Below are 72,089 nucleotides of genomic sequence, written 5' to 3'. Positions count from 1 at the left end.
GGTGGTCCCCGAGCAAAGTTTGAAATCGTTGTTTTTTAACCCTTTGCATAAAAGTTGTTAATTTTATCAAGGCTCATCCACTAAATTGTCGTCTCTTTGCTTCATTATGTTCGAATAAGGATCTTGATCATGAACAGCTACTGATGCATACTCAAGTTTGCTGGTTATCAAGGGGAAAACAGACTGTTTCCCCTTGATACGTGATGCTGAGAGAGAGTTTCTTGGAGAAAAAAATCCAAGCTTGTTGCTCATTTCAACGATAGCTTTTGGGTTGCTGTTCTGGCTTATTTGGCTGACATTTTTGAACAACTGAATCAACTTAGTTCATCGCTGTAAGGAAAGCAGACAAATTTAATTACCCTCAGTGATAAAGTGTCTGCTTTTAAGAAAAACTTTATCTTTGGAGGACAAGATTATTGCAGGGCAACTTTGACATGTTTGATCAATTGTACGAATTCACTGAGAAACCAGAAACTGCTGAAATCAATAAACAACTGTTGATGAATTTTATTTCTGACCGCACTCAGTCACTGCAGGATCATACTTTGGTGATTTAAACGTTTAGAGTTTTTCATGGGTTTCCAGTCCGTGAACTGACCAGTGACACTACTTTGAATATGTTGCATCCATACGAGAGTGAGCTTGATAAAATTTTGGATAGGCTAAAAGCTTCACACGAGTATCCACAACTGTCTCAGAAAGCTTTGAAAATAATTTTACCTTTTGCAACATCTTATCTTTGTGAGTGTGGATTTTCTGCATTGGTTACGATAAAAACAAAGTATTGTTCTCGACTTGAAGTCGAAGATGAACTCCGATTGAGTCTTTTAAGCATTACACCTCGTTTGGATATGCTGTGCTCAAATGTGCAAGCTCAAGGCTTGCACCAATGTAGCAATCTTTCTAATACTAACTACTGTTTATGACTTAGCAAGCAATAAGTGACATTTGTTCGTTACAATGGGAGGAGGAAGGGGAGGGAAGTAGTGGTCCGTGACTGAGACACAATTTTTTTAAGTGGTCCTTGAATCTCAAAAGGTTGAGAACCGCTGGGCTACATGAAGTAAGGCTGTTGCAATATATTTTCAAATGTTTCACTTTGTATGCCTAGCCTTTATTTAAAATATAGATAACTTTACAATCCAAGTGTGCTTTAGGTTACTCTGGTCAAAAACTTGGAAAGTTTCTTGATTGTTCCACAACAGTTTGCAGCTACCATTCGAAAAATAGCCCAGGCTAGTACATCCGTCACCGTCATCCCTGGTTCGAAACCCACCCAGCCGATGTATCAGGTAAACGAAACTTTTAAGGTAGCATTGAGTATCGTCAGCTGCTTACCTTTTGCTTTAAGGAGCTAACAAACAAAAAATCTCTGTTGTTAATTAGGCTGATCTCGGATGGCGGTCAAACGTCAGTAAATTACGATTTTTGATCGTCGACACCCGTCTAATCGTCCTGTCCGTTAGGCTTTTTCGAGGCGTCGTTGGGCTTGAGAGAGGCGTTGGGCTTTTTCGCTCAACCCTGCAACAATAAAGAATGGCACTTTCTTGTGTCTGGTGCTGAGAAACAGACCACAAACCTTATCATTAACGATGACACCATATTCAACCCCACTTGACGGAACGGAAGGTTTGCGATTCTTAGATGACAGAAGCAGACTGCTTGCGTTCTTGTTATCTTTAGGTATAATTTAGGAAACGTCGTGAATCTGAGATGATAAAATAATAACCCCTTGGCACCAGAAGCTCAAACAAATAGCAGTTTTTCGTTCTTTAAATGAGCAGTTTTTTTTTCCAGCGATGGGGATTCTTTAAGCCTATTCAAGTCGTGTGAAACGAAGCCATTAGTTTATTGTGGGTGGTGTTCATGGTTGCTGTTTTAAACTCTGCTTAAGCGTAGGCTAATGTATGTAACCTTGTCTTTGTCACGCTTTACATTTCAGGTTTTAATTCAAGGCAATCAAGTTTTCACTGTAGAAAACCTTTTAACGGGCGATTCGTACAAAGTTCCACGCAAGCACTTGAAAGGACTTGAACTTGCTCCAAAAGCAAAAAGAAAACAAAGAAAATAATTGTTGTGTTTGTAGAAGCATTCACTTTCGCCTGGCATAAAAGTAACAGGCATGCGATAATAAAAGTCATTCATTGTTTCAGTTTTCATGATGGTTTTGTACTGCTTGGACGTCTTGCGGTCTATATTCATATTAAATTTAGGCAGATTGCTTGCACAAGAAAACAATTGTTTTTTCAAATTTGTTTTCAAAAAGGGGCTCAAAAAATGATTTACTTCCTCAGTCTGACCTCCCTTGTTTTTTTGTTAATATTATTTAAAAAAGCATAACTTTGTAAGAAAAATGCCGGCTTTGTGCTGTTTACGCGAATGCACAAACTACCTTTGTTTAATTGAAAAACACCTGCTTACTAATAACAACACGCAAGTCATATTGTGTAAGATTAGCCATACTCAACTTGCATTGGCGATAATTTTTTAGCTTGCAGCAACTAGTTTGGATAAATTTTGTAGTGAAAACAAAATAAATGTGATACACCACTCGGGGTCGCATATAATGTTTTATGTAAACGAGATAGTTAGCTTACTCAACCCAATGAACCATGTGTGTTAAGGGTAGGTTTCTTAGTGGGAGGGGGAAGCGTTCGATATAACTTGACTTTTTTTTTATCAAGAGTAGCCTAATGCAACTTTATAGTCTGACAAAGATTTAAGGTAGCCGAGGCTATCTGTTGGTGAAATATAAACTCTCACGATCTTTGCGTATATCATTGTAGCCTACTTGTGGATTGAATTATTAGATAGCCTACGTGAATATAAAAAGCATGATGGTAGGCTGAAACGAATAGGCAAAAACTAATTATTTGATTAACAGGCAATATCCTCAGATTAAAGCCAAAATCGAACGTCTCTGAAACTTTAAATACCGTATCGAATATGGTAGGACTTCAGACAAAAATTATCGCACTCCGAACATATATAACGATAAAGAAGGTCTACCTTACAGGGCCGTGTGAGAACCATCTCGCCCCCTCTCTCCGAAATTCACTAGTGGACCTCCACTTTTTAGTAAAGGTGCCTAAAATGTTTTTCAAACCGTAGGTTGTGAATTCGAATCAACAACATCAGACTGACCCCACAGTCTGTTGGGACTCCCCCTTTATCTACATCACAATGCAAAGGGTTATGGAGTTCAACTAAAGTACCGTAACTAAAACATTTTCAGCCTGTGAACCCACTGTTGAGTTGAGTGAAGGCCTTCTGCCAATCTAGGCGATTGCGTGTTTCTTTATACGGTAGGCTACCAGTTTGTTGTTCTACGTTCCACAAAAACAAAAAACTCGGGAAAGGAATGATGCAATGTTTGTCTTGAAAAAAATAAGACGCTGGGTTAAATGCAAAACAGCCCATTTCAACAAGGTAAAGTTACAAAAAAATTGGCGACGTGGCGTTTCCTTCCGTAAGCAATTTCCCTCCCCCTCCTAAAAGTTTTTTAATTAAAAAAATCCTCTTGAATGCAAAAGTATTTTCCAAGCAAGCGAGACCATAGTATTATTTCTTCTATAACTCTAACAAAATAGTATTAATTTACTGGTTTCGCTGAAATAGTCATTCCAAATGAGGATCAACAATACAAAACCGATGGATGTAGCCTAAGCTATAAAATGTTGAGTTTAAGTAGCAGAAGGCTATTGTCACATTTTTTATTTAAAATTTCCGAAAAACGTTGCACCAAGTAGCCTCTTCTTCTTCTTTTGTATGAGAGGTTGTTTTTTTGGACTACATTTCATTGGGGTCAAATGTCCGGGCATTCTTCGACCAGCCACTTGATTGTAGAGTCCTCCAGCGTTGACAGGCCAACTGCCCTTGGAGGAGTAAACGTCGGGCAGTGGTAGAGGATGTGATCAAGTACCATAGCCTAAATAAGTAAATATGAACGTGAGTGGGCCCCTAAACATAAATGTGGGCCCACTAACCTGGATTTGGGAGCGGTAAATAGAATAGGGCCTTGCGTGATTTAAACTATTGAATATTGAGCTTTTGCAGTAATATTTACAACATTTTTTCATTTTAAATACCGTAGCTAAAAAAAATTAAACAAACTGAAATTGTGGTTTCTAAACAACCGTGCCCCCTCCCTAAATGTGTTTACTTTGGAATGTTCCACTGTTTTTCTAACATTTACGAGACATAGAAAGAGATTTATGCCTTTTAAATCCACTGCTGGAAACATGCGTTCCCAAATCCGCCGGCAAGGTTTATGAATTGTAATTAAACCAGCGAGAAAATTTTGCATAAACGAAAGAAGAGAAGATATTTTTCTCGATTTTGTTTGAGGGGCACGTGACCAAGTGCCCGTCCTCGATCTGCGACTAAGCCTACAAGTTTTGCCACTATGGATTGGATAGCAACCTCTCAGTGTTGTAAAAAAGTTGATTTATTTTACTTTAACATGGCCACAGTTCAATGCCCTTCCAATTCCTAAATGTTACGCTATTAAATAAATATTTATTAAAACGGTTTATGAAAACATTGTTGCAAAATTAATTTGACAATAAACTTTTATTACTGCATTGTTCAAAAGATGCTCCAAACTTCATGGTAGGCTGTAGGGCAAATATGTCAACAAAAATCCAATTTTATTGCTTTCCAGTCCAATCACACGTTTACAGCCATAATATTGACCGCAGTGAGCAATATTATGTACGCTACCGTCGTTTAAAAAGATGGCAGTGTATTGCACTCACAAAGGCTACGACTTGCCGTTTGTGTTCGACAGACCAATTGGTTAAAAGCAGAGCTGTGGAGTCACAAAGATTTGGATGTTTCTTGGAACGGAGTCGGTCCTTAAAAACCGTCGTAGTTCAAATCGTCTATTTTAGGTCGACATCAAACTTCCAGTCATCAGCGATTCTATTTTTGATTAACAACTAGGCTGCGATTTTTATTTTTCAGAAGTTTATTTTTACATTTCTAAATTAAAGTTTTAAAGAAGCAAAACGGAGAAACACAGGCTATAACACCATTCACTGCAAGCAAAATATTGCAATTGTACTGTGATACATATACAGTAAAAACGTAGAAAAACGATAGGCTACCTGATGTTATAACATTGCACATAAACACGTAGGTTGATTATATTTCCAAATGGAGATAGCAAGCACAATTCTATTATTTTGTTAACATAGCAAAAAAGGGGGTACGACTAAGATTGCACAACACACAAAAGAATGGAAAGCTATTTCACAATTTCTAAACTTCCATTTTCCCCGAATTGCTTGATTTAGCCTACTTATAAAACTTCAGCTTTTTAGGAAAATAAATTCACGTGATTTGGAAATCATTAACAGAACCAATAACATTTCGAACAATGTGTTTACTTGACGCATGACATGCATTGCTAAAGCATTCAGTTTGTTGAATAGGTTGGCATTTTAGGGAGTGAAGCTTTTTGTATGCTTTTGCGACCACTCCATGGGCAAACACGTGATATTGCGCACAACGATCAGAAATATGTTCAAGTGGATGGGTAAAATGTAAGCTGCTTCCTTGTTGGAGATTTTCGATTGTAATTTGTTGTTAAAATGACACTCAAAACCGATAATGCAGCAAAACGATACGACATTTCATTTAAATTTTTCCAAGTTACAAACAAGCAAATTCATAACACGATAACGAAACTTTGTCAAAATTTACAATACTCTGTCAAAAAACAATTATAGCTTACTGACATTGATTCATTGAAAGCAGCGCAAACTTCAAGGTTTGAAAGAGACTTGCAAAATTGCAAAGGAAATTTATCAACAATCGTCACCAAAACAATGTTAGTCACAGTGCAAACTACATTTTTCAAAATAATATAAAGTTATTGTGAAACAATATTGTTGATAAATAAAAGAAAACACTAAATAAGTGAATCACATTGTTGCGGTTTGAAATATAGATGAAATTGTCTTAATGTAGGTTACACTGACCCAGGAAACTCAATCCATTTTTACATTGATCCGTCTTTAGGCATTGAATCAATGTAAAAAGTATATTTCATGGCTGCAGATGATGGGATTTCAGTTGCAAAAAAACATCAAATTTTGTTTCTATTAACTTTTTTGTTAGATCTTGAGATCAAGGTCTTGTTTGTTATTTTTACTTTTGATTCATCAAACCTACACTTTTAAGTATGTTGACTGAAATTTAGATTGAAGTTTAGCCTACTGTTTTTGTAATTTTGTTTTTTTCTTTCATTTAAAAGGGTAAACTCTGGCTTTAGAATCAAGTACGTAAGAATATGATGAGCAAAATCGCCATTTTTTGTTAAACTTTTTTGAAAATAATTTTTTACTGTTTTACTTTTTCATTTTTGCATAGACAATAAACATAACCTTTTTTATATTGTATATTATTATATATTTCTTCACATATGGAAAGAACATTCATAGTCAGTGCTAGTTTTACTAGAAAAAGTTGTAGGCCTATTTATACAAAAAGCTACTATTAAGCAAACTTATAGGTCGCTGCTAGCACCTGCTAGCTTATCGCTACAACATTTCTTAGAAAAGTTACGTGTGATCAGGGCCGTGCCCGTGTGAGCACCATCTCGCCCCCCCCCCCAAAAAAAAATCCAATAGTGGGCCCCTATGTTTAGTGATTGCTCTTAAAAATAGGACTGGAAAGTGTTTAGGGCGGCAAACTCTTTCAATGTGGGGAAAAAAATTATATTCATCATTTTAGCAAAGAGTAAACAACTCGTCGTCGTGTGAGCCTCTGGGGCCGAGGCCCGAGGGTCTATCCACCCCAGATTTTACCACCCCAGATTCACGATGTTTAACACTTAAAACAACTTTTAAGATTTTATAGAAAAATATAGATAATAGGCTATGCCGACAATGCAGAAGGGGATCTAGAAAAAAGTTGGGAAAGAACTAGAGTTTTAGCAAAGTAAAACTTATAACATAAATGAACAATGCAATGCAAAACTTAACGTCCAAATGAATGAAACGGAAAGGGGGTGTGGGAGGCTTGCCCCCCAGAACATGCTGATAAATATAATCTTGATTTGGTCACTTTTTAGGCATTTTCAGGAGCAACATTTTTTTTATCAAGATACACACTTTGTATGTAACCAAATTTATCAAATTAAAACTGGATTGGAGTAGAAATTTTGTTTAAAATTTAAGTTAGCCTACCATTTCAGAATCTTTTTACTCATAACCAAGGAAGAATTTCAATGATTTATTTCTTGAAAGTTTGTAGCCTATAGCCTAGTGTAGTGTAGCCCTTAAGCAGGCTGGAACTTTGAAGATTTTACCCGAGGTGTCTCCACCTTCACAGATAACATTTTCACTTCATAACCTACCCGACTTTACATTGAAATTTATCAATTATTAATTAACTAAGTTATTTGAGCGAGCAGTGTTTATTTCGAAATATTGCATCATTTTGTTAGTTTTTTAGACACAAAAAACTTTTCACTCCAAAAACAAAATGTGATTGAGCGTGCGAAAATTTATTCTAAAAATGGAAAAAAATTTATAAAATTACATGCCGAAAAATGCTGCACGAACTAAATGTGAGTGGGCCCCTAGTTAGAGGTAAGCCCCCGGTCAGGGGATTGGAAAGCAGTAAATACGGCCTCTATGATTTAATTAGCTATTAATTATCGAGCTGCTGTAGTATATCTTTTATATTTTAAACAGCTAAAAACATTAGACAGACCAAATGAGTGGGCCCCTAATCAGCTGTGTCCCCCCGGCCGGGTGTTACGGGGGACGGTTAACACAGCCCTGCGTGTGATAATTTGAAATTTAGCTTCTCGTTGGCAACTTGCTATCAAAAAATAAAAAAATAAACATCGGACATACGCATGGTACACGATTGTTGTTAACACACCTGGCAAGCCTACCAAGAAAAAAAGAAGAGATGCCTAAAATATCAAAAATTGCCTTATTGCAATCAAAGAAAGACCAGTTTTTTAAAAGTTGAAGGTCCCCCGAATACAAAACAATTAAAACAATTGTTAGTATTGCAACAGTGTGATCTTTTCACATTGATTCAAGGTCTTCGGACATTGATTCAATGTAAAAAAAATACTTATTTTCTGGCTAGGCTTTCACCAAGCCATGAGCTTTCACCGAAACCGTGATAATATGTTAAAACTTGTAACTGGAAAAACTACTGTAGATGCTTAAAACGAACTTAAATAAACGCAAAGCCATCACAGGCCTACCTAGCAATCAACAATCAATGAGAATGTTAATCACTGATCAGCACAAAGCGGGAGCAAGGTACCGATCAGCAGAAACATGACGGCACCAATGCGAATAAAACGTACAGAAACGTAAATTCAACTCAACATCGCAACAATATTGTTGCTTGTAGTTTCGACAAGTTTTCGATCTCCTGCATGTTGAATATGTTTGCGTTGTACAGTTGTACAGTAGTGTATTGCACATAATCACTGCACCATTTTACCTCTTTTGCATGGGTGCCACTCTTTTTCTGTACCATTGTTTCTTGTGTCATTCTTCCTAGCACTCCTTTTACCATGATATGTTGCCGATCTTTCACCAGACTACACCGAAAAGCGACTGCAGGTGTTTACTTGAAGCAATGCAATTGTTTCAGTAATGCTAGTCGATTTATACGGACGATAGCACTGTATTTTGCCTCCTTGTACTCCTCATAGACTGTCTGATATTTGCTGCTTTTTTACACACAGTAAAAATAGTTTTCCAATTGCTGAATGAACCTATCATGCACAAAAGGTTTGCAGAGCAATTGATATTAGCTAATAACATCTCAATCAAAACTGGATACCGGTTAGGAGACGCTAAAGCACTATAAAGTATAGACGAAAGAACGCTAGCAAGATCGGTGACGAAATATATTCCAGCTAGGACTGTACACCGGAGAATAAGCTTGCTGATGTTATCATTTGCATTTACACGGCTGGTTTCTTGGCTAGATTGAAAAACACGCCTTGTTTCGTTGTTTAGCTTCCACAATGGATATAAAAAAAGGCCGATGAGAGTTCCTTGGACAAAAAGGCACATCACAAGCCACGTTACACCTTCTAAAATCATCGTATCTGCTGTCCAGTACCAAGCTAAAGATAATTGAACAATCACATTTGCTATCACCAAGATTAAAGAGAAGGAGCTTAAAGCAATCAGAGGCGTGTTTCGTCCGAGCAAATTTCGCAATGGTGATGACCCGTAATAAAATAGTCTCTGCCGAATCCAAATAAAAAAGTATCCGAACACGATTTGCAGCGTCATCAAGTACTTCAATGTCAAATCCAAACTGGGTCCATATATCATTTCCGTAGAGCTGAAAATGCGAACTTGTTGTAGACACACTTGCACAACAAAGACTACAGCTGTGATTAGGCACAGACTGAACATAGAAGTTCTGTACATCTTTCTACTACTTTTCCGATAAGAACTGGAATCGCTACGTTTTCGAGAGGATTTGCGTGTCAAATTCAGTCCACTGCTGCTGTCTTTAAAACCGTTCATGGCAACATAAACTGCTATAGCTATTAGCAAATATACTCCGAGAAGAAAACTCATAATTAGAAAGGCGTAAACTGCTTGGTCTGAGGAACAGGATAACAATCCCATGGCACAGGTAGAGGAATTAATCAAATCATTATTTGCAAGGGTTGATTGATTCATGTTGCAGACACTCGATAACTAGAGAACAAAAAAGTGTAGTCTAAAGCTCAGCTAAACCGCCTAAACCTGTTTAAAATAATACACATAAATTTAGTCAATTTGCTGTAGCCTAATACTTAAGTTTCAATAGATTTGATATTGTACGCTACATATTATAATACTGTCGGTCGGGTTGCAATATTTTCAAGTACATTTTCAAAAACAAACCACTGCTTAAATAAACGATGGAAGTGCTTGTATTAGCCAAACCTGACATTACTAGTTAAACCCATGTATGATAAACTATCTTAACACGATGTTGCGTGTAGGTCTGAAAATTATATACATTGAAACATAACTGAGTGAAATAACTTAATATCTGCTGTAGGCTATATCGTTTACTCAGCCGACCACTCTAGACTAGAGTGCACTAACCTTCACGTTACGTTGCTAATCAAAATAAATCTGAAGTCAGCTCTGCGCTATAAGATTGAAGTCTCGGGTAGCAATTTTTCCAAGAAACGTGTTTACATTAACTATCTAAACTCCTAGACCACTGCATATAAAAAGACATTGAAAGATTCAAAGATATGTTTTTACTCCTTAACAATTGATCAAGTTGACTGGTCAACGAGCACTTGTAAAACAATATGCAAACTGATTCCATTTTTAAAACAGATTAGGCTTACACAGAAAATTCCATCAAAGCATTCCATAGCAAAGATTGACTACCAGCACGTGTTGTAGCGAGGGAAGGTTTTGACATTTCGATAATCTGCGACTGTGGCAATTCCCGGGTATTTTACATTGAATTGAAAATGGCAGTACAGTGCGTACGCTATAACAACAAACAGGCAAGAATGAATCATATGCACAGGCATGCCTGCATGCCTGTGAGTAAGCTATATGTTGCCTATATGACTTGACTAACGACCTCTGACGCTCAATTCACGTAACGGCAGACGATTACATGAAAAAAGTCTGCAGATTTTGCTGATACTGCACCTCTTGTAACAACACTTCAGCAGTAACTTGTCACTGTAGCCTGACATGAAATCGGATTACAAAAGAAATCTGAAATCACGGTTATTATCAAAATAAATTAAAACAAACTGCTTCACTTTACTGGTTTTCGTTTTACATTTACATGCTTCTCTTTCAGGCCCTCAAGCACAAAAGTTTTGCAGTTTACTCACTAAAATCGCGTCAATTAAATAGCACTCAACAAAACGCTTTATTAAGCGTGGCGGTGGGCAACCCAACATCTCTATAAAATTTAACATATTCTAAATTCTATTGTTACCAAGCCGATGGACTAAAAAAGCTCATTCTTTTCTGGATATAGTCATCGCGTATGTAAATACATTATCATGTGACGGTGAATGCAATTCTCAATGCTTGTGATTCTGTAATACCAACAAACTAGCTGGCGATTTTGCGATAACAGACAAATGTAGAAGTTGCAGATTATTATCTGTGTGTGATTGCAATCTAACATACTGTAGTCTATTTTTGACAGTCCACTGCATTTACACGTGGCAGTGCGATGAAGACAGAAAATTAATCACACCAACCACGCTACAAAATATTCATCGTCTAGTAGAGGTGTGCAGTACAGGAGCCAGAGTTTTGGAGTATTTAGGAACCGTTTATAGTCTCGGTTTTCGGCCGAAGTTTTACGCTGTACTTGGCGCAGTTGTTAATTCTGCAACTTTTGTGGGTTTTTTCCAGCAGCAATTTTTTATTGAAAAATATGCCTTTTTTTATGACAGCGGATAGGAAAGGTATAAGTGTTATTGCCTACGTACCACGTAGTATAGCCGAAGCCTAACCTATAAAAAAAAATCTAGATTGTAGTTTATGTTTTGGGTTTGAAATCGGATTGGAGTTTGGAGTCAATATTCTCAACTTATTTGGAGCAGGAATGGATTTGGAGTCACAGACGTCGGAGTCAGAATGGAGCAAGACTTCAGAAAACCTGACTTTCGTACACCTCTGTCGGCTAGTTACTAGATCAATTGTAGCTTTGAAGCTAATCTGTTCAGCGATGTTGTTATCCACGTAAGCCAACAGCCTTTAAAGTTTCTTGATTGATAGTTTCTTTAAGATGGCTTAGTGTCGGAAGTAAAATGAATTGTGCCGTACTAACTTAGAAGTTATGATACTGATTTGGATGTTTTTGATTCTGAATAACTTAGAGGCGCAAACTTTGAAAGTGCAACGCAAGAAAATCGTTTTCTATGCATATAGACAGTTAGTGGCGAAGGCTACGCATGAGGAAGGAAAGGTCAAAATCTTCTATTGAGCTTGAAATCTCAATTTTATTGTTTTAGAGCTTAGTGTTGCTTTTTTTGTAGCCTATACATTATCGTCTATTTTTCTTTTCAGTCGAGAAAGAGCGATATTCCTGGCGTCAGCACTACCTGACCACTCACTCTAGAACAGCGAGTATTGTGTTTCGCTAACCATACCGGTGTAGCCTAAAAGTCTTGATGGCTAGTGTGGAGGCAAGAACTAGTGGTGCGGTACTGATGATCCCAGCCTCATGGGCGAAACAAGTGTCTATCGCTGAGTTCTTGCTACACTCGACTGCCGAGTTACACGTATTTTTCTTTTGTTAGAGCAACTTATTGACGCTTGATAAAAATTTGATAAGCCTTAGGCTGCGGTAAACTTACATAAACCTACAAAGATAGCCTTACGTACCGGTATAAGTGGAAGGTTTGTGACATGCTACTGCCTGGAATACAAAACTTAACAACTGAACGTATTGGTATTGCTTTATTGTTTTCTACTTAATTTGCATTGTTTTTGCGTTTTGTTTTGATAAGAAACTGTAATTTTTTATTGACTAAGAGCATTTCTCCTTTCACACGCGTAGCCTAGAATAATTGTTGCAGAAATTCCCCTAATTTAATAAACTATCCAACGCTATTAGAATTTACGTACATTTCCTTGAGTCATTTACTGTTATGAAAAGTGACGCAGTGAATCGTTTTAATCTATGCAGAATCAACCCAGTAATCTTCCACTGGGTTCAATTGTCGGAAATCTTTATTTCTAACTAGGCTACACCAAAACTTTAATTTGAGAAACTATGGTAGGCCAAGTGGCAAACTCAGTGGTTTGCAAAGCCAAGAAGGCTGCAAAATATACATGTTTAAAAATGAAAAAAAATATTTATAGGCTACCCAGTAGGCTAATGTTGACAAGGGTTCCAGGGGTAGGCTACTTTTGGATCCACAACTGAGATAATTTTAGGAACCGGAACCTTTCTACAAAACCTAAAAACTGAAAGAAAACATTGTACGAAACAATTCGTTTGCTTTAATGCGTTTGCAACCATTTTTTTTTACTTGAAAGATAATAACTCTGTGGTTCCCAACAGGAAAAGTAGCCTATTCACCCTAGGAAAAAATTTCATGATTTCAAAGGAAATTTAACCGGCAGAGGCATTTTGTTTTCAAGTTGACATCGACTTCATCGATTAATTTTGACGCATTGTTTCCTGTGGCTAAGGCGGACAGCTGGTGCAAACAAAATTGTGTTTACAAAATTTCATTACCACCAGTTTTCCTAAAATTGCTTAAGGCACGAGCATATCAGAGTTTTTGTCTATTTCTTTAATAAACCAAACAAATTTTCTGTTAGCCTATACATCATTTGTCCCTTGTCTAGTAAGGTAGGTCTACATAAAAATTAATTAGCATTGTACAGAAATAAAAGAAATGCTAGAAAATAGATCACGTAATAAAACTGATAAACGCACGATACAATGGCGTACGCATGGGGGCATTGAGCTATGCCCTCATTCCCCCTTCAAAAATTGTTGATTTTTTTCAGCGTTGTTGTAATTGTGTTGTGCAAACATGTTACTATTCAAGAGTGGTCTTGGAAAGCAGAACCGTATTAACCGCCCCTCATAGCTTATCCCCAGGAGAGAAGGCACGGTCGTCTAGGGGCCCACTTATTTCAACTTGTTTAATATTTTTGCTTATTTGAAATGAAAAACTGTTGTAAATGTTGCTAAATTTTAACTTATTAGTTATCAATTTTATTACATTTTTACTTATCCGTCTAGGCAGGGCCTGATTAAGGCTCACATGGGCCCGAGGCACAGCTAAGTTTAAGGGCCCCTATTGCCAATCGCTTTCGATGCAGAGCAGGAGTGCTCAACTGTTGCTGCAAAATCGTTACACAATTTGAAATCACTACTCAAAAATAACAACTGTGCACACACTGGCACAACAACTTTCACTACCTACGCCTAAGGTACTAATGTAAAAAAATTGCGGCCCCCTAAAACCAGGGGGCCTGAGGCCTGTGCCTCGTGTGCCTCATGGTTAATCGGGCCCTGCGTCTAGGCCTAATAATCATGCTTTTCATATTTGCATATCTATTAAATCAATCCAAAAGTACAGTGACATTCGCTAAAACTGTCAGAGTGAATATTTCACTAACAAATACCTTGGCTGCCTTAAACCTTGGTTAGAATCAGACTATAAAGTATAGCATCAGGCTACTCTTGATAAAAAAAATGTCATTCGAACGCTCTACTCTCCCATAAGTAACAAAATCGTGCGTACGCCAATACGCGTGGTTCATTGGGTTGAATAAGGTCAGTACGTAGTCTACGTAAAACATTAAATGCGACGTCAAGAGTGTTATAGGCTATCACATTTTTTTGTTTTCAATACAAAATCTATCCAATAGAGTAAACTAGTAGCTGTAAACTAAAAAAAATATCGTTAAAGTGAGCTTAGTAGGATAGGCTAATCTTACATAATATGACTTACTAGTTATTATTGGCAAATGGGCGTTTTTTCAATATGTTTTCGTTTCAATTCGAAAAAAATTCGAATGGCCCCCCTCTTGAGAAAATCCTGCGTAGCCTACGCCACTGGCACGATATTACAATCACTATGGTTAACGAATTCTCCGATAGCAAATTCAGAGCCTCTTCCATTATACAACTCCTTAATTCTTATTGTGCCCTGAATTGTAACTTTTCATAAGTAGGGCTTCATGAATTTCAGTGTCAGACTCGGCAAAGATTTTACGAACAATCTCAAAAGGCTCCAATACAGATTCACTGTTTACACAGGATCGGCAACTTGTAGTGTGTAATCTTTAATGGCACATTTTGTTTAAATTAGCAAAATCTAAGTGCTCTTTAAATCTCATGACCAAATCTAGCTTGAACATACAGTAGCCTACGTACCGTACAGTTCCCTAGCTGCAAAGATTCATTGACCTCGCTTTGTGCGAATAATAGCAAACTCGTGCACTTGAATACAAGTATAGGAGAAAAATCCTAGATTTCTGTTGAAAACTATAAATGTTATTTCATAGCCTATAGGGGCCCGATTTCAATATGAAAATGCGTTGTTGCATTGTCGATAAATGCATTGTATGCATTGTCGATATGAAAATGCATACAGCATTCTACACAGTGTGAGTGGACACATGAGTATGAGTGAAGAAACGCTTAGATTTCTTATTGGCATATGAGTGATTGTTAAAACAATTGTTAGAAACAACAATTCAGAAACAAAACCGCTTTTTTAGAAATTGACATGAATCGCACTGTTGGGAAAAACTTGTGTTTTGTAGTTATTTTTTTTCTGTCGTTCACAAGCTAACGCCGCTGGTTGAAGATTTAGGGTAAGTGGATGGGAAGGCAAGACAATTAATCTTCGTGTCCACCTTCAAGCACGACTTCAAGTTTTCTGCCAAAGACACCAGCGCATGCTCGGTTAAGTGGTGTCAAACCGGTGTCCTTTCTAGGGCAATCACAGCGTTTCACTCGACCATGCAGCCAACAATACTTTATCAAATTTAATGAAAATTCATCAAGTTAAACATAAAAATGAAAAACTCAAACTAGCTGAATTGAAAGCTGAAAAACTCAAACTTACAGGTGCTTTGTAAACTTAAATTTGTAGAAATAACATCGACCGAGTTTGCATCCTTGTACCAGAACTTGCTTGACCAACTGTAGGCTACTAAAGTAGGCCACAAATACATCAAATAAAGACTTGTATGATAACGTCACTATGACTGAATCAGTAGGCTAGCGATGATCGTAGTAATAGTAGGCTAATCAACTATGTACCTTTACTGATTCACTTCTGGTGATGCCACTAAAAGGTGGTTTGGAGTTGGCAACCCCTTCTTTCTAGGTGGCCGGTCGATTGGTCGAAAGACATTTGGTCGACAGTCAATTGGTCGACAGACATTTGGTCGACAGGACGTTTGGTCGACAGACAATTGGTCGACAGACATTTGGTCGACAGGACATTTGGTCGACAAGACATTTGGTCGACAAGACATTTGGTCGACAGACATTTGGTCGACAAGACATTTGGTCGACAGACATTTGGTCGACAAGACATTTGGTCGACAGGACATTTGGGTTAGAGTTAGGGTTAGGGTTAAGGTTAGGGTTGGGGTTAGGTTAGGATTAGGGTTAGGTTAGGGTTAGTTAACCCTAAAATGAATCGTTCTGTCGACCAAATGTCTTGTCGACCAAATGTCTGTCGACCAAATGTCCTGTCGACCAAATGTCTGTCGACCAAACGTCCTGTCGACCAAATGTCTGTCGACCAAATGTCCTGTCGACCAAATGTCTTGTCGACCAAATGTCTGTCGACCAAACGTCCTGTCGACCAAATGTCTGTCGACCAAATGACTGTCGACCAAATGTCTTTCGACCAATTGACCGGGTACCTCTTTCTACGTCACTGACCCACCGAAGGCGGTAACGCCTAGAACATCACACAACTAAGGCGAAAGAGCCATGTCCATTGAGTCCTGTCTTTGTCATGAGTTACCAAGGGGGGTGGGGGCAGGGCCTCCAAGAGCCCTGCCGGGCCCCGGTGCAGATGTTGCTGCCGGGCCCCCCAGCGCGACATGTCGCGTGATATCTCACCAATCACAAGCAAAATTTGCGGTGCGCGTTCTTACAAAGGATAAATTAGGTTAAATTAATCCTCCATTATTTCTCAAACAATGCACTATTGTAAATATAACTTTAAATTCACAGACACACATTAGTTATACACAAAGATAAAATGCTAAAACACTACATAGTGTAAATATAGCCTCAATAGCGTTGTCAGATATGGAATTCTGCCCTAATTTGAGGAATAGTTTATAGCTATTGAAAATAAAAACTTGTATTTTGGATATTTTTTTTAGTCCTGGGTGAAGATCAAAACCCTAACCTTTCCTAACTCTAACCCTTCCTAACTCTGGCAACACCTGATTGTAACCATGGCAACAAATGGGTAAAATCAGCCGTTTCGAAGATAAAAATTGCAATACTATCCGACATGGCTAACATAACATTGCATATGTGTGCTTACAGCTTTACATTAACATACAATACCATTTCTGACCTTGAAATCTGCAGAGACTAGGGTAGTAAACTTAGGATGAATGCATTGCTATTGTTCATGACATTCAGAAATACCAACTTCAATATAAGAAATACCAACTTCATATAAAAAATACCAACTTCAAAATATTAAAAAAAATTTATGCAAAATTGACCTTAACACGCAAATTTAAACATTTTTTTGGCCCCCTGAACGCAAAAAAATGAAAATATTGTTGTTCTAAAAAAGGGCATAGGCTACCCATGAGGGAGCCCATTCAAAATACAAAACTAATATTCATATAAAAAACAATATTTTATGCAAAATCGACCTGAGCACGCAAATTTAAACATTTTATCGGGCCCTTCTAAACTCAAAAAATTGAAAATTCTGTAATTTTGAAGTAATTTTGAAAAATGGTATAGCCTAGGCCAGGCGCGGATTTATGGGGGGGGCCCAAAGGGCCCGGGCCCCCCCCAAAATTTTGTGAAAAATTGTATGTTTCCGCATCAAATGGTTTGATATGCTTCTAAACAGCTGATGTTAGTCCCTTGGCATCACAATTGATGAAAATGGTTGTTTTAATGTCTATTTTCTAGCATATCGTATATGTCGTAGTATCATTGTTCATATCTGTTTAGCTTTTTCTTTCTTTTTAATTGATTTTCAAATTTTCTGGCCCCCCCCGAAAAAAACTCTTAGAGTCGCGCCTGGCCTAGGCTACCCATAAGGGGGGCCCTATTCGACATACGGAACTAATATAAAAACAATATTTTACGCAAAATTGTTGAAATCAATCTTTTTGTCGCGTGAATTTAGACATTTTGTCGGCCCCCCTTGAACTCACCGGGCCCCGGTGCAATGCACCGGTTGTCCCTCCCTCTTGTGGGCCCTGGGTGGGGGGGACTTATATACCAGTCCCAGGTACACAAGTTCTCTCATTTTCGCAAACCATCATTTTTTCCAGATTAATTTTATTTTTTCAATTTCTTTTTCGCCTGAGTTGTGTGATGTTCTAGGTTTTTCCACCGAAGGCAATATCAGATAACTTTGAAGGAAAAAGCATTGTTGTTCGTTTTAAAAGCTTACATTCGATAAAGGTACACTTTCGTCTATTCTGCAAACTTGATACCTAATGCTCTAACCTAGCTAAGGCTACTAGGCCTATTTGGTATCTCTTTGAGTCAAGTTTCAAACTATGAGCGACACCTTCTTTTGCTGTTTGTTGAATTTAATTCAATGGTTGACTGTATTTTTAAGTTAATAGTGCAAGAACTTCCGTTCTAGGAAAACAGTAAGGGAGAACTATTTGAAAACGGCAGCCTTTTGCCTGACGCCATAAGTTATTGCAAAGGAAACGTTATGACTTGCTTATTTAGTGAACGTGTGACGGTGTGAGGTTGCATTTATAGATGTGACAACAACGTTGACTTGGCCAAAGCTGTGTAAGTGATCAAACAAAGGTAAAATTGTTTGCGCTTTCACAATTTTATTGCAACGAGCAGTTTAGAGTAGACGTATATAGGGTGTACCATTTAAAAAAAAGTTTTTAGAAATTAGTGCGGCTATGTAGGCCTACTACGGGTTTCCACTTTTGTTAAAAAGTATTTTGGTGAAGTTTCAGAATTTTTCCGCCAAAACTGTGGTTCTGCCGCCATTGTGAAAAAAATGGCGGCCAGATAAGATATCATGAAAATCTACAGTCCTAAACTGGCCCAATGTGATCATGTAAGATGTCGATTAGGGGGTTTTTGGGGTCGCAGAACACGAATCTGAAGTCAAAAACGCTCTACGACAACAATTTTGCAAAGTGAAATTTTACCACTTGAAATTTATGGTGAAATTTTACAGACATGGACACAACCTGACCAAGAATAGGTTACCTCACCCCAAAATGAATAATCCTGAAATATTGTCAAACTTTTGAAATAACAACACGATTCATTTACAAACAAATTGAGTTAATCACTCTCGTGAATGGAATAATTTCCGGCAACAACACTTCAACAATCGGAAAAACTTCACTCTGCCAATCTCGGTAACCGGCCCTGTGTCAAGAGCCTCTACAAGTATGCAAAACTACCAGGAATAACCAACCAAGGCTTAGTCAGCCCGAGGATAAAGATTCAAAACCAACCAACTGTCAGACATGATCCATCCCTGTTTCTTTTGTATGCTATTCCTTATGCTTCAGTCTTGATTGACTTCAATTCTCAGTAGCCTATTTCATCAACACAATACCAGAGTTAGGGGAGACGGGGGAGATCTGTTACAAGGGGGGGTTGTTACAATCCTTTTAACTTTTAAAATAGTTCACATCAACCGCTGGAATTAAGTTTTTTTTTTTCAGGTTTTCAGTTTCCATGTGCAAACGAAGCTTCAGCCGTTTTGAAGGCTGCAGTAGAAAATTATTGATAAAAACTGTTTTAGGGTATGAAAAGTAAATTTTTGCTTTGTCAAAGAAAATGTTATTGCTACAAAACTATGAGTGATATTTAACTGGCTTCAAAGTTAAATCAGACTTGAAGTGCAATACCTTTGATCCATTATAAATATTTTAAAGCTGAGTATCACATGTTTGATGTTTGAAATATGTTGATCTTATTCAGCCAACTACTATTGGGGTGAGTTGTTACACAGTGTAATGCTTGCTCATCCCAACTGGAAAAAGTGCTTAATTTGGTACTCAAATAACAACTTTTGTATTATTTAGAATAGTTGATTACATTTTTAAGTTCTACTAATATCTGTTGTTGCTGTATCTGTGCCTAAACATGCCAAAAACTAATAAAGGGTGCCTTATTGAGGCCATATACCATGAATGGTTGGATGGAGAGCATGCGTTTGCAATCCTGGTGACAACGCATAGTCAATAATGATGTTATTTGTTTGTTCATGATTTTTTCTATTAAATTTGAATGTTCAATAAATTCAAGAATGCTGTGTCAACGTAGCCTACTCCATCAGTTTTAAGTATTTTAGTAAGAAAAATTAGTTAATAGAACAGCCTATTTGAAATTGTAACATTTCACCCCATCTGTGTAACAAGTCACCCCGATACTGGGGTGACTTGTTACAACTGACTCATTGATATATTAATGCAAATATTTTCCTGTAAACATAACTTTGTTAAATTTTGAAGTTGTATTTATAACAACTGGTGATGTGGCAAGATTACATAAAATTTTCAGCAACTTTGTGCAAATATTGAAAGAGAAATCTTAGATTTACTGAAAATTGTAACAACCCTCCCCGGTCTCCCCTATGCAAACACTCAATTCACTGAATTTTTGACGAATTTCTTTAACAGTTGAGTTTGGGTAAGGTAGCTTTATTGTAATTTGAGAACTGTTTAGGCTACTGTGGCTTTGCACAACAAGTAAGAGAGCTTGTCGGTGGCTCTCGTCAGAGCACCTGTCAATAAAATCAGTGAATAGCTTAATCTCGCGTTCCGCAATATCGTTGACCACCCTTACGTTCAAAGCGAACTGGTTTAGTTTCTTATAAACTTTTGAAATTTTTCCATTTTGATACTGGCATTTAGGAAGCTTAGAAACACTTAGTCTTTGCTAGTGTTCCCAATGAGGAAGTAGTTTCTTTTTGGTCTTTGTGCCAATGACCGGTGTGCTTTACCGGCCGTCTCATTCAGTGGCATAACTAATCTGAATCTTGTAACTTGCGTAGGATCACTAGCTACTCTTCGAGTCACTGTAGCTTATGATGATCTTCGTCGTGTAGAAGTAAGGCATTTACCCAGTTGGGAGAGTTTACTTCTGTTTTTCGAATCTTTTGGTCTGCCGTGGGGTACTCTGTTGCCGTCCATTTAGTTAGTGTAGGTAGCCTATAGGTTAGTAACTAAGTAGCCTACGGGCTACTGTAGACTAGTTAGTAGGTTTTCATCGAATCTTAAGTAGCCTACACGAGAAAGTAGGCCTACATGTTTATTCTTCCCTCATACTGATTGATATAGAATTAGGAAAGTTTATGCATACATGCATTTCAAGGCTAAAATTACAATAAGATGCTCTTTTCATGTAAATCTGCCGTCCAAAACAGTGTGGTCACATCTAAGGCACCTGCAGCTAATAAGGCCCGGCCAGTAATAAGGCCCACCCCCTGGATCTCCGTTGTTACAAATTATTTAAACAAAATTGGAAGATCTGATTGCTGCTATGGTGAATTGAGACTAACTGGTAAAGTTTCACAGCCTAAAGTTGAGAACTTTTTGAGTTACGGAAAGTTGAAGTTTGGGGGGACTGAAATTGAGTGGTTTTATTAATTTTTACATATTTTAGACTGTTCTACAGTTAACAAACCGCTTTGACTTCCGTTTTTTTTGCATTTTATGTGAAAGATATGTGCATGCTGATGCAGTAAAACTAATAAATTTGAACTTTTTTTAAAATTAAAGCAAGACTGATAATGATGATCAGACTAGGCTAATTTTGGTATTGAGGCCTATTGGCCCCTGGAGTAACGTTGTGCAACCCTGGTTAAGAAATTGAGGGTTAAAGACTTGAGTGACCTAAACATTCTTGTTACACCATTAATCCAATTTGTTATTGCAATGAAAATATCATAATTTCAGAATCAAAATACTTTATCATCCCTACCATATCTAAAAACACCATGTCGCTTTTTAAAAAATGGAGCATGGGGCGGGGGAGGAAATAATTGTCTCTGTGTATTTAATTATTAGTTATGTGCCTGTGTTGTCGATTAGAATTTGTTTTGTGGTGTTGTTATTGTGAAAATACACCTTTTCCATCACTTTTGGTGCTAATTCAAACCGGGCCTTATTCACAACACGTGCATCTAATAAGGCCCGCTTGAGATTTTTTAATTTTTTACAACCCCTTTCATTTAGAAACTTGTTTAATGGATATGTTGTTTAGATAGACCCAAAGTATCCTCATTCCAAGTTTCGTTTAAAATTATCCAGTATTTAGAAAAATATTGAGGTTTGAAAATTAGCGGGCCTTATTAGCTGCAGGTAGCCTACCCGATATGTCAAAATTCATTTTTCAAAATTGTTACCGTAGAGCGTTTTTGACTCCAAATTTGTGTTCTGCGACCCTAAAAACCCCGTAATCGACATATTATATGATCATATTACGCCAGTTTAAGGCTGTAGATTTTCATGATATCTTATCTGGCCGCCATTTTTTCAAAATGGCGGCAGAACCACAGTTTTGGCGGCAAAATTCTGAAACTCCACCAAAATACTTTTTAATAAAAGTGGAAACCCGTAATACATAGCCGCAATAGTTTCTAAAAACTTTTTGCAAAATGGTACACCCTAATGTATAACCCTCGATAAATTGGAGGGGTTTCACAATTGTAATTCTGGAAATGGACAGAAAATGAGCAATGGGCCGACCAAACAAATATTGGTTGGACAATCATGGTCTGCCAGAAACATTTTTGGTGATGAATTTAAGGGTATCGTAGGCCTAACACTAATTTCACATACTGGTCTGTAGTGAAAAGCACGGTTAAACCGAACTTGCTGTCAGAATGACATTCGACTCCATGAAAAGCAATTTAAAATGCAATTATTCACTTTAAAAATATTGGATGGAAACAAACTTGACAAAGCAATTTTGTATTTTTATTTCAACTCAGCACTAGCTACAGTAGGCTAGTTGATAAAAGTAGTCAATGCAGCAACAAACAGAATTTGAAAAAATCCATAAGGCTGATTCCAACAAAAATTCAAAATTTGGCCTATCAGCACCAATACTTTTCGTGTATAACTTAGGCCGGTTCTGCACCTTGATGATGCCTTTACGTCATTTTAGACAACAGATTTTACGTTTGGCAGTCGTATCTAATTATATTCATCGATAATGTACAGTAGCCTACCTTATATCTTCTTTGTATGCACGTTTTAATTAGGGTTTTGTCACCTTTTCCTGTATCTTTGCAACATTGTATTTTGACAAAGAAAAATTGAATTGAGTGATCTTTAGTTCGTGTGCGGTTGAAAACGTGCTGTTTTATTTCCGACAAATGAAATAAATGACGTCATCATGTGGCAACAGGCTAAGTTAATGAAAGCGTCCACACCAGTGGTGCCGAAGTAGGGGGGATGGGGGATATATCCTCCCAATATTTTGGCAACACCCCCCCAATAATTCAGATAAAAAATATTTGCTATGAAGTTGTACTTCGATTTAGTTGTTTACAAGCATCTCGAATTGCTTTTGTTTTTCTTTTATTGATGTTTGACCACAGTGCTAAATTGTCTTGGATTGGACGCTAGTCAATGAAGGACCTTCATTGAAGGTATTAAGGACGAGTTGGACTAGGCCACTGGCCACGGCACTGCAGTAATGAAGAAACTGCAGAAACATATTTGGGACTTGTGCTGATTTTGAAGCCTTTGGCACTTATAGAGCAATTTAGTAGCCTATCACGTTGCATGGATAAAAGCTTGATATTGACTCTTGTGAAGAGCTGTTTCAGACCCTGAAAATCACTCGAGAGAAATATCGTGATTTGGAGTTTGAGAACAATTGCAAAAATGCAGTTTCACTTCTGGAAAAATTTGCTGCTAATTTTATCACGCCTTTGCAATCACCACGGCAATAAAGAGCCCCTGAAAGATTGGGTGGAGGCTCGATGGCAGCAGCTACTGCAGACACTCAACTGCATTATAAAATACTTTACAACCAGTTCATAGACAGAGTTATCTCTGAACTGACCGAACGGTTTGAAAGTAGCCTGAATTCCGATTCGGCAAAGTAGGCCATAAAGAACTTGCACCAATTTTTAAGACCGGCTTAGCTTAGTTCCTGAAATGGTCAAAAATTATCCAGAGCTGAATAGACAATCGATAAGTTATCAAATTGAAATTGATTCATTCATAAAGGCAACAGGACCAAAATCTCTGTACGATGCTAAAAGAGCTTACCAGGCCAGGGGCGCCGGAGCGATTTTTAAGTGGGGGGGCAAGATTACGAAAAAAGGGCACTTTTGTTTACTAAAAGGCCAATTTTTTTTCAAGTATTAAGATAAGATATAGCGATAATGCTAATCTATCAGCTCACTATGTATTGAGTAGGCTAATGATAGCCTACAAGTGTCCGGTATACAAAGAAGGGCATCATGCTATATTATAATGATGTAACCTACTGTCAAGCCTTAAAGCAGCCTGCGGCCATGGCCGCTAAGTAGTGCTTGAATGACTGCCGGTGCTACCTCCTCAATCGACCAAGTTTGGCCGCCGGTCTCTTCTAGCCAATTATTTAATTTCGCAATAGAATGATCGTGGATTGACTGACGAAAATATGTAGTATCAAAGAGTGACGCAAAATTAGGTCAGCGCGTCATAATCGCCACTGTTGCATTGTGCGGGAATATTTGTTATTGATGGAATATATCCATCTGCGATCACCAGCGGTGTAAGTCTTGTTTGTAATTCCTGACGTTTATTTTAACAAAGTCTTAATCCGAAGTGCTAATTTAGGTCGACTGGCAATATTGTCGTTTTTATGTCGATTCGATGTTGTCGGACATTGAATCGTTGTTAAAAAGGAGAACTAGGTTAGTTGACGTCCGAGGGGAAAACATTTTTTGATCATATTTTGCAAAAATTATACTTCTTTTAGTAATGTTCTTCACATCATTGAAATACTTATTTTATTACCTTGCCGTCATCGTCAACACATGTCGAACGTTGTTTATCGTTGCTAAAAAAAATTCTAGGGAAGTGGCGAATTTCTTTAAAATCAGCCACATTGGAGACACTCGTGCGAATGTCGTTAGAGTTAGATGGTCCCGCAATCAGTACTGGATTACTATCCCGATAAAGCAGTTATTGCGTGGTGCAACGAATCTATTGTAGGACGTCGCCCAGGCCTAGATTTCAACAACGCTAAGTGATCATTTTAGCATTGTTGCAAGAATGCAAGTTTAATTCTATTTACTTGTGCTATCGTTATTTTTATTTTGGCCTCCAAGCACGCAGATTTGGCCGCCGAGAAGGAGCTCTCGGTAGGCCACGATGGCTGCTGAAAAAAAAAACGAGTTTTAAGGCCTGTAGGCTACTGTGTTGCAAAATTTTGTGCCGTAAATATTATTTTGAGGCAAAAATGAAAGATTATAATCAGGCTAAGAGCGAATAGCAGAAATTGTTATATTGCAAAATGTGCAGTAGCTTACATGACTTTAAAAGGGCACCATGCCCCCCCATCTGCAGAAAAATTGAGGGCAGGGGGGGCATCCGCCCCCCCGCTTCCGGCGCCCCTGTACCAGGCATTGTCCGAGTTGGAAAAACCTCTCTGTTCTCAAATACTCCAGCTGATTAAGATCCTCTTAGTTTGCCCGATAAGCTCTGCTGCTTGTGAGAGGTCGTTTTCCAATCTTCGTTGATTGAAAAGCTGGCTGAGAAATACTTTGGGACAGGAAAGGTTGAATGCTAGCATTGTTTGCAACATTTACCAAAATATTCTTAATGACATCAGCATAAATGACAGTACTAATGAGTTTTCAATGCGCACTACTGTAAGACGCAATATGTTCGGTTGTAACAAGTTCTTGTGATGTGTTTGAAAGTTAGTATTTTTGTCATAAATTTGCAGATGTTCTTCTGCAGCTTCGATTGTTTTTAGTCTCCTGACTAGTGACTTTGTCCTAGAGTGCACTAAGTGTAGTGATTCTAGTGAAGAAAAGTATAACTTCTGTTTTTTGTTTGGAAAAACTAAGTAGGCCTATTCATTGGAAGGTCATAGGTTCGAATCCCGCTGGAGGTAAGCTACCAATTTTTCTTTGCTTGTTTCTTAATCTTGCAGCAGTCATTCACAAGAGATTATCACCATGATTTCTTGTCTGTATATTATGCTGTTAGCAGCTAATTTACCGAGGTCCGGTGATTGTTTAATAAACTTAATACCAGTAGGCTACCACTAAAATACTGTATAAAAGTATGTATCCCCCCAATGTTCAAAATCGTCTAAAATTTGATAAAATTTTGATTTATAGCCCCCAATCCTCAACTAACTTCGGCACCACTGGTCCACACCACACACATTCAAGCTACATGTTTGCAAAACTGCCATTTGTTGCTTCATGCAGCCAAGTGTGAAACTGATAATTTGATGAAGCAGGATTTATACTTTCGATCGGTAATTGTCGTGGACTTTCCAATCGTGAGTTCACAATGTGATTGATTCTGGGAATGTTTAGTTCGGACAAGCAACGTTTTCTCGAACGGTTTCTGGCAATATCGCAAACTTACAAATAATTTGGCAAGTGGTTTTTGCTTAGGCTGTGTAATAGCAGTGCCGGTCTTTGGGGTGTGCAAACCGTGCAATCGCACAGGGCCCGCAATTTACTCAGGAAATGCAGTAATTTTTGTCATTTCCAATGGAAAAAATTCGATTCGATTCACAAGCAAGTACCGTTATCCTTCAAGTCAGTTGCGGCTTTAGGAATTAGAAACAAGAAAACATGGCGACTCCGCTTTATTTCCGAAAAATGCCAGAGAAAACATGATCTTATTTTTTTGCTATGCCACCGGACAGCACCATATTACAGTTAATATTCATACCCAAATTTTTGTTGAACATGCGCTCAGAATGCACCAAATTCAAAGTAATTTTTGAAAAATTTCTGGGGGAGGCCCCCCAAACCCCTGGGTGTCGCCTTCGGCGAACACACCGTCAGGCTTTTCCCGCCGGCCATCAAAAGCCCCCTCCCCTTTCAAAATACTTAGCTACGTTACTGAATTGGATCATTGTCATTGGGGCCCGCAAAGCACATTCCGCACAGGGCCCGAAATACCCTAAGACCGGCACTGGTAATAGGAACACGCTAATTAGTAATTAGGCTACCGTACTTTGAAAAAAGGGAATAGCGTAGTAATTGAAAACGTTAGCTATTGTATTTAAAACGTTTTAAAGTCAAATGCAGACTGTGGCATACCTTTGAAGTTATTAAAAGACACAACTTTCCTGTTCTGCAGACTGGTCAGTGATCAAGACGTTCATAGGATTTAAATCATCGCATCATGCTAAAGAGAGTGCGACAATGGTTTATTTAGATTCATGAAGTCCAGGGGCGCCGGAACGATTTTGGACTGGGAGGGCAAGATTACGAAAAAAGGGCACTTTCGTTTACTAAAAGGCCAATTTTTTTTTCAAGTTTTAAGGTAAGATATAGCGACAATGCTAATCTATCAGCTCACTATGTATTGAGTAATGATAGCCTACAAGTGTCCGGTATACAAAGAAGAGCATCATGCTATGTTACAATGATGTAACCTACTGTCAAGCCAGCAGCCTCCTCAATCGGCCAAGTTTGGCCGCCGGTCTCTTCTAGCCAATTATTTAATTTCGCAATAGAATGATCGTGGATTTTAACTGTCGAAAGTATGGAGCCTAGAATAAAAGAGTGACGCAAAGTTACAGTAGGTCAGCGCGTCTTAATCGCCACTGTTGCATTGTGCGGGAATATTTGTTATTGGTGGAATATATTATCCATCTGCGATCACCAGCGCTGTAAGTCTTGTTTGTAATTCCCGATGTTTATTTAAAAAAAGTCTTAATCTGAAGTGCTAATTTAAATCGGCTGGCAATATTTTCGTTTTTATGTCGATTCGATGTTGTCGGACATTGAATTTTTGTTAAAAAGGAGAACTAGGTTGGTTGACATCCGAGGGAAAAACATTTTTTGATCATATTTTGCAAAATTATGCTTCTTTTAGTAATGTCCTTCACATCATTGAAATACTTATTTTATTACCTTGCCGTCATCGTCAACACATGTCGAACGTTGTTTTTCGTTGCTAAACAGAATTCTAGGGGAGTGGCGAACTTCTTTAAAATCAGCTACATTGGAGACACTCGTGCGAGTGTCGTTAGATGGTCCCGCAGTACTGGATTACAATCCCGATAAAGCAGTTGGTGCAACGATTCTATTGTAGGACGTCGCCCAGGCCCAGACTTCAATAACGCAAAGTGATTATTTTAGCATTGTTGCAAGTTTAATTCTATTTACTTGTGCTATCGTTATTTTTATTTTGCATTTTGGCCTCCAAGCACGCAGATTTGGCCGCCGAGAAGGAGCTCCCGGTAGGCCAATTTGGCTGCCGAAAAAAAAAAAAAACGAGTTTTAAGGCCTGTAGGCCTACTGTGTTGCAAAATTTTGTGCCGTACATATTATTTTGAGGCAAAAATGAAAGATTATAGTCAGGCTAAAAGCGAATAGCAGAAACTGTTATATTGCAAAATGTGCAGTAGCTTACATGACTTTAAAAGGGCACTATTGCCCCCCCGCTTCCGGCGCCCCTGATGACGTCGCTGTACAGAAAGTCGACTGGAGCAAGTCTATACATTCAGTGTCCGACCAATGAAAGCCAACTTCGATTCTGATGAAAGTGTACCACAAAAGCCGCTCAATATGACGTCATCAAATCACTTGTTACATCATGGGGTAATCACGATCAAATGTTGCGGCTAGGAACTTTCAACTGTGGGTGGGACGCGCAGTGTGGTGCTAACACAAGATTTACCTATCCAGCGAAGTACATACAACAAAAGTCTATGCAACTTTCAAAATAATTGATTAAGAAGAAGAGGTTGTGCCGTACAGGAGTGGAGAACTCCAGCATGGCGCTTCGGAGCCATAGAGTTGACGTCAAGGCGAATTCGACTGCGCAGTTTCCCAAACCTCTTTGAACTGCGCAGCTATTTGCGGGTTCTTGAACCGAACGGACAACATTTCCTGAACAACCTCGCCATCTTCTGCAAAGAGAACAAAGCCACTCGGGTTAGGAAAAATTTCAATGAACATTCTCATGGAAATAACCAAAGCAGTCAGATTTACAGCAGTCTGGTTGAATCAGCCTCGATTTTCAGCGAGGAAAGTTGCCCTTTTTACATCGTTTGAACGTCGCCAGACGCGGTGATTTTTTTCTGAATATCAGAAAAAATGTCGGTGAAAGCTAGCAAAATAGTTTTACCGTCTTGCATGAAGTTTCAAATACCCATTTTCACATATTTCAAAAACTGCTTGTGGTAGAGCGACAAATGTGGTGTTAAAATGCGCAGAAGATACGATTTCCTATGACCACTTTTAGGAGTCGAAAGTCGTATTGGAAGCAGAAAAAAGTTTATTCAGGAAAACTAGTTTTTTGAGTAAATTTTAATTTTTGAACGATAATTTTGGTGTATTTTCAAAGTTTACAATACAATTTGGGTAAAGAGATTACTTTTTTTAAACCATAAGTTAAGTTATGTCTGTTTATGATTTTCAAACTTGCTTCAATATTTTTTCATTGCGAAAGTCATTCTAGAACGTGACGTAATAATGGCTATTTGATGGCCCACAAGCAAGCGGGATGCAATACCAAATAACATAACAGAAAATCAATCAAAAACTAGTATTTTTAAATGACTTTTTTTCTGCTGATATTTCGACAATCAGAAGCGGTCATAGAAACCATCTCTTCTGCGCATTTTGACATCAATTTTATCACTCTACGATAAATGGTTTTCAAAATGCGTGAAAATTAGGGTATTTGGAACTTCAAGGGCCGTGCTTCACAAGTTTATGGCTTCCCCGTAGACTTGTATACTTTATCGGTGTCATTTATTTTTTCTTCAGTGTTTTCTTCTGATAAATCTATTAAGCACTTTGGTGTTGCATCCAGCTTTCTCAATTCAGTGGCCATCAAAGATAAATCTGCATCTTTCGACGCACACGATTTCAGGACAGAAATGCAAGGTCGTTCTTCATATTGAGAGGGACGGAAATTTTGGTGCGAAGTTCCCTTTTATAATATCTCTATTGTGACTGACGTTGTGGGACATCAAATAGCCATTATTACGTCACGTTTTAGAATAATATGACTTCGCAATGGAAAAATACTGAAGCATCTTTGAAAATACATTAAACTTATCAATCAAATATTAAAGTTTACTCAAAAAACGAGTTTTCTTGAACAAACTTTTTTTCTGCTTCCAATACGACTTTCGGCTCTTAAAAGTGGTCATAGGTGACCCACAGAGAGGTGACCCTATCTTCTGCGCATTTTAACACAACATTTGTCACTCTACCATAAGTAGTTTTAGAAATATGTGAAAATGGGTATTTGGAACTTCAAGAGGCGTGCCCCACATCTTTATGACGTCATAATGAGCTAAAACTTTGTAAACTCCATCACATCAGACCTGGACATCAAAATCAAAAATGGTGAAAATATGAAACACCCTACTGTGAACAGTGAACACACTACATATAATCTCTCGTTGAAAATTTACAAGTGTTTTAGCGAGAGACTCTCACTCACCATTTTTATCTTGCGCTGCGTAAGTCCACGCCTTTTCCCCGTTCTCACGCAAGTTCATGTGTTTGTGAATGCGATGATTGGCGCATAATTTCAATATCTGAAAGTGCAGCAATGCATTCGGGGATCCAAATGAACAAAAATTCTATTTTCATATCAACAAGAAACTTTCAATTAATAAAAGAACGTTTCCTATTTTACGTTATTTGCAAGCCAAAAGTCGAATGTTGTTGTCACGAACTGACGTCACCACACAAAGGGTTTTCCCCATTCCAACTAAAAACAAAATCCAATAACGACATTTTTAGTCGTTTCCTTTAAATAAAAGTTTCATGGAATTTCAGATATTTCAACGAACGAGCAGTTTCAGCAACGCTGTCAAAGTCACGCACCACAATGCAAAGCGATATAAAAAGTGTTCTATTTTTCACAATCATAAGCATCAAATTTTCAGCTTGAAGTGGACAAAATAGACAACAGGAGCGGATTAAGCCCAGAAAATTCCCTAAGTATTTTGGGACTACAGTGCTCGCAGATTTGTAAAAAACAAGATCCTCTTGTTTACGTGCCCCCTCGCACTGGTACATTCAGCCCGGGGTTAAATGTTAATCCAGCCTTGCTTAGATGAAAGTTGCGGCATTTACTTTGCTGTTGTTCAACTTAAAGGTCGTGACGTCAGAAGCAGGTTAAATATTCCAAGCGATCACTCGAGGTGCCTGCCAAGTCAATTATTCTTTTTGTTGTCTTTGTTGCCTGTTTCACCCACATAAGCCACCAACTCAATTTTTCGCAAATTAAACATTGGCTACACTTATGTCGCGTATTGCTGAACGAAACCTGTCAAAAACACGGTGCGCCTGAGGCGAGCGCAGAGTTTAAACCTAACCAGAACGACATTGGATGGCATTCTACTGTAGTGCCTTTAAATTGAAACGCTCAAGCAACGCAGAAAACTAAAGTTAATGATCACATCGGAGAAACAGATTTGACCTTCCAGCTGCATTCGTGATCCTGCAGGCGCGAGATCGCCACGGATAAAGAATCTCTCTGACCAAGTGTAGAGAGAAAGAAGCCAACAACTTGCAAATGTGTGCTACAGCGAAGTGGCGTAAAAATAGAGATGGCGCATTAACGTCTAATCTACAGCCTCATGGGAGGGTCTATTAACCAACCTGCTCCCGTCGCATCACGACGCGATACCATCCTCGCTCCGGATGATGCAGGATCTTCAGATCACCCAAACCTCGCTCCTTCCACGCTTTAGCATCCGTATCGAATCGGTACAACTTGCAGCGTTCTTTGAAGAGGATCTAAACGTATTAAATTTAGAGAAAACAAAAAACTAAGTTAGAGAGTAAAAATTTATCCTTGAAAAATTTTACAAAAAAAATTAAAAAATATCCTAATGAAATTGAAGGCTCAAGTAATAAAAACAGCACTAACTTCTTCATCTTCTTCCCCAGTCTTTACTTCAATAAGAGGAGGGGGTTCGGATAGTACAGGCTTGTAATGAGGATTATACGCCTCGGGATCAGTTTCCTCCTCTTCACGACCGGAGAAGAGGACTTTACTCGCTTCTGAAACGTTGAACTGAAACAGAGAAAAATAAAATAAAGAAACCAAAGCTTACCAATGGCTTGAGATAAGACATCGTAATTCGTAATTGCTCACAGCAGCATCTTTTCTTTGGCCAAATGCGTGTTTGTTTGACGTCGTCGACGCCATGGCGGAGAAAGTGAAGCCGGAAGCTCCGGAGAAATTTTGAAACAAATTTCCGGTCTCTCTTTGATCCGTTTCCGTCGCTTCATCCGTGGGAATGTCGGTTGTGTCTTTTTCAGAATAGATGCTCTCCTGGATTACTGATGATGACTGGCTATCAGCAACAACGACTACAAAAGATAAAAAAATTTGAAACAAAAAATCTGCCCACAAAAAAAAAATTGGTGTAATTTAGTTATCCCACGTCTGCAATGCAGATGTTGAACTTGAATCAATGTAAAAAAGGCGGATACTGTTAGTAAGGAAAACACCGTGGATATAATAGTTGCAAGATCAAACAATTTGCAAGCAGCAGCTTTTAAACCAGTTACCAAACATCACTAAAGATTCACACCAACTTGCAAGTCAAACATTTGTCAGGAGCTAAATTGTTGCACTTACCTTCTCCAGAAGCATCTTGGCTAACATCGTCACCTTCAACGTTTGATGAGTCATAATACTGAGAATTTTCTCTACGATCAAGATACTCCAGTACTTCATCTTCATATTCACTCAAGTCATCTGATAAGAAATTTTGCGTTAAAACTACTTTTTTTCTGTTTAAAATAAAAAAATGAAAGTAATTTACCTTGTTCGTTGCAATTGTCTTCGTAGAGGAAGAACGTTGGAGGCAAAAGAAGATCTTCGGCTCTTCGTCGTTGCTCTTCAGTCGGAGTCGCTTCCCAGACGAATATCACATCTTCATCACAGATTTTAGCCTCTTCATCACAGATTTTAGCCTCTTCTTCATGGATTTTAGCCTCTTCCTGATGGATTCTAGCCCCTTCTTCATAGATTTCAGTCTCTTCTTTATAGATTTCAGCCTCTTCTTCATGGGTTTCAGCCCCTTCTTCATGGATTTCAGCCTCTTCATCATGGATTTCAGCCTCTTCTTCATGGATTTCAGCCTCTTCTTCATAGATTTCAGCCTCTTCTTCATAGATTTCAGCCTCTTCTTCATGGATTTCAGCCTCTTCTTCATGGATTTCAGCCTCTTCTTCATGGATTTCAGCCTCTTCTTCATAGATTTCAGCCTCTTCTTCATAGATTTCAGTCTCTTCTTTATAGATTTCAGCCTCTTCTTCATGGGTTTCAGGCTTCTCTTCTTCGGCAGCTAAACTTTCTAAATTGCAATAAGAACACTATTGAAGATGACGTGTGTAACGTGTGTATGGCCGAAAACGTTTGTAGCTTATAGTTTATGTTCAATTTTAATGGATTATGTTAAATGCCGTGTGGTTGCTTGGTTGTATATGTCTGTGGTTGAAGAAAGTGACCTCTTTTCCAAAATTGTACTATTGAAGATGATGCACAGAAATAATCACATCTTGTTAGCTTTGGGTCCACAGACCTCCGAGGGCAATAAATGCAGTAATATTAGAAAAAAAAGAAGTTAAACCTGGATATTTAAAATCAATAATATTTGCTCATGGCTACTCTTAGAAGCTCAGATGTCCACAAACCTGACAAATCTTTAAAATCAGTTTGTGACGATGAAAAGGCTGGGAACTGTTGTTACATTCATTATATGCAAGCATTGATTCAATCATATTTCAAAGAAGTACATTGTGATAACATCAATCATCATTGAAAACATAAAAAAGACAGTAAGTGGTTGAACAAATAAACAACCCACCAACTGTGTCCGGCTGTTTTGTGTCTTCGCTGGGTGCGGTTGCTTTCGTGAATACGGGAAGTGGAAGCAGGGGTTGTTTGTTCAGAGTGAATAAAACAGGAGGTGGTATCGAACCCGCGGCCTCGCCATCCGCAAGAACAGGTTGTGCTGGTCCAAATAGAGATTTGCTACTGGCTGGTTTTGTCTGAATAATCAAAAAAGACATTGAGTGGTCATCAGGGACATTCAAATCTAAAGTGTAATATTTAAACAAAGAGTCTATAGCTCTACACTTGTCTGTTCACAAATATAGCTACGTCATCGTTAACATGTACATCAAGAACTTTCAGTGAACTTGCCACATTAACTTCTTACTCAGGTGAGGAGCCACATCTTTAAACCTACCGGGATCGCTGAAGACGTTGATGATGTAACAGGAGGAGCCACAGCAGGGGTGCTGGTGCTTCCAAAGTTAAAAGAAATTGCGCTCACGTCGAAAGTAAACTTGCCGGGTTTGGTTGGGTTCGTCTGGTGGGACTTCGGTGTTTCACCTACATGATAAAAAAAAAAAACTTTTCCATAGACGCAGTCCAATCACTGAGATCACAAACAAACGTATTTCCAACGTTTTGAATCGGTCTTAATTGCTTCATTCTTGCACCAATGCAAGACAAAAATAGATACATTAACCTGTGGTACAGTGTCATCATCTAAAAGAGCAAAGAATCTCAACTACCCAGAAACCAATATCATGTTTAAGGGATGTTAAAAGTACGTAGAACACTTTTCAAAGCAGATAGGTGGCCTGCACATTAAAATGTCAACCTACCGAATGCGAAATTTTCCAATGCGCTACTTTTCGCAGCAAATGGGCTATTGACGTTGGCGAACGAAAACGTTGGTTTGACATTCTTGACGGGAGACTTCACGGGACTGGACACTTCTGATACGTCACTTTGTTGAGTGGTATCGCCACCTTGCTGTTCTGACACGACTGGAAATGCAACCAAAAGGAGACGCTATATTTCAAACTGAAAAGTTGCAAAATTAAAAACACAAAAAAAAACGTTGTTCTATCGCCACATCACAAGAATGGGACTCATGTTGTCAACCTCCTCGCGGTGAGTCCTGGTAACTGCACAAAACAGACTAATGACAACAAACAGAGACACATCAGGGCGTCTCTGGGGTGGTAAAAGGATAAACCCTCGGCCCCAGAGAACGAAGAAAGATGCCAGAAGTCCCAACATCTTACAGAAAAGAATCACAGGAATTTAAAGCAATTTCAGACGTTATGAACATTGCAAATACACGCCGCACCTGAAGTACTGAGCTGCAAGGTGGGCTCCATCAACCTTTTTTCCTCTGTGGCCTGTTTCCCTTCATTAACGCACGCCAAGAATCCGGATGCTATATCTGCTGTCTTGAACCGAAGTGCGAACTGAATCACCTGATCAAACAGTGAAAGCTGATTGGTTGACATCGCTGGCAAAAGCTCGAGTTGCACGACAACCAAAACTTGCTTTTGCAATAAAAACCACTATGCTGTGGAAGGAATCGAGCCGAGATTCATGAAAGCTTATTCGTGCCGGTATGGCGAAGCTGTTTGCAAATAGTACAGTTTGTCAGCCTTTTGCATTTGGTCGGGTATGGTGAATTGCAGCTTGTACCTATTTGTTCTTCTGGTACCACAAAGGAAAAATACACTGATTCCTCCTTATTAAGTGTGTCCCATGCCTCTGTACTGATGAGATCCAGAAGGTCCAAACAGAGGCTCTGTCTGCCGGTATTGTTGTTAACGCACTAATGAGTTCTATTAAAAAATCAACCAAACCTATCAATTCAACGTGGGTACGGCGTTTCTTAAACAAGTTTACGCTTAGTATCTTCGCACAACACGCACAACTATGCACGTGTCAAAACAATCAAAGGGGGCTTGTATGATGGTCAAGAGGCAGGGGCATCGTGTATTATAGCTTGCAGTGCATTTTTATCTCTTAAACGCCAATAACAAATAACATCATACTTCTCCTTCAGGTTTCTCGGCATCAGAGAAGTCAAGAGCGGCCCAGGTCAGGACGGAGGGAGAATTATCTTTGAATTCGAAGTTCATGTCCGCATTGACGTTGTGGTTCAAGCACAGCTTTAACACCTGACCAGGAAAGAGGAAAATTTAAATTGTTTCGAAAACTAATACAGAGTCCATGAAATGATTTGGACTTGAAAATATAGTCTGAAGAATGTTTCATGCTCTGACGACACGAACCTGTTCTCTCCTCATGACCAAGCGAATTTTGAAGGTGGTCAGGTTCTGGAGGATTCGAATCTTCCCTACTCCTCTTTCCTTCCAAGCGCGGTCGTCGCGATGGAACATGTACAGCTTGGCACGTTCTTCACACAAAACCTGGGACGAAAACGACTGAGTTCTACACTTACGTCTGAACACGCCACCATGCGGCGGTAATGTTTTTACTGAACGACCGCATGAAGTCAAAGCCCGAAAATTGTTTGGCGAAATAAAATGAAGGCTCAAAACGAGATGGAGGAATCATGCAAATGAGGATATGGAGTCGGTGAGACCAAAAGAGAGTCACACTGCGTTGAGAATACAAAAATATAATTAAAAAAAAACACAAGAAATAAAATGAAAGATTCTTGTTTCCAGTTTTTGAAGAGGAACCAAAACAAACCTGTTCGTTTTCTTCTCCAGTTTGCACAACCACTTTTTCGGGGAGGGGTATGATCGGCTCAAAGTGAATGTTGTCCGTCTGGGAATCCTCACTGCAAACCAGATGGAAGTGGATAAATGACTGCACTTCACATACATGTTGATGGGTCAAGGTCGGGTCAAGGTTTCAGATCAACAATTTGTTTGTTGGATCAAGCAGGATGTACACAGACATTTATGAATGACAATGGTAGGGGGAATAACTCCTACCCTTCACAAAAAAAAACAGACCAGTCTCTTTTTACATTGATTCAACGACTATAGACGTTCCTAGTTGCATAATAAACAGCGTAATCTTTACAGTATTGAATCATCATACAATTGCCAGTAAGAGGCTGGACACCATCCCAAATCATCAGGGCTGCCCGGTCTTTCTGCAGTGACGCTTCTTCCTTTGGTCATGTGGATCAGCAATAGTAAGTCTCGTCTGACCATATCGTTCTTCACTAGTCCCACGTTTTCTTAGGTCTTGATCTTCCAGCATGGACAGTGGACACTCACTACTTCTTTTTGCACTTTGCTTACAAAGCGCGCATCCATCTCAGATAACACCCTCTTAGTGTTACGTGTTCATCAATGCTCTCAACGCCAGTCCAATCTCTCAACATATCATTGGTGATTTTATCACACAACATCTTTTTCATTGGCATCTTCCTTCTCCATAAGCCAGCCTCCAGCCAACACAGCACATCACACTTCTTGCACACGTACATTCTTAACAGACACTTCTCTTAAAATTGATGAAGTTTCAAAAATTTAGCAACAAGCAACGGAACAACTATCAAAGTTAATTTCAGATTTTGTTGAAACGTGTACAGACGTTGAATCAATGTACAGCCGCCGGCTGGAAACCAACTAGTTGGAGCACCTGGTCGCGGAACACACGCTGATGTTCCTCTGCTGGGTCGGTCTCACGGGGATTTCGGAAGGTTTCTTCGCTTCTGGTTTCATTGAAAAGGAAAATTTGTTCAATTCCAGCGAAGTCTTAGCCGGTTCTGTAAACAAGAAATGATAAATTTGGCAAGAAGTAAAAGTAGTGTGCTAAACCAGATTTATTTTTGAGATAATTTTTACCTTTTGTGCTATCCGGAATCTTTTCTTTCGTGCTATCCGGAGTCTTTTCTTTCGCACTCTTGCTTCCAGTGACCAGTCGTGGAATTCTGGAAACAAAATGGAGTCATGATATAACAATATTAATAAGCTGCCTGAGAACAAAACTACTTGACTTGAGTTTCAATTAAAAGCAAAGCCAACCTTGATTCCTTCTGCTTTTTTTCTTTGTCTATTTCGTGTTGTTTAACCAGAGGGGTTAGAGAAACGATGGAACTCGGCATCGGAGCTTCCGATCGACCAAAATCTACAAAAAACACACAATCGATCAGTGATTGCAGGAACCAAAGCATAGGACCGACGTTAGAAGACGTAAAAATAACTGGTGAAATTTATTTATCATCGTGCACAACGCACATGACAAGGATTTAAAACCGAGCAACTATTTCTCACAAGTGGAAGTGCACATGCATAAAATAAGACATCACGTCGCAAAGTGAAGGTTTGCATGTTCGAAAAAGAAATGACGGTTTTCTTTAAAACTGTGAGACGGCTTCCTATAAAAAAGTAGACAACAGAACAGTGAGGTATAAAATTTATTAAAATCGAACAACAACCTTCAGTGAAGGTATTTTCTAAATCAACTTTCGGTTTCATTGAAAGCTTGTCCTTGAAGAAACCAAGTTCCGACTTCATCTTCTCCGCTTTGTTGACCAGAGTATTGACGCTCGTATCGGCGACTTGTACATTGCTCTGATCATCATTCCACTTCTGCATTAGCAACTAATAAAACAACAAATCCTGAATTTAACCACAAAGAGAAGAGTTAAACTGACTGGTAAAGCGGCGGTCGATTACCGAAGTGGCAAGAATACGGTGCGATACTGATGAGCCCAGTCTCATGGGCGAAACACGTGTCTATCGCTGTCTATTCGATGCTACAATCGGCTGCCCAGAAACTTATCCTGAATTTAACGTTGATATTTTGTTAGAAACCCACTTATTATGTATTAAAACAATGTAGTTTCATTGATTGCTGCTAAATTTCTAAAAATATTCAATAATCTTAACATCGAGTTGTTTTTTATTAAAGTAGAAACCTGGCATTCTTCAACTTGATCTTTGAACTCTTGTGCGATCTCTTGCGTCTTGAAGCGAATTGCAAATTTCTCGACTTTCTTCTCGTTGTCGGCAAAGTCAACTGCAAGCCACATCCAAGCACGGTCTGAACCGAGAGTCGGTTCCAGTCTCATATCAGTCGTGATGAGATGGTTGGCGCAAACCTGGGGTATGGAAAACACGCAATAAAGCGCGGGAAATACAATTCAAAAATCGCTTATGCACTTTGATTAGTCATTGGAAACATGCTACAACCCAGACAGCAAAATCTGTCATTTTTACGTTGAATTAACGTCTACAGACGGCTTTATTGATTAGATAAGCGTCTGCATACGTAGAATCAATGTAAAAATGTCAGATTTTCTTGTCTTGGAACAGACTTAAAATTATTTTTTTGGAACATCAATTACCTTCAGCACTTGCTCGCGTCGCATTAAGATACGGAACGCCTGAGTGGATGTATTGTGCTTGATCATGACGTCACCAACTCCTCTCTCCTTCCACGTCGAGTTGTCCTGCCGTAAAATGTACGTGACGTCATACAAGCCGTTACGCGCGGGAAAGCTTTTAAATCGCGATGAAGTGAAATGTGTTGAGATTGTTGGGACATTTGGCAACTCACCGTATCGAATCTGAAGAGCTTAGCTCGACGGGCGAGAAGAGTGGTTTCATCCTCTTCGCCGGTTTTCAAGTCCACAGGAGGAAGTTGAACGATCGGCTCCACATGGATGTGGTGGCCATCGTCATCCTGGATGAAGAATGAAACTGTGAAGCCATTTGGATGAAAGCTCATGTAATCATAACACTACTATGACACAAACAATTGCAAAGCAATTTTCGATGCATTCTATGTGAAAATCCTTGACCGCCAAACTCCATTGATTTTAACTGGACAAGATTTTCAATGGAAGCCTCAATTTCTGTCTTAAAATCATCACCAACTCTAAACAAAATAATGTTTTTTTTCCAGGATGCTTTTTCCTACCTACAACAGTTTTTTTACAAGAAAAACCAAGCAATTTAAGACACTACAAATAGTAGAGATGGTAATATATCATAACAATCAAAATACTTGGTAAGAGTCATTTGTGTGATCATGGTCATCAGAAGTGCCGGCTTCGGTGGAAAACATCGGTTTGGAATCGGGCTTCCATGCAGAATCGGGCTTCCGTTGCTTGTCGGTTGGCTTCAGGTTAAAGGAGAAGCCGGTGGTTGAACTGCTAGCCGCCAGCTGGGCGAACGACACAGAAGCGCTCGAACCTGTTTGAACAAGTTTTTAACACGTTTGAACTTGTTCAGGGACAATTCGGTGGCTTTTTACAGAAATGGTTTGACATCAACGTTAATGTGAAATCACTCACCGAACACAGGAGTGGAAGTAGAAGTTGCTAAACCAGTTGGAACCAGTTTGGGTTGAGACGGACGTTCTTCTTTCTCTGTTTCTATAGAACAGACAACATATTGATAAATTGCACAACTTTAAATGACATATTTTTCCTCTCACCAATCCAAATTTTCAATCATATAATAATATTGATTTCTTATGCGGTAATGCCTGATTTATAAAACAAGTTTAAATCAATTCTGCACTAAATAGGTTGCGAAGATGTGCGGGCAAAGATTCTTCGTTACGAGCAATGGTAATTTTATAACATAATTTTGTCACAAACGAGTTAATAATTCAGTTGTTTTGTCACAAATTGAATTGTTACTAAAAACAGACTAAGATTCTCACTTTTAAAAACCGGGAGAGCAACAAACTTGAGTGTGTTCAGCCAAGTTGTTGCTAGAAAGACGAGGGGCAGCCACTATTTGTCGCAAGTCATTTATACAGGATCAACAACATTAGAAACTTTCTGTTTCGTAAGACCACACGATTAATACGGCTGAATTGCCTGGTCTCGGAGGAGGTTTAAACAACGAGGGGCGTTGTAAACTTCAGTGCTGCAATATCTGCGAATTTCAGTGACATAGGATATCACTTTCTTTTGAACAGCCTTAAAATAAGTCAGTCACACAAAAAAACTCGAATACTGTTACCATTTTCTGCGGCACCTTCCTTCTCTAAGTAGTTGTAAAAGTGAGGGGGCAAGAGTAGTTGCTTGGCCTTGTCTTGCAGCTCTTGTGATGGCAGAACCTCTCCCAAGCAGACCACGTCGTCATCAGCATCGGTGTTATGGGGATCCTCGCTCTGGAAATGGTTTTCGGTCGATTATAATGGCAATGACCAATTGACAATGCACAGACAAATCAATATGTATGTTCAGCAACTAATAAGGTCAGCGCAAAGCGACTTCAATCTCGCGCTACTTTCAACGGAAACATAGATGGAGACGAGTGGAGTCGCGTCATAGAACAGCAGTTTTCCAGACAGCAAAATCTATCACGTTTGCAGACATTGAATCAATGTAAAAATTAAGAATTTTGCTGTCTGGGTTGTCCAAGCGTTGGTTCAAATCAAGCTTGGCGGTGATGTATTCCGATGAAACCCAACATCACCTGATATGTTTGCCTTGCAAAAAAACAAACCAACATTCCACTCATTTCGAAGTCGAAACTGGTTCTCAATTACAATTCAATTTAAAGAAAATTATTCCCATTCAAGCAAGTACCGTCGAATCAGCGAATCTGTGCATGGGCGATTGGTGGGACAAAGCTGTGGCGAGTTGACTTTCGTTCTCTGCTTGATCCTCACTATCCGAGTATGTTGCATAGTCATCAGAATCTATCAACGGCAGGTTACAGTGTGAAAGAAACTTCTAGAAGGTAACCGATGTGAATAAGCGAAAGTTCACATAAAAAATGTAGTGGTACCAAACAAGTACACAAAATCAGTCAGGTTCGGAAACTTGTCTGAGATATATCGTCAAGGCTGCCATCTGGCTAACTCGAGTGAAGTAGCTTGCGCGTAGCAGCCGTCACTTTCGAGTTGTATTTTAGCTAACTCAAAACACGAAATACAAACATGATTGTAAAAAAGTAAGGTGTAAGCTATCAGCATGATTTAGCGGAAAGTCAATCTTGTTTCACATTGATTCAAGGGCAACAATTCGCTGGCTAGGTAAACCTATTTTAAAACTAATTTACAAACACAAAACAAAATATACCGTGAAAAGATTCGGTAAGTCGTGATATACTGTGACCAAAAGGTTACTTTGAGAGATGGCAACAGCCAAAACAATCGAACAATAATAAGTTACTTTAATAACAACACAGTGAGATAATTCTCTTACCATCGCTGTCGGTGGTTTCTTCATCCTCCGTGACATCATCATCGTCATCATCAATAGGAAAGCGAGGTTTGGGAGGTTGGCCGGTCGATGGAGTCGAAAACTGATCATTGGAGCCAAATATGTTCAAGGAAGGATTTGGCGAGAAAAAGGTGCTCCCCGGATCTGCAATAACAATGAATCAGCAAAAAAAATTGACGAATCAATTCAATGGTTGCTCGATACCTGCCCAAACATCTAGACCGCGGCGCCGCTACTGATCAAGGAAGGTAAAAGGAAGAGCCCCTCGACTTCTGGAGTGGCGAAGAAGGTTCAAACGAAGAAAAAAAAAAAAAAAATATGAAACAGAAAAATTGCATTCAGCCGTCAAAAAGAAATAGTCAGACGTAAAATTACTATAAGGTGGATTTGATCTACCAACAACGAAAAATGACATCGTTTCAACGTAACGGTTACTACGTATGAAGAAACAAAGCTGAGTTTCGGAATAGCTTCGCCTTACTGTTGTTGCTGAAATTGTTGCTTCCAAAGCCGAACTTCACCGGAGCTGCTGTGGCTCCTCCTGCTCTTTGCAAGATGAGATGTTGCTGAACTCCATCTTCCTGCTTCAATTAGAAGATTTATTACTGATCAGTTAATAGAAACTTCACGGCGACGAATTTTCCTTGTCCGCACATTGCGTTGTTTAAACGTCAGATAAACACAAGTTCACTATAAACACCAAAGTTGAGAAAATGTCAAAAAATATATTTTTAGTTTATAAGCGGTAACATTACTTATCGAATAAAAAATAACTTTTTTCCAAAACACTCATCTTATCACGCCAGTTTACGAGGATTTGAAACAAACCAAACCAGCAAGTACAGTGGAGCTTTCCAAGCAACGGGTGGCTAATAGACTTACTTTTACGTCTTCAGCTTCGCTTGGTTTGCTTTGTGAAACACCAAAGGAGAACGGTGAGCTGTTGGGTTGGCTAGCACCAAGTCCAGTGCCAAACTTCATGATAAACTTATCTTCTTTCTGTTCAGGTTCTAGCAAGTACAAAAGGTTCGCAATAACTCGAATGCAAACGGCTTCGCATAGAAATTCGTTATGTTTGTTTCTAAGAGGTGCCGACTACGAACCGCGAACGAATTTGATTTCACAATAATAGTACACATTGATCGACACAAGTACGGTTGACTACTCTCTGCTCCATTAAAACTGCACTACAAAGGCGTTTCATTAAATTCAATGACATGTCATAAATATTTTTCAAATTACTGCCGTATGGAAAACTGCTTTTAGCCAGCCCAGCATTAAAGTTGTAATTATAAGAAAAACTCTGGGACCAGTTAAAAGTAAAAATGTTTTATATCAAAATGTTCTTTCTTGGTGGCTGTCAGCTACAAGCAAGACACATTTCAACAAAAAAGCGACGACTCAACTTTCTCTAATGTTATCATTATTGGAAATGGCAAGTTCATATTTTTTTTACCGATAACCGACCTGACAAACGTCTAGTCAAGTGATTGAACGCCACCTACTTGCTGGCTTTGATTGAGTGGGGAGGTTAGGATTGGAGCAATTGCAGCAGGGACATATCTCATGGTCGGCCGTGTTTGGGGAGAAACAATCCGGACATTGCCAACTTCCTTCTGGTTTGGGTGGAAGATTAAAACCTGGATGAAAGATTTGAGTTTTGCGCCCGTCATTTCATCAATTTTCATTCTATTCAAACCGATCAACGCTTCATACAAAACAACGAAAGCTTGATTCTACAAACGACAAAAACTAAGCAACGATACTGCAACTCTACCAGGGCACTCAACGGGCCTATGAATAAATGATTTAGTGACAGAAAAATAAACGAAACTCTTAAGCTCGGTAATCAGGCCTGTGTCAGAGGTTTAACCTTCTACAAGTATTCCAAGTCACCACTGTTGATGTCAAAAAGAATAAAAAACGTAAAAACCTCCGTTTGATGACGTAATGGTGTTGGTCGTGGACTTTCCGGTTTCTAAAGTTTGTCCTTCTTTCGATGCGGACGTCTGCATCTGTAATCAAAAGCAGGAAAAGTAAAAACCAACACCGGTTCGAACCTGTTAGTCAGCGGAAAAACAAAACAATCCTGGTGAAAGTTGACAATGCTTTGACCACTTCTCCACGCAGCATAAGTTGCAATTTTTTGCTTTGTTAAATGTTTAATGACGTCAGAATAACGTAAAAAATACCATGCAGTAGCTAGATCGCTAGTTGATTTCTTTCAAGTTACTTAAAAGGTATTTTAATGAATAGGATTCTTCAAAACACATTCTTCTCATGTGGCCACAAACCAACACTTCGATATCATTAACAACCTAAAACCCTTAAAATTACTTGAACTTACAGAATCAGCGAATCCAAACTTGGGAGCGGAACCGAAACCGAAGCTAAAGCCACTTTCTAAATAGGAAGACAAGTTAAAACATGTTTTCTCCGCACAAAAACAGCATGCCGTTCATTCTAAGATTACGTCCACGTCAAATAGTTCACGCTGCAACGTGACACCTCCATGCTGTTGGAACACAACGAAGCGTATGCTTCTATGCAATGCGATTGGTTGAAAAGTTGTACACTATTGTAAGCAGAACAAAACGTTTTTATTGTAAAAAAATGCATAATGAATATGGATCACATGCAAACATGACTCAGCAATTTCAATAAAGCTTCCTTGATTTACATCGTGAAAAAATCCATCGTACAACGATACCAGAGAAAGAAATGTACCCACTTGTCGGCTTTGGTTGGGTGGGGAGGTTAGGATTGGAGCAATTGCAGCAGGGACATATCTCATGATCGGCCGTGTTTGGGGAGAAGCAATCCGGACATTCCCAACTTCCTTCTGGTTTGGGTGGAAGATTGAAACCTGGATGAAAGAATTGAGAAAATTATGACATATATTTGGAGTTGGCTAAACAAAACGACGCTGAAAGAAGTAGACAAACCTGTGGAGGTAGAATCTGTGGTGACACTCCCGACGGGGGGCTTTCCACCTTCCGATTTCTGATCTTTTGTAAAAACTGGTGGCTAAAAGCAATAGGTTATTTATTAAAAGAAGGCTTTTAGTATTGACCAGTGACAAGCAATAATCATTGTAGTTTTGCACCAAGCTATGTATAGTTGTATACGAAGTATACGTTATCATAAACTATATACTTACAGCTTCACCAAATCCGAATTTTGGCGCCGTGCTGACTCCGAAGTTGAATCCAGTTTTAGCTTTAAATAATTGAAGAATAACTTAGTTGCGATAACAATCGAGTAACGCTTAGTTCTACTTATTACAGAGCTTTGGAGCCGGAGCTTTGTATTTTCAAATGGAGCTGAAGCCAGTTGTTTGATAGAAAGCTCCAGCTCCAATCAATTTCATGAGATGCTATTGCTATTGGCTGATTTCACATAATTTAATAGCAACCCATCACAAAATTGATAATTATTGGCTGGTGTTGTTAATTATTGGATAGTTGTTGTGTGTCTGTTTTTTCGTAAGACTTTAAATTTGGGGTGATTACTGATCAAGGGCAACTATTAATGATGTCGTATATTATTTCAATTTCGTTTTTATGCCGGCTCCAAAGCCCTCTCGTATGCTCGGCTCCAAAGCCCTCTATGCCGGCTCCAAAGCCCTTTTGTTTAAATGTTTGGGTGGCAGCTGACGTTGGTGACCTTTTGGTCTTTCGCTGCCATCCTTGTTGTGCGAATTATTTGTGTTTTCGTATATTTTTGTTTTTTTATTTTTCGCCAACAAAACAAAAATAAACTGAACTGAACTCTACACAAATTTGCGGATTAAATTAATGCTCAAAAACTAATAAACACATTAAAATATTACAGCGACATGATGTCCAGCTGCAAGTCTCAAACTATAAGAAGCTTCGTTGTGAGTTCGATAAAACTTATTTTTATTTTAGTTTTGTTGCTCCCGGGCCTGGGCTATACAGCAAAACTGGCGCAACCTAGCAAGAGACCCACTGACTCAAACAAAGTCGAAACGTCGTGGCAGATGGGGGATCGGTCATGACAAGATCTCTCAAGCATTAGGTACCACCAGAGCAGGGGTGTTGGATGCAACACAGTTTGTGCAGTGGCACCTTTCCAGAGCAGGCTTACCTGGCTCATCAGTCGGTTGTGCTACAGGAACCTCCTTGTGCAATGCGTCCCCAGTTTGACATGGTGAGCTGGAACCTGGCATGGAAAAGGTAAGTTGATGTAATCGTACGCAAAAGCACAATCAGTATGAGATAGAATATGGGGCCAACGTGAGAAAAAATTTTAACCAAAATCTTAACTGTTTCCTTTATGCTGACGTCACAAGTCAGTTTTATGACACATCAGTTTATCTTTCCTAGCCAGCAAAACGTCCTTTTTACATTGATTCATCGTCTGCAGACGTTGAATCAATGTAAAAAGGACCAGCTTTGCTGACTGGGTTAAAACGAAAAGAACCTTCAAACAACGATGACACAGATACTCCGATGGCAACGCAGCCAACAAATGAGTCATTTTTTAAATTGATTCAACGTCTGTAGACGTACCTTTTCCAATACTCGCATTCCCGGCGTTCGTTCCGTCTATAAATTTGCCATAAAATTCCTTCGCGAAATCCGTAGTTTTGAATTTAATTGCGAAAGTTTCCTTGACCGGCTCGTCGATTGAGTCGGAAAAGTCCATTGCAGACCAAATCCAAGCGGTTCCCAAAGAACCCTGGGGTTCTATGCGCATCCCGCTTTGTATATGGTGGTTGGCGCATATCTTCAAAACCTTGGTTTGTTAGATCAGTGTTAAAAAGCTTTTACGTCGATTGATTTTATGTTGCATTCATTTCAAGTACTGCTTGTCGTGTAGGACGTATGAGTAGCTTCGAAATAGTTTGCTTGCATCTTATGTGACTCGTTCCAAAACAATTACAACTGAAACTGATCGTAAAACAACAATTCAATGAAAAGCTACCGCTAAGTACAAAGCGGTTACTTATAATCGCAAGAATTCGTCAAAAAGAGAACAAGCGAAAAAGGCTATTTTAAGAAAAAGGCAATTGTCACCTGTTCTCTTCTCATCACGATTCTGTATTTTCCGGTCGTTTTGTGTTTGAGGATCTTCATGTCACCCAGTCCTCTCTCTTTCCATTCAGGTGCAACGTATCGGAAAAGTTTTGCTCTTCGTTGGAAAATAACCTAAGCAACACGGAGTCGATTCGGGACATATCAAAAAAGGTTTGGTGGAATTGCAATTCAAGAAAAGATTCGGTCAATCCCACCAGTGGGGACAAAACTGAGCTTGGAGGATGATGAATCTTACCTCTTCATTTTCTTCCCCAGTTGGCAACGTGACGAGTTTGGGAAGATCAACAATCGGTTCAAAATGTGGCCCACCATCATCATCAACCTCCTCTTCGGGATCCTTTGATCCAGAAGCATCCTCTTCACCTTCCTCTGGAGCAGGGGTATCTGAAGCAAAAGAGGAATTTGACTTACTGATTGCAACATCAGTTTGGCTTTCAGAGTCAAAAAAATGGCTGGACTGGCATGGACCCGGTAATGTGAAAAGGTAAACTTTTTGGTGCGCTTCTCTTGATGTGCGCTTGAGGAACTTCAAGAGCTCTCTCTTCAGCGAAACCTGTTGATAAAAATACTTGACTGACAACAAGAGGAAACTTTGCTCTGTCAATCTCGTTGACCGGACCTTCGTCAAAGCACCCAAAGAGGCTTTCTCATTCCGAAGATAAAGATGCAATCAAGCAATCGACTAAATTAACGAATTTTATTTCACTAAAAGCCACCCACTGTTGTAGATCGACGAGTCTTTAGAATCTCCATGGCTATATGACGGGGCGACAAACTTGAAGCCACCACTCGTTAGACCAGAACCACCAAAGGATGACATTGCGCTAGCAATGTTGCTGAATGGAGATGGCTTGGCTTGCTCTGTAAAAAAAAGAAAACAATTGGTTGCAGCATTCATAGAGCGCGTTATTGTTGTTAGATCACCTTCGCGTTTGAGCGGTGTACCCAAGAACAAAGTCAAAAATCTAATTCACCAATTTAGTCGTGATATGTAGTGAAACGAAATGCTTCAGGAAAGGTCTTAAATTTAGATGAAATTTTACTTCCTTTGAAAAATTGGTGCACTATCCCTCACCCGTTTCTGCGTTAACTGCTGGGGCTTGGACTATGGGACTTGGTTTTGGCATTTCGAATTTGAACTTTGCAGCGGCGGTATCAACTGGATGAAAACAAATTGATAGAATCATTGAAGCTGCTATTCAGCGAAAAAGTGGGTTTGATGAAAGCATCCAACAAACAGTATACACTTACGAATTTGCGAAGTCGTTGGCTTGCTTGATTGTTGCGCAGCAAATGGAGAAGTGAAACTGGCCACAGGAACTGACGACAAAACACAAAATTAACAATAAGGACGGAGGCCACATCTACCTCAGCCAAAACAAAGGTGTTGTCTGTAGAGGTTGAATCAATGTAAAAATTACATTTTTTTTTAACAAAAAACGTAGAAAATGGTAATAGGTAAGAAAAACACTGAGCAATCTTTGTTGAAAGATTAATTAGATTGATGACCTGAATGTAGAAGTACCTACCTGGTGGTTGGACGTCAGAACGCTCGGGATCTGGAATACTCGAAGCTTCCTTGTTCACAGCGTCACGGAACCTTTCGGCGATTTCCACGGTTTTGAACTTGGCAGTAAACTTTTCATGAACTGTTTCACCGTCGGCGAAGTCTCGTGCGTGCCAGGTCATCGCTCTGTCGCAGGAGACCAGCGGCGCCAATGACGTGGTTTGCACGATGTTATGGTTGCAGCACAACTTTAAAACCTGAAAAAAAAAGGAGAAAAGAGGAGGTCATCAAATCGTACGACGCTTGCCTAGCTTGAAATTGTGGGTAATGCTTACGTGCTCCCTACGCATGACAAGCCGCGATTTTCCAGTTGTATGATTCTTCAGAAGCTTCATCAGTCCGAGTCCTCTCTCCTTCCATTGGTCATCAGCAAAGCGATACAACTTGCACCTTTCAGAAAATATGACGTCTTCATTTTCCTCGCCCGTCTTCACCTGCAGCAACGAACTCGATGGTTTAGAAATTACGCACAACAACTTTTGATGCTAGTTCTGAACAAGCCAAAAAAAGCAATTCCCGCCAATGCTGAATTCAAAATAGAAATTGTAAGAGCATACAGGGAAAAATATCCACTTGCAAAGTAGCCTGTTTGATGTAAACGTGAAATATCACTTAATAATTAATTGATATTTACCTCCACCAGATCCGGCAGTGGAATGACCGGATCAAAATGAGGTCCGGTATCGTTGTTCTGCGATGTGTCAGCGTCTGCTTGTTCCAGAGCGTTCAGTTCCTGATTCTCACGATCCATTTGCTCAGGAGACTGAAACTTCATGTTGACGCCTGAACAATGATTCAAAAAAGATCATACATTCAACCAACCCAAACAGCAAATCAGCAGTTCTTTTACATTGATTCATTGTCTGCAGACGTTCAACGTAAAAAACGCTGTCTGAAAACATCTATCTGTCCCACCAAAGCAGTGTTAGAACAAAAAAAAACTTTCGAAACTACGATTCAAGTCAACAAGTTTTTATCGAATTGACTTCTATAAGAAAGGAGAATTGCCTATTAACAAAACCCGTTTTGGTTAAAATTTTTGTCGCTCTCTTTGCTAATGCGTCACGGGCAGTGCCTATTTGTGACGTTGCAAACCTCACACGTGACGAACCTGGTGATTTTGAAGAGACGAATTTGTGGAGGAATTGAACCTCGTCTGGTTTGGTAACAACTGGAGTGCTCAGAAGAGCTTTGGGTTCTTGCCTGATTTCTTTCTTCGCTACTGGAGTCGTTGATATTGACACTTTTCCATCTTGCTGCAAAGCAATTTTTTATTATTAATTATCAATTTAAGATTTGCACAGAAAAAATAGCCAAGACAGACGGAGAGGCAAGAAAGCCAATCCTTTGGTTTGCCTTCATTAATGTGTAATGCCAAAACACTTTGTGCTCTTTACGGGAGTCGAGCTGAGGTCTTTACGAGCGTCAATCCAACGACCTCACCACTCGGCCACGCAGACGTCAAGCAATGCGTTACATAAAGTTATGGCTTCCACAACCAAGAATTGCACTTTCAGGTATCAAAAGCAACACAGTACCCAACCAGCAACGTCTGAAGACATTGAATCAATATAAAAAGCCCGGGTTTTGCTGGCTGAGTGGCTGCAAAGAAAAAAGTAAGCATACAACACTACAAAATATCCAGCACAATACCAACCAGAAGTTGCTGGATCAATGACTGTTGAGCAACATTAGTCGTTGGAGATGGGACAGTTTGATTGACGGGAGTTGAGGGCGGTTCCGCCTGTAAACAGGAAGTGACAGAAACGTTAATTCAAGACGTTTTAAACGCAAAACAAACGTGCCTAATTATTCACCGGTTTGTTCACGAGTCTGCTGACCATACGGCGATACGTGTATTAATAACGGCGGGATAGTTAGCAGAGGACTATTAATATATATATTCAGACGAGTGCAGTAACTTACATAGCGGATAATCGCATAATCCGTGTCAATGATGACTGTAGTGCTCAGTGTACAATGTACATGTAGCCTACACCTCACATTATTGCCAAATACATAAAAAAAATGGGCAGAAAAGCATATTAGGAGTAAACATATAAAAAGAAATGCTATCGAGACTTCATCAGATCATCATCAGCAGTAATGCGTTACCCCGGTCGTGCTCGGTTGTCGTAAGCCTTGTTCTTGATTAGAGCTGTCCACATAACTTGCTGTTGGTCTTTGCAAGCCAGCCAACATGGTACCGAACTTCTGCTGCAGAGCATATGTGTCTGCAAGAAAAGTGATTTTATGCATTGGATATAATGATGATGTTCGCCCTTCGTTTCCGAAGACGACCAACGAGTCTGAAACAGGTTTTAGTATGTGGTTGGCGTGCATGGGTGCGAAGATGACTGGTAAGGCACATCAGTACGAAAAAGCTTTTGGTGCAGGAACTGGATAGGATAGTAACATAGTATTATTATTAACAGTCAGGCACATAACGAAAAAAGTGATCTAGCTGACAAAAGTAGCTTATTTGTTTCATTGCTTCAACGTCATCAGACTTTGAAACGATGTAAGATTAATTTTTGATTTTATGGTACGTGCCCAGACAACAAATTCGACATTTTTACATTGATTCAACGCCCGCAGACGTTAAATGGGTGGTAATATTTGCATACATCATCACATACAATTAATTATTTACCTTTGCTTTGCAGAGTCGCTGCCAGTACGTTATTTGATGGTTGATTAGACGAAACGGTAGCAGGTGTGGTGTTGGTAGGGTGTGATCCCGAATATCCTTGTGCAGCAGCCACATGAGGACTATAGGAGCCAGGGTATTCTTGGCCGGTTGGATCACTGGCAGGTTTGGCATATCCTGTACTTCTGTACTCGTTGCTCATCAATGCATTCTTGTCTGGATAGCCTTGGTAGGAATAATTCTGCACATATGGAGAGGAAAGACCAGAGTTGTATTGGGCCAGACCCTGGCGCTGTTGTTGCTGCTGATAAGCCTCCAGATAGGAACGTTGCTGTTAAAAGAAATAACAAATTTTGATACAAAAACAAGCAGAATAAAACTGTTCTTACTTGTTTTTATGCCAAAGTATGTAAAATCTACAAAAAAGCCATCCAGTCGCACAGACGTCCGCATACCTGAGCCTGCATTTGGTTGGAGGGGACAGGTAAGCCATCGCCTCCCAGCACAGGATAAGACGCAGCATTTGGCGGCATGTAGGATCGTTGGGGTGTGGCGACCTGTCTTTGAGCATCTTGGGAGTAATACATCGGTGGGGTGAAAGGCTGGAAACACAAATAAGGACATTGAAACAGAACTCCTAACTTCACGATGATGAAGAAAATAGGTTTTACCAAGACGTTCTTATAAAACCTTATTGAAAAATCAGTTTCCCCAAACGTCATTAAAATAAATTTTTAACTTCATAATGGTGAAAAAGCAATTATTCTCTAACAACACCTGACTGTGCCTGCTCATCATGGCGTTGGGATGAGGAGAATGGTTGTACGACGCAACCGGAGACGATTGTCTCATCATGCGGTTTTCCTCCCGGAGGTAACCCATCTCCATTTGAAGACTCGACAACGCAGACTGCGAAAGATCAATTTCTTAATTAAATACCAAACGCTACAGAAACTTGTAAAAAACAAAACAGATCTAACAAAAACTACCGCAATCAATTTCCGGTTGCTCATTGGCTGTTCTTGGTATGACAACATTTGTTGTTGGCCAATCAAATTTTGACAACTAGATAATTGCAGTTGCACAATTTGAGAAGATAGACGACATGATAGTAGATCTTATTCAAATCAAACTCGTAAAACATCGTTCATATGAAATTTATGACGACACGAAAAGAATTAAAGATTAAATCTAACTTCAGCGTATTTGCGCGAGTCTAATATCCAGCTGTTCGTACGAACAGCTCATGGTCGAGAACAATGGCGCATTGTATCCGATCCTAAATACGAGGAAGGAACATAATGATGATGATGAATATCCAACCGAATATGATAGAATATAATTTAACATAAAATGGTAGCGACATGATGATAATCACAAATAACAAACAACTGCTCTTTAGGGGCGTTTCACTCATATCATGCAAAACGTACAGTCAAGGTCGTAATAGTGTCGACGAGATTTGTGACTGTTTCCTTTTCCACCAGGTGGGACAACGCACTGTCTGAAGAATCTTTCATCTGGAAAATAGGACGTAAACGTCATTTCAATATTTTCAATTTAAAACACTTCAAGTCAGAGAAAAAGCTCAAACCTTGGGAGTGGATTGCTTGCTGGGTCCAGATATCATTGAGTCATTGACAGAACGATTTACTGCAAGTAAAATAGAACTATTGCTTTGTATCATAGAATTTTAGACTAAGACAGCGAAAAATGGACCTATGTTAAATCTTGATTGAGTAATATTGGTAACAGGCTGATAAACAGGCGCATTCAATTATGAAAGACGCGGGGCGATTTTAACCCAAGAAGCTATTGCAAGTCGCTAATGGAAATTATTAATACACAGGTTACTTGAGGTCACCAATGAAGGTTATTGAACAGTACACACTTGTTACCCAGGTTACTAAAGGTCACAAAGTTAGAAGGTCTTCTCACCGGATAATCTTGGAGGGCTGACATGAGGACTTCTAAGCAGCCTGACTGTTTTTTCGTGTAAACTATCGTCGGGGTACTCGTGAAGACGACCCAGTGTCACCTCGAGAAAGTGTCGATGCTTGATACAGAAAAAAGTGTTATTTGAGTGCGACAACTTCGCATTGACTGCACGGGTGGGATTGTACTGTAGGACCAGAGAACGAAAATGTGTTTACAGCTTGTGTATGGTAAGTCAAAGTTGTGACATAAGTGCTGAAAAAAAACAACAACACTTTTTAAAGGCACCATGCCACAAAATCGATTAGTTTACCTTCTTCATGTATAGTTCCATTTTTCTGTCCACATCAATGAGAGGTGCCTCCGACGCACTTGAGTTAAGCAGCTTTTCGTACATTTGCTTATATATGTGAGCCTGAAGCGAACAAAAAGTAAGTTCCTGTCCTCCACAAAACACAATAAATTGTTCTGTTTAAACCACCACATTACAATAGACAATTTCTTGTTAATAAATTGGATTACTCCAAATTTCTATTCGGAGAATCCTAATTTCAAAAATACACAATTCTTGTTTGTAAAACACCACAAACCTGACAAAAAGAAGCTTGTGGTATGGTTGCCTTCCCGTAAAAGGACAAAGCTTCATCATTCTTTTGCTCCTGAGCAGCTAACTCACCGTGGCACATGTACGCTTCAGACAAAAAGCTAAAACGCAACATATTGTTTGTTAATGAATCGCTATAGGCTTCAGCATTGGATTGGAGAGAGGTGCAGATTGCAAAAGGTCGTGATCGACGGAGAAGCGATTTCGAGTAAAACGAACCAAGCCTCGAGCCAGCGGGGGAAAAATCCGTAAGATGAAAAAATGACCGTTAAAACTAGCTTGACGAAATGATAGAAAAAAGCTAGGGTATCTTAAAAGAGATAATATCTTTACTGAAGAATTGGCAAAAGTAGGGTAATAGAATAAACTTCGAACTGCTTCCTTAGCTTCAAGCATTAATAGAAAACAACTAGGATATCATAAAGTATATTTTTACTTTCACATACAAAATAGTTGGCAAAACACACCAATAAAAAATTCACAGCACGTCTCTATTCATTGTTTCCACTTTGAACTTAGGCAAAAATATTCACTTTTTAGCGTTTTGTTCAGATGGTTCCGAGAACACCGTTGGAAAGAGACTATCCTTGGTTGCGGTTTGACTGGTGGTCACGCCTTCCGAAAGCCGAACAAGCTCCGGGATTGCGAGTGCCCAGTACATGGCAGACCTTCGCTGGTAAGCAAACCAGGCAGTGGATGCACCGATGTTCTTCTCAAGCATAGCCAAGGCCTGAGCATGTTTCAATATTAATTTTAACGGTATTGGTTAAACAAACTTTCAGTTAAAAGCATGAGCGATGTGACCACAGAGGTTAAACTCTTAACCAACTCACAAAGTTGCAGCTTTTGAAAACTGTGCTCGTTGAGATTACACAAAACGCAACGAGTTTTGTCTCAAACTGATCGACAAGACGGTAAATAAATGAAACATCTACAAACATGGCAAAGTTATCTTAAGTAATTCAAATATTTCGTTTGGAGTTTAACTGCGGATAAATATTTCACCAATAATCTCCAAGAAAAGTTATAATAATAATAAATATGTGTTTCGTACAGTATACAATTGATTGAAAAATGACAAACCTTAGCTGCAAAATACTTGGCCAGTTTTACTACGAGTGTTATTTCCAAACCGTGGTTGCCAATTCCCCGCAAGCACTGTAAGCCGCGTTGCATTACCGGCTTCAATTTCGAGGCAACCTTTGCACTGAAACAATGTGTAGTTGCATGAAAATGTTAGCCATACAGGTGCTTTTTGTGATTTTCTAGATTAACGTAAAACATCGGAATTAATCAAGTATATACCTTAATCTTGAAGGTCGTGATATGCTGCATGCGCAATCCCACCATTTGTCCTGAAAATAAATCAAAGGTTTTTCAGCAAGAGTTGATACAATAACTTCGGTCGTCAGTAACAAGGAAATGAATCAGCCCTTTCAATGTAATGTCAAACAATAAAAAGTTTTCTTTGTTATAATAGAATAAATCGTACCAAACTTTTGTTTTCAGCTTAAATAACACATGAAATATTGCACATTTTCCTGAAAGACAATTCTACTACCGTGATAAGTTTTTGCTTTGTAAAAAGCATGTTTTAAGCAACACGCAGTGCATTGTCAAATAACTAAATCGAACCAACTTTTCAATAAAATGCAACTACAAATGACCTGCAGTTCTGTGGTCAAACGCCGACAGAGCACCAGAGGCATGTCGGCGCATAACAAGACAAACTCATCGCTGCTGCTGAGATCCTTCCACACGGTAGACTTTTTATCCGTGGTGAAAACACAGGAGGCAATGAAGGCTTCAACGTCGAGAACATTCATTGTCAAGACAGCCGAGCTGGAAACACAGAATCACTCGTGACAGGACGGATGCCAATATCGGTTTCATAATGATTCTTAATCGTCTGACAATAAATAACACACTACAAAATTTGGATACGCAACTGCATACAGTGGGCTTCAATATGGATTGGTTTTGTCAGTTGGAGAACTACAAGCTGTCTCTGTTGCCGAGGGGCGCAGGTACATCACTGACGAAAAAAGTAATGCTGTACTCGAGAGTATAAATCTGAACTACCTTGATGCTCCTGAAGTCAGTTTTAGATTGGGGAATGCCTTTACAGTCCAAGGAAGGAAATCGACAAAACCTTCCAGTTCCATCCACTTCATTCCCAACCACACGAGCATCTTCAAGTCTTGGCATAGAGCCACATCTACAAGTAAGCCACATCTTAAAATCGCTAACGGTCAAATGCAGTCTACACTATTGCGGCGCGGCCGTTTCGAACCGACGTTCTAAAAAATGCCATTTTGGACTCTCGCGAACGTCCGCGCCGAAACGGTCATTTCTGAAACAGGCGCACGGAGACGATCATCTCCGAAGCGGCGACAACGAATAGGCTACCTGTACACCGAAACGGGCCATTCCGTTCAAAGGGACTTTTAATTTGAGATTTGCAAATTAAATGTTTTAATATATACCATGAAATTCAGAGTAAAGGACTTACTCTCGTCGTATTGCAGCATGGCAGATATCGAAGGAACTTCAATGGTGTCTGTCAAGACCTGGCCGCTGCATAAGAATGAAGAGTGGTCATCTCTGGACTGACCAAACAACTGTCCAAACACGATGTAACCAATCTAAAAAATAGAATTCAAAATGAATCACGACGCGACGGCCATTTTGGATGCGCTTACCAGCTAGAAATATCCGTTCTTTTCATATAAATTCAACATCTGCAAACAACCAGTGTAAAACGAACAGGTTTGGGTATTTGGGAAGATGCGCGCAGGGATGCGCAAAAAAAAAACAATGGTAAGGATTCGTTAAAACATATATTGGTTTTTAAACTGTATGGTGATAGAGGAAGATATAATGGTTGAGCTGAAAAAATTTATAAAAAGGACAAGTGCAGTGTTAAGTTGGAGAGGAAAGGTGCAGAGGCTTGTGATCGGTTGAGAGGGTATGATGAGGTGAAAAACTGGCCAACCCTGCGATGGTCTGAAAAGCTGGTGTGAAAGGAGTTATTGTCAAGATGCAACAATTTCATGCCAGCAGGCTTATAGTTCATAACTCACCGATTCTGAACCCTCAATTGAAGCGACCGTCATTTTCCATGATTCACCCGCTTTGTTTGCTAGAAGCCGAATCATGTGACTGCACTGGCTTAAACGAACACTTGCATTTTTTTGCAAACGCAAGGGAAGCATTGGCAATGACTTTCCGCAATGAACGGCCCATGCTGAGTATAATGTTGGTAGCGGCTTTGACAGACTGTATGAGTAGAAGAAGGTGGCCAGTTTTACCGCTTCTTTCCAGGAAAGGTGATTCTAAACATGCAGTGAGATATATCAACAGAAAATTAAACGCCTATGTACAAAACTACAGTGCTTCCATAATCCAATTAATCCATATATTGTACGTATTTTATATTGATTTTAGAAAGCTAAAGTTACCAGGTCCTGAGGTACAGCTACGTTGGCTTGGTGAATGAGGAGAGTGGCAATATGCCAGGAAATTTGTCCTTTCATTTCTTCTACTACCATTTTCCAGTCATTCGTCACATTACCATTAGACACATGGAGTAGGTATTGGTCCATTCTAAACAAAAAGTACAGTTGAGTTTCACTGAAAAAAATCTTAGAAACAATGTTTTCAATATTCTACGTAAAAAGTGGCGTTGCCTTGTGCGAAGTGAAACGTAGGCGCACCAATCTTCTACTCACTGCTGCAAGTACAGCGGAATTGATCATTTGGCAGTACTGTAACTGTGTGTTTACCAGCTCAACACTATGGCCCTGGATCTATGACTAAAATATATGACCATACAGTAATTCCCACTTATTAAGCTCACTTCGGGACTGGATTATGGGCTTATTAAGCGGGGTAAGATTCTCTGTCACTTATATACATTCAGTAATTCCAGACAGGACCAAATTGGGCTTAATAAGCAGGTGGGCGATGGGCGTATTGGCCTTTGGCTTAATAAGCGAGGACTATTGCACTTAAGTATCATAATACCACCAAGCACCCAATGAAATATACTTCGCTCAAAATACCATCTAAATCACCAGACGCCACAGTGTGAGCTCCTACAAATCATACACCAATGATATCTTCTTTTTAAATGCTTAGAAAAACAGCTGTAGATATCAATTAACTTAAACTAAGTAGAACTAAATTTTCAAGTCTTCTGGTATTGATTCAACAACAACCATGGCCAGTTGGCCACCTATAATAGTATATGGCTACAGAGGAAAATACTCTAATCACTCAGTTATAGGTCAAAACATTTCAGCGTTTATGTCGGCCGACGTTCAGTACACCAAACAAGCACGCCAACAAAACCTTCAAATTAAAACTAGACTGTAGTTTTCTTACAGAAGAAGCTTTTCAAAAGCTTTTGTTTGCTTGTTTTCTGCTATGCAGAGGGTTATGAGTCGTGAGAGTGCTTCCAGCAAAAGGCAGTGGATCAGAACATATTCTTGTGAAATGGATGACACTTTTAAGGAACCGATGAAATCCTATAATACCATATAAAATAAGTTAAATTTTGTGCTTAAAAAGTCAAAAGGTATAAAATGCAAAGTTTACAAGCATTTTACATGACATTTTGGCGTACGCCGTACATGTACAAACTAGTAGGTAAAGAAACCTATCCACAACAGCCCACCTTGTAAGTATTGACCACACAAGAACACCACTTGTAGTTGCTTTCAAACGAACCACTATCACGGATGTTAGAGATAGTGTTGCAATAGAGGTACGCATCTCGAATTCGCTCTTGGGTCTAAAATATATTGAACAATATATTTTACTAATTTTGGTCACCACTTGGTCAAACTTGACATGGCAGTAAGAGCTGTCCACCACCAACGCGTTTTTCACTCCATTACTGATACATATTATATAGCCTATCATGTCAAATTATTGTAACGATAATCGCTAAAATTTAAATATTTTTTTCATTCAGAAATATGCCGTACCTATAGAAGCTACATAATTTCATATCGTAAGAATCAAAATTTATGAAATCAAAAAACATATTAAAATTTACTTTCATAAAAGTGACGTATTGAATGTGAAGTGATGGGTCATTGGGGTTTATCTTCAGTTCTTTCAAAATAGCATCTTCTAGTGTTTGAGGAGAAGCTTCTTGTGCAAGCAAAAGTTCCATCTACAAATATGCATCTATGTTTTAAACAAAAGTTATTTAAACAGCAATCCACAAAGTACCAGTCCAGTACTGATGTTAACTTTATATATAAACTGCAAAAATGAAAAGTAGCCTGACGTAGATTTAATAAGCAAATTTAAACTGCATGAAAGTGAAGGAAAAGCTATTCCCAATGCAAATTTCTACAAAACATATCGAATCAACATACAAACACACAGTAGGCATACTTTCATTTTAAAAACAGTTGAATCCCCTGGCAAGGCAGCTGTTGCTTTGTCCAACCAAACTGTGGCCTTTGTGGGATTCTGAGTTGGACCGGGATTCAAAAACAATTCAGCAACATGCACGACCAAATCGTACTAGAAAAGTTCACAAAAACATGTTATAATATTTGTTAAATAAATTATAAATAGTTAACAGATTTTTTATATAATGATATTGGAATGAATACTGCAAAGTTCGGGTGATCATCAGGACAATTACCGTTTCTAATACTAGTTAAACTAGCTGGTATTTGAAATGACTTTGGTCTACAAAGTGCTGACAAAATCTACTTAGGTACTTAAAAACACAAGTAAAAATTAATGTATTTGTATATATAATATATTTATAATATTAGGTTACTAAAACACCAACTCTTCCCTACAGTATTACAATTCAAATCTACTATATATTCATATAATAGTAAAAAATAGTAGTCAACTTTCAAATTGCATTCATGGAATGCTGACATTTGCACAACAATCTAAAATCTTATCATAATTTATCAAAAAATCAATAATATTACTATAATTGTAGCATATTCAATTAATTTGGTTACATTGTAATTCCAGTTATATACATACATAAGGTTGAAACGGATCTAGTTCTGTTAAATTACAATTATGTTAATTGAGTTTACTCATTTTTGATTTTTTTTTCAAATAAAAACTGGTGAGTCAAAATAATGGAAAATCTTATTGGTCCAACAAACCTGATTAGGCTTAATGTGCAAAGATTGCTTGTAGCTTGCCAGTGCCGCTTTAAATTCAGACATTTTTTCATAGCATTCACCCAGTAGTCTGTGGGCTTGAGCATCTCTGTCATACTTTTGCAAATATTTAACTATCCATTCTGCTGCATTACTATATTTTCCGGTTTTATGCCACAAACGTCCAAAATATAATCCTTTTAGTGCAAGCTGCAAAGAAGTCAGAAATTATTCGTTTTTCCATACCTTTAGTTTATCGTATTTATCCATGTATAAGTCGCATTCGTGTATAAGTCGCACCCCAAAATTTGGCTCAAATATTGGTACAAAATTTTTTTTTAGCAAATTTTATTGAAAAGCAACAATCATCAATTCGCAAAAACAATAGTTTTGAAATAAAAAAATGCCGTACTTTCATGTCGCCACGTGTTTGCTTGCCGAGACGTGCCTTTTTCTCATTGCAATCAAGCGTGCCGCACACGCACATGCGAGATGTTCGCGTTAAAATTCACATGCATGCTGTGCAGTGAGCATGTTAATGCGATGCTTGCAATCCTCAAACGCAAAATAACAACGCTTAATAGCAGCGCTAACGCGCGATCTGTAGCATTTGTTTGTCAGAAGTTCAGAACCTTGTGTATAAGTTGCACCCTCGTGTATAAGTCACATTCCAACCTTTTTGGGCAAGATTTGGTGCAAAATTTTGTGACTTATACACGGATAAATACGGTATTTGTTGAATTGTAACCCGGTCTTCATTACATCAAACATTTACTGTATGAACTTGATGTACAACAAAAATGTGAACATGCTTTTTACATTGTGTGTGCAAAGATATGAGCAGAATTAAAGTGACGCAATAATAATTGTGATTTTGTAAAAATGTACATAATAAAATATGCAGCGGCTATTCTGACCATATATTGTAAATATAGCTTTAGAGGCCATATGCACCTGTTCACTCAAGCATGACGTATTTTGTCTCGCCTTCTCTTAACAACAAAAAACTGCGTTTATAACCTGTAAACTCAACAAATTTTAGCATGAATGTCCATGGCTTATAGCGACTGCATCGATCTCAGATTCCAAACGTTGGCAGTTTGACACTACCCATGAGCATTTTTTAAAACTTTATTGATAATAATGCTTTTTTGCTGCTTCCAGCTGTAACAATATAAATAATTATATATTTTTAATTTCCTTTAGTTGGAGAATTTCTCTTGATAAATTTCTTTTCGCCAAACGGTTTCACTATGTTTGCCGAACGAACTTGTATGTGATCTTTACTGCACAACTGTTTGCTCCAAGTTACTGGGTCAAATTTCTTTCCCTGTTATTTTCTAGCCAAGTTTACGAAAATAACAGATTTTATGCACTCTATTTTTACTGTCAACGAGTAAGTTTTGTGGCTGCAAAAATTAACAATACTTATTTCAAGAAAATAGTTTTATTACATGTATTATTTAATGGTTTTACTTTACCGTGCTTTTAATGCTACCACCTTCATAAGTTTATTAAAGCGTGCACAACTTTACACTTGGCGCTATGTTTGCACAAAAAGATAGAGCCAGTCAGCCTACAAAACACGCCTGAGTGCATAGTTGAAAATGAGATCATCTTCTTGCTTGAGAAAAGAGGGAAATATAGCCTCAGAGACTATATTCAAAATATAAGATAAATATAGCCTCTGCCAATAAAATAATACTGGTACCTCTCGTGGATTCGATGACTTGATGCTGTTTTCAATGATCTTTGACACATCTTCTATCGATGACATGCTAAGGATGAAATCCTCAAAAAGATATGATCAAACAAAACTTGAGTAAGCTACCGTACTGTCCAATGTGCTAATTTATGTAAAGATTTGTTGTCAATTTTACCACAAAAAATGACTAAACACACAACCTGAGAGAAAAATGATTAGGCAAAATTAAACGTAATGGCTATAGTTAGCCTACTATATATGATAACTACGGGCCATTTTTATTTTGATCTAAAAAAAATTTTTTTTGACTTTTATTTTTATCAAATTTTGACTTTATTTTGACCTAACAAAATTGCTTATTTGTAGAGGGCACAGTTTTTCCTTGAATTGATACCAATTACCCAAACATAATATTTTGTCGATTTTAATATTTTGTTGAAAAGTCAAGGTGTTTTATGGACAAACATAATCTCGACAAATCTGTCTAATTTTTGCTGAAGACTATTTAGCTTGATTAAAGGCATTTTTGTATTACAAAATGTCAGTAGGCTAATCCTAAAATATAAATTGTTGATTTCCAAAAAGACCACGTTTGTGAAAAGGGAGTGTTTTATAGGAATTATTTAAATACGTAACAATGAATAAACAAAGGACAATTTGCGATAAAAGTTACTGCTGATCTAAGTGGACATTGTGACATATTTCCTGCTTTTATGGGTTAATATGGTTTAATTGTGTCGCAGTTCCAGATTTACAATGCTTCCACGAGGATTTTGACAAAACTTACTCTCAAGAAACACAAAAAGTTTGTCAAAAGCCATAATTTGACAAATTTTGACTTTATTGAAAATTTTGACTTTATTGTCAATTTTGACTTTATTTTGACCTATATAGTTCTTAGAAACACTCCCCTAGGTGCTGAAAACAACTTTATTCTTTGATTCGTGGACACACATGGTCCTTAAAAAATTTTGATTTTATTGACTTTTGCGGGCCCTAATGGTAACCATAACCTTTCAAGCTAAGATGTTCTAGTTACGTCAGCATAAAGTTAATTTTTTTATTGACCAATTTCTGAGCAAAGATTAGCTACTTTCAAAAGCCTTGTAACTATCACTTCCAGTGCCAATTAGTGTTTGCATGTGAAATTCCATAGAACTTAAGTTGGGTGTAACCTAGTTCGTACCCTGAACAGTTCGTACCCTCAGTTCGTACCCTGAAAAAATTGAAAGAAAAAATTCAAAAAAGCCGAAGTTGCTGTTTGGAGTTTCCCCAAATAAACAAACTGAAAAGATCGATAGAAAAAAATAGAACAAAGCCGAAGTCGCTGATTGCAGTTTTTGTTTTTCCGCAGTTTCCGCAAACATTTTAAAATTTCCGGTAATGATCCTAAGAGTTTGCCGAAGTCGCTGATCGCAGTTTCCACAAACATTTTAAAAGGGTTAGGGTTAGGAAAAGATTGAGAGAAAAAATTTAAAAAAGCCGAAGTCGGTGATCGAAGTTTCCGCAAATATTTTAAAAGGGTTAGGGTTAGGAAAAGATTGAGAGAAAAAATTAAAAAAAGCCGAAGTTGCTGATCGCAGTTTCCGCAAACAAACTGAAAAGATCAAGAGAAAAAAATAAAACAAAGCCTAAGTCGCTGATGCTGATCGCACTTTCCGTTTTTCGCAGCTTCTGCAAACATTTTAAAATTTCCGGTAATGATCCTAAGAGTTTGCCGAAGTCGCTGATCGCAGTTTCTGCAAACATTTTAAAAGGGTTAGGGTTGAGAACGGAGTTTCCGCAAACATTTTAAAATTTCCGGTGATGATCCTGAGAGTTTTTGTTTGTTTGCGGAAACTGCAATTGTGCTATTTTTTCTCTCGATCTTTTCAGTGGAAAAATTTTAAAATGTTTGCGGAAACTGCGATCAGCGACTTCAGCTTTTTCTAATTTTTTCTCTCGATCTTTTTAGGGTATGAACTGAGGGTACGAACTGTTCAGGGTACGGTATGGTAGTTTGACACAATACGCAAATTTAACTTTTTTGGCAAAGTTGATTCAAATTTAAAGTGGTTTATTCGATAATAGTCGTGTTCGCTCCATTCAATCATTTTTGAGTTCCATTTGTAATTGTACTGTGTTCTCACAATGAACACCAACTAAAATTATTATATATAATATATATGTTATTTTTTGAATAAATATATACTGTTTTTAATGCTGCTTGCATTGGGGTGCAACCTAGTTCCGGAATGGCCGTTTCGGTGAGTCCGATTCGGTGAGTCCGATCCCTTAACGGGGGACTTTTTCAATTTTTTTTTTAAATTATTGGGTACCGTAGCCTAATTATCATTGCCGTTTTAGGGTTAGGGGGTTGGGGTTAGGGGTTAGGAACTCACCGAATCAGACTCACCGAATCGGACTCACCGAATAGTAGCAGACCCACCTAGTTTGTACCTTGAACCATTCGTACAGCCAGTTCGTACCCTGAAAAGATCGAGAGAAAAAATTAAAAAAAGCCGAAGTTGCTGATCGCAGTTTAATAGCACAAAGCCGAAGATCAGAGTTTCCCCAAACAATTTGAAACAAACTCGAGGGTTAGGGTTAGCAGAAACTGCGGAAAATTGTTTGCGGAAACTGCGATCAGCGAGGGTTAGAGCATAGATTACTCTATGGTTAGGGTAAAGGTTAGCGGAAACTGTGGAAAAATGTTTGAGGAAACTGCGATCAGCGAGGGTTAGAGCATAGATTACTCTATGGTTAGAATTAGGGTAAGGGTAAATGGAAACTGCGGAAAAAATTTTGCGGAAACTGCAATCAGCGAGGATTAGAGCATAGATTACTCTATGGTTAGAATTAGGGTAAGGGTTAACGAAAACTGCGGAAAAATGTTTGCGGAAACTGTGATCAGCGGACTTCGGTTTTGAGCTATTTTTTCTCTCAATCTTTTCAGGGGAAAAATTTTAAAATGATTGCGGAAACTGCGATCAGCGACTTCGGCTTTTTTAAATTTTTTTTCTTGATCTTTTCAAGGTACGAACTGACGGTCCAAACTGTTCATGGTACGAACTAGGTTGCATCCCTTGCATTGTAATAAAAGTTATTATTAATTGCTTCACTTTATCAACTATGTAAAGTATTTCAGAATTGTCTAAAAGAGGATGTACCGATATCCAAGTTTGCCAATAACATTGGGAGCTGGTATACAAGACCCCCCCCCCCCCCCCCGATAAATCATGACAACAGGAATTGACCAAAACATGTGGATTGAAGTGTGTGAACAGTAAAGCAAAGGTAAAGTAGTTTCACTCTATATGTTTGGTCGATTCCTGTCTTTGTCATGATTTACAAAGGGGGGGACTTGTACACCAGCTCCTAACATTGTAGCCTATATATGTATGCTCTAGTTCATTCCTTCTAATTTTGCTTTGGGGTCCTACAAATTACTCATAAGCACCATAAGTTACGTTGAATTATATTGATTGATTAAATTTTTATCCTCGGACTGGGAAAGCTTCTTGCAGAGCTTAATCCTGGCAGTTTCGCATACTTGTAGAGGCTTTGAATCGCTGACGCAGGCCCGGTCACCGAGATTGACAGAGTGAAGTTTCCGATTGTTGAAGTCTTGTTGCCGGGGAACTATTCCATCTAGAGATGTACCGATATATCGGTATCGGCATCGGTATCGGTGATATCGGCCATTTTTTTAGTATCGGTATCGGCATCGGTATCGGCAAAATTTGGCCGATACTGTGGCCGATACTAAACATGTGTAAAAAAGGCGTTTGCTGCGGATTTTCTGCAGAAGCAAAGATATAGATTTTTAAAGTTGTAACTAACATCACATTAAAGTAGAAAAATAACAACCTGAGGTTCAAATTTTCGATACCTCACACTCCCATGACTTCAGGCATTGTTTGCTTACAGTGATTCTTTCACTCAAACAAAACGTTTTGTTTCAGTGTCCTTTCCTGCTGTCGGCACGGGGCTGGGCGCTCACTGGTGCGGCGGGCTGTTGCGATTCGCTGGTCATAACGGTGTAGCTTCCACGCTAGCCATTTAGACCATCCGATCAACTATATGTTTCTCGGCAGCCGTTTTGTAGCAAGAATTGACATCGACAAGAATTGAAATGGCTAGTGTGGAAGCTACACCGTCGTGGTTGGCGGGTCGCGGCAGCTCGCTGAGCTGGTGAGTGCTCAGCCTTGTGCTGGTGGCCGGGGGGATGCTCCTTTCTTCGCAATGAGGTTGTCATCTTGGGCGCAACGGGCCCATTTAGATTGGTTTGGTGAGGATTCGTGGTCCCATTGCTTTCTTTTTGGGCCTACTTATTCTGCCATGACATTGTTTGGGCTTGGTGAGATAGGGTGGAAGTTGAATCGCCGACTGGTGGAGCCGGCTCGCTGGGGGCAGCTGAGTTGCATGAGTTTTTTGAGCGTTTGGCGGGGTAGGAGGCTGGGAGCGATGCAGAATTGTGCGTTTTTGCTACCTGGGTAGTCTTGGCCTGGCAAAAGCTTTTCAACCAAACAAGAAGCGCCCTTAGGTTGCACATTACTTGTCGAATAGTTTTTGTACGACTACACAAATTGGGTCTGCTACTATTCGGTGAGTCCGATTCGGTGAGTCCGATTCGGTGAGTCTGATTCGGTGAGTTACTAACTTCTAACCCCTAACCCAAACCCCTAACCCCTAACCCTGAAACGGCAATGATAATTAAGCTATGGTACCCGATAATTTAAAAAAAAAATTGAAAAAATCCCCCGTTAAGGGATCGGACTCACCGAATCGGACTAACCGAATCGGACTAACCGAATCGGACTCACCGAATCGGACTCACCGAATCGGACTCACCGAAACGGGCCATTCCGCACAAATCACTTGGTTTACATTTTACATCTTATTATCAATTATGATAGCCTATTTGGAGAGTTTGCACAAACACTTTTTTTTCAGAAACCCCAATTATGATGTAGGCTAATGTTTCTTCCCTTATACCCCAATCCTCAATTATGGTGGCCTTTCATTACTAAAACCTACTATTATGACACAACAATGCGGTTGAGATTGGATTCATGAATCTTTAATAAATTATGCCAATTGAAAGCTTGTTTTAATAGTTTTATGCAAGTAAGGTAAATCTTAGCATTTGATATAATACCTTGCAAATACCAAAATTGCTTCTTTTTGTAACACCAAAGTATCGGCCAAAATATCGGTATTAGTATCGGTATCGGCCTAAAAAAGTGATATCGGTATCGGGATCGGTATCGGCCAAAATATTGGTATCGGTACATCTCTAATTCCATCCATTAGATGCCGCTGAATGGAGAGCAGTCCTGAACGTGCGTTGCTCAAGCGCACACCCCGAGAGTCGAACCAGCGCCGCTTGATCTTGAAGCTTCTTCGTTCCAGAAGTGACACGCTAACCAATTGAGCTATAAGTCTGGTCGAATTACGTACCGTACCCATAAATCAATAGGAAGGTAACTCAGCCACAAACAACAGCTGTGCCATGCAACATTTAGCTTGAATGACAAAAGTTCTTTTAATTTGTCTGTCCCGTTAACTCAGTGGTTACATGTCCGGCTCAAAATCATGCGGCACTGGTTTGACTCTTGGAGTGTGTACTTGTGCAACACATTTCAGGACTGCTCTCCATTCAGCAGCACCTAGTGAACAGAATATTTCAACACTTCAACAATCGGAAAACTTCACTCTGCCAATTTCGGTAACATCGGCCGTGCGTCAAGAGCCTCTACAGTCTACAACTTACAAGTATGCGAAACTACAAGGAATAACCAATCAAGGTTTGTCAGTCCGAGGATAAAGATTCAAAACCAACCAATCAATTAAACGAATCATGCCCAATGTGGCAACTCCAGTCTTGTCTTGGCTGAAAGTCTGAAACCAGAAATCCAGAATCGAAAACAAGAAGTCAAGACTCAAGAACCATTTGCTTTGAGCAAGTAGTGTTTCTAACCAAAATTGATAAATAATTATGTTTGTATTTGTACAAGGAAATACGCCAAAATTTTAAACCAGCCGATGAGCCACTTAATTGAGTGGAAGGTCTGCTTGTATTGGATGATGAAACAAAAAAACTGGCTGCTCTAGTAGCCTTCCAGCTTAATCTGGGAACATCGTGAAGCCGGGATGGTAAAGGCTAGACCCTCGGCCCCAGAGGTTCACACGACGACGAGCTGTTAATTGCTAGGGAAAATGGTTTGATTTGGTTTTAAATCATTATCCGCGGACTGACAAATCCATTGATAGGTTATTCCTGGTAATTTCGCATACCGTACTTTTAAAGAATGAATGGTGGTCATTTAAACTAAAGGTTTTTGACGCAGGGCCGGTTACCGAGATACCGAGATTGCCGGTTACAGAGATCGGCAGCAGTGGCCGGGTGGTTAGCGCGTTGGGTTCGCAGTCGAGAGCCTGCATGTTCGATTCCAGCCACCCGCACTTGCTGTTGTTTCTTTGGGCTGGAAACTTTACGATAATTACCCAGTGATCGATTTCGAGTAATGGGTAGTACCAAATTTAAGTCACAAGTAGAGTAGACAACCGGAAACAGACATTGCCGTCGGCTGCAGCGTGGATCAGGTGTACGTCGGTAGGCGTACACCGATGAATAGCGCTCAAGTCCACTTTTCCGCAATGCAGGATAAAGATATGACAAACAAAAAAAAATTGACAGAGTGAATTTTTCCGATTGTTGAAGTATTGTTGCCAAGGAATTATTCTATCCATTAGGTGCCGCTGAATGGCGAGCAGTCCTTAGAATGCGTTGCTCAAGCGCACACCCCGAGAGTTGAACCAACGCCACTTGATCTTGAAGCTTCTTCGTTCACGAAGTCAAGCGCTAACCAAGTGAGCCATTGGCCTTTAAAGCAAGCCTTAAAAGTATAAATTAAAGCAAGAATAGTTAATTATAGGGATTCAAACAGCAACAACCGACCCTTTTTTCGTCCATAAAGATTGTGGCTAAAACGTCTACTTTTGGTCGTTTAAGATTTCTTGAAATGGAAAGAACGAACTTGAAAAGAACGCTTCTATGTCGAACCTTCGAGATACATGAAACGACATGGTTCGACACCGCTCCAGAGTACGCAGCTGTAGGCCTATGTTAGAAAGACATTTAATGATAAGTTAATGGATGAAAATAGACTAGGCCGATGTCTCTTTGCTTCCTTTCTGTTGTGTGACATTTGCAATTGCAGTGTGGCTACCATGTGTTGTCGCAGTGGGGCCAAATTAAAGTTAGATTATAATTTTTATCCAGACGATCTCCTTTTTATAGGATAGCCTACGGTAGCTCGGAAATACTTTTAAATAACAAATTTCAAGAGCGCATGGTTAAGCTAATCATACAAACTTTGTTAAAAAATGACCAACTGTGAATCTAAAGCAGCGGTTGTTGTCACGGACCCCTTTAGACAAATTATTAATTCTGCGGACCCCTACCTAAATTTTTCCTGAAACTCAATTAACATAGGCCTACTATTGACTATAGCAAAGAAATTTTTTTTCATACGACTCAGTTCAATCACAGTACCGTACTATTGACTATTGCAATTATTATGCTACTCAACTACTGTACTGTGTCATATTGCATTGCCACTGTGACTCCTGCGACAAATATCAGGTTAAACAGTTGCTCAAATAAGAAAATGAATGGATTGTTTAAAAAATGTCAGCAGTATTTGAATATTAAGGTGACCCAAAGTGCCATGCCGAAACTTTTTCAACGTAAGCAAATTTAATGAGAGGGTTGTTGTTGCCTTTCCTGAACTAAACGACTGAACTGCGGTTGAGTTTTTGACAATGCAACACGCATGTCATCTTCAACGTCCACTGTCCAGGCAATTTCGATGTTGTTTTTATTGTAACAAGAGCTGAGAATCCTGCCTCGCAAAGGTTAAGTGGTTATGAATGATAACAAAACAATAATCGCTTGCTTTGCCAAGAATGGATAGGTTTGCAGTTGTCAGCAGCAAAATTCTTCCACAGTTTTTGAATGAAACTCAATGCGTAGGCTAATAACTCTTTTGATCTCAAATCAATTAGGCCATCTTCACTGAGATCGTCATCGGGTTGTTCAAGTCAAAAAGAAAAGGATTTCGAATCCATGTTTCAACTTCGTTCGGCAGGTGTTCTAAGTTAAAATATAACGTTGAAATGAGATTTGCAGGGTTTCAAGTGTGCGCAAAATTTTTCCCTCATGGAGATCAAAAGAGTGCATTCTCTTTGAGTTTTATCCATATCCCTGGTTTCATCCATCAAGATAAGATCTTCTAACATTGGAAAGTTAGCGTAATTACCTGCTTCCAATCTGCGTTTCTAACTTGGCTAAAAACGCTGTCAGCTTTTCAGCTGCATCAATTATTGTCACACCTGGTCCTTGAATGCGATTAACATTGTTAATATGACCGAAAGTATCGGCTAAGTAGGCCATGCCGTATAGAAAACTTTTACTCTCAAACAATTTTGAGAAGGAAATTCCTTTTGCTTTCAAAAGAGTTGATTCCTCATTTTTTAGCTGCCGCAGTTTTAAAACTTCTCTAGATAACCAATGTACCTCAGAATGATACAAAAGTAGGCCTACTCCGAAATCTGACTCTAATTCTTGAGAGCGCTTTAAAAGTACGGTGGTTTACAGATCTGCTTTTGACGAAATTAACAACTTTCACGCAATTCGTCAGAATTTCTTTGAGACTTGCTGGTAAGGTTTTTGCTGCTAATAAGGCGTACCTGTGCAAAAAGCAATGGGTAACAACCACGCGAGGAGCTTCGTTTTTTACTAAAGCAGCAAATCCGGATTTGTTCCCGAGCATAGCTGGTGCTCCATCCGTGCATATAGAACAAAGTTGTTTTTTTTCCAAAATTCTTCAAGGTAATCACGGACCCCCAAATGCTTTCTCACGGACCCCAGGTTGGGAACCACTGATCTAAAGCAATCTATGATCAAAGGTTAAAGCAATTGTGTCATGAAAGACAATGATCCAACCAGGTGTCTAAATTTCATTTAAAATGATTTTCAAACTTTTGCAAAGCTTAGGAGTAGGCTCAGGCCCGGATTTAGGGGGGGGGGCAGAGGGGGCAGGTGCCCCGGGCCCCCCGACTTTTGAAGGGCCCCCTACGTGGAAAAAAATGTGATTTTGTGTTATTTTTTCTTTCTTTCAGCCTTTGAAGTTTCTGCAAAGTGCTGGATTGGTGCTACTGTAGACGCAGAAGTGGTTTTTCGCGCCGTAGGCTTGAAAATTTTTTTTGCAGGGGGGCCATTCGATCTAAAAGTGCCCCGGCCCCCCATCAGCTAAATCCGGCCCTGGGTAGGCTAAACGAAAACAAAGTCGTTTGCCTATCAAGTTTCATGTAGGCTACAATACATTTGTGTGTGAAAAAAGCAGGAAAAAAGTCCCAAAAATTATAACGATTTTAATTTTTTTCTGCCAACTGACCAATGGAAAACTCAATGGAATTTATTTTATCACGACGAAGTCACTGCCAAAGCTCTATAAGCAGGGCCGGATTTAGCTGATGGGAGGCCCGGGGCACTTTTAGATCGGGGGCCCCCGTGCAAAAAAAAACCTCTACGTCTACAGTAGCATTAATCCAGCACTGCACAGCGTTTTGCAGAAACTTCAAAGGTTGAAAGAAAGAAAAAATAACACAAAATCACATTTTTTCCACGTAGGGGTTTTTCAAAAGTCGGGGGGCCCGGGGCACCTGCACCCCTAAATCCGGGCACTAACTTAGGCCTATTTGTTTGCATCGGTGAACATCGGGAGGAGAAAAAACATGCTCTTATGGAGTTCAAAGTAGAAGAGAACTCCACGAGAAGCAAATTTTTGAACTGATGCGACTGTAACGACATTAGAGCAAAGCTATCTTGGGCTGCAGGTTTTAGTAGCAGGCTAAGCTTACCGTGGTCCTTGGTGGAAACTTAGCCTACTACTTAAATTTTGCTTTCATCCTGAATCGTTGGCCTATTGCTTCAATACTTGACTCTTGAGGTGTTTCTATTTTTTGACAGTCCAATAGCTGATTAAAATGTTATATTTAGTAGGGCTGCATGTGCGTTAAATTAAGTTTGTACCTTTTTCAGACCCTTAGGCTACTGCAGTGGCCTACATAGCTAAGGCTTCAGTATAATGCCAAAATGTAATATTGTACGTTATGATGATGTGTGACAAAACGTTTGTCGAAAAAATTAGAAATGTATTGAAAAAGTGGACGAATGTAAAAACGTTGAGGAGTTGGTTACTTGCGTGGACATCGTCTGAGATGGTCTGGATATCTTGAACGAATGAATGAGAACATTTTGACAAAGCGAATTTGGAACAAGATAGTGACAGGTAAAATGAGGCAGAGAAGACTAAAGAAAACGAGGAAAGACACTGCGAAAGATGACCTAACAAAAATAAATTTGAAGATGCCAAAACGATAGAAATAGATGAGTCGCTGCAGACAACTGGTCGACTCTGATGTTTCAGGATGAAGACCAGAATTCTTTAAAGCAAAATGAGGGGGGAGAGATAATATTGCACGTTATTCGCTCGAGAACGTGCATTGGGT

At 39.1% G+C, this 72,089-nt stretch overlaps 2 protein-coding genes across 2 annotated transcripts in view; one reads left to right on the top strand and one right to left on the bottom strand.

Annotated features, from left to right (window-relative positions):
- The window catches only part of LOC145782189 (eukaryotic translation initiation factor 2D-like), a 7,055-nt gene extending 4,903 nt beyond the window's left edge, over positions 1–2,152 (top strand). Inside the window, exons 10-11 of the mRNA XM_082593957.1 lie at positions 1,158–1,292; positions 1,943–2,152. Of these exons, the coding sequence (XP_082450083.1) occupies positions 1,158–1,292; positions 1,943–2,071 (264 nt within the window). The 3' untranslated portion in view covers positions 2,072–2,152. The remainder of the gene's footprint in view (positions 1–1,157; positions 1,293–1,942) is intronic.
- Positions 2,153–25,980: 23,828 nt separating this feature from the next.
- Positions 25,981–62,485, bottom strand: LOC145781669 (E3 SUMO-protein ligase RanBP2-like). The gene is made up of 70 exons (XM_082593344.1): positions 62,459–62,485; positions 61,536–61,616; positions 59,828–60,034; positions 59,082–59,213; positions 58,735–58,854; positions 58,351–58,467; positions 58,059–58,201; positions 57,152–57,278; positions 56,756–57,007; positions 56,185–56,317; positions 55,752–55,890; positions 55,340–55,514; positions 54,978–55,027; positions 54,756–54,879; positions 54,206–54,402; positions 53,659–53,773; positions 53,382–53,483; positions 53,072–53,189; positions 52,728–52,786; positions 52,567–52,653; positions 51,911–52,042; positions 51,589–51,735; positions 51,137–51,464; positions 50,599–50,717; positions 50,141–50,227; positions 49,595–49,739; positions 49,118–49,266; positions 48,759–48,917; positions 48,446–48,680; positions 48,168–48,236; positions 47,992–48,075; positions 47,637–47,777; positions 47,152–47,300; positions 46,896–47,027; positions 46,389–46,614; positions 45,964–46,038; positions 45,014–45,072; positions 44,799–44,880; positions 44,585–44,719; positions 44,201–44,256; positions 43,787–43,868; positions 43,359–43,493; positions 42,736–42,863; positions 42,335–42,437; positions 41,836–41,997; positions 41,215–41,327; positions 40,643–40,793; positions 39,964–40,044; positions 39,675–39,862; positions 39,225–39,350; positions 39,013–39,117; positions 38,584–38,766; positions 38,101–38,266; positions 37,688–37,790; positions 37,508–37,593; positions 37,302–37,428; positions 36,396–36,486; positions 35,972–36,109; positions 35,732–35,857; positions 35,026–35,155; positions 34,535–34,699; positions 34,111–34,256; positions 33,727–33,910; positions 32,680–33,213; positions 32,493–32,612; positions 32,004–32,221; positions 31,776–31,922; positions 31,505–31,642; positions 30,336–30,432; positions 25,981–28,788 (listed from the first exon to the last, which is right to left on the bottom strand). Exons 1-70 carry the CDS (start codon positions 62,483–62,485, stop codon positions 28,682–28,684), a joined length of 9,594 nt encoding a protein of 3,197 aa, XP_082449470.1. The 3' UTR covers positions 25,981–28,681.
- Between the last annotated feature and the right edge of the window lie 9,604 nt (positions 62,486–72,089).

Source organism: Aplidium turbinatum, chromosome 13 (genome assembly GCF_918807975.1).
Source record: "Aplidium turbinatum chromosome 13, kaAplTurb1.1, whole genome shotgun sequence".
Taxonomy (NCBI): Eukaryota; Metazoa; Chordata; class Ascidiacea; order Aplousobranchia; family Polyclinidae; genus Aplidium; species Aplidium turbinatum.
Note: the sequence above shows the minus strand (reverse complement) of the source record. Positions and strands in the feature narration are given on the sequence as shown.

Bases quoted from the DNA above. Each gene is read 5' to 3' on its own strand.
- LOC145781669 (XM_082593344.1), bottom strand. From the start codon at position 62,485: ATGTGTGTCCACGAATCAAAGAATAAA. The intron at 57,008-57,151 runs GCTGTACCTCAG...CTGCATGTTTAG, and splicing joins TCATTCACCAAGCCAACGTA to AATCACCTTTCCTGGAAAGA. The intron at 56,318-56,755 runs GTGAGTTATGAA...TCTATTTTTTAG, and splicing joins CAATTGAGGGTTCAGAATCG to ATTGGTTACATCGTGTTTGG.